The sequence below is a fragment of the Telmatherina bonti genome, assembly GCF_933228915.1.
Source record: "Telmatherina bonti genome assembly, chromosome: 18".
In the NCBI taxonomy this organism is placed as follows: Eukaryota; Metazoa; Chordata; class Actinopteri; order Atheriniformes; family Telmatherinidae; genus Telmatherina; species Telmatherina bonti.
The window spans coordinates 13,699,176-13,771,264 of record NC_136616.1 but is presented as its reverse complement, the minus strand read 5'-3'; the positions used below and the strand labels follow the sequence as shown (position 1 = coordinate 13,771,264).

Here is a 72,089-nt window from a genome sequence, read left to right as displayed (position 1 = left end):
ACATTTCATGACAGGGAAATTAATCAGTTTTGATGTAAAATGGGAATAAACCAGCCACTTACTTGAGAACCAAGTTTAAGATCGAATTGTCATTTTTTCCATTTGAAATTGGTCATTTTTAATCTCTTTAAAGCAGATTTACCTTTTATTCGGATTTAAGAAGAAGCAAAACTCATGTAAACTTGGCCAATATTACCAAAATCAGCTGCCGTTCCCATGGTGCACATGGAGATGATAGTTCTAACATCATTTATTCACCAAAACTAACAATGAAAGATGGAAAAAATTGTGCCTGATTTGATAAGTCCCAATTTCCGTTATGACATTCAAATAGTTGGATGAGAATCCGATGCAAACCAGCATGGATCCTTCCTGCCCCGTGTCACTGCTTCAGACAGCTGTGGTTGAATTGTTTGGACTTTCATGACACAGTTTGCCCCTTAGTACTAACTGAGCATGGCTAAACCACTACAGCCAAAATACCGTTTGAGACCATGTTCACTTTACTCGAATGGCCAGATCTGAATCGCACACAGCACCTTTAGGACAGGATGGGAGCTTCTCATCATGGATGTGCAGCCGATAAATCTTCAGCTACTGCGTGATGCGATCATGTCAATATTGAGAAAGATGCAGTGAAAGGTTTCCAATACCTCATTGAATCTGAAACATCAAGAAATAATTCAGTTTAGAAGGTAAAAGGGGTCCAGCTCAGTAGCACGGTGGACCTGAAAAGGTAAAGGATCATTATGACACCAACGTATTCTTGAAGCTGATGTTTTTGTTGTGAGTGCTGTTCTGCATTAAAAAAATTAAAGACAACTTTGAATGAATGTATACAGGTGTGTGTCTAAATTTCGGATTGGTTCTGGATTTGTAATTAAACTCGATCACTTTATGTAACTTTCAAGACCGTTGAGAAAAAAACCCTGTTTTATCAGCCCTGCGGTAAAAACGTCAAAAAATTCTTTTTTGAATGATTATTATTTTCCTCTTCCTTCAAAAGGGAAACCCAGCGACAGTTTCATGAGGGAAGGTGTGGATCTGAGAGTTGTTTGTGAAAACGTGGGGGAGGAAAAGTGGGGTGACGCGGTGGGAGTAGCATTAGTCATCACTGCTGAGATGTTTGCAGTCTATGTGTGTACGGGGATTTCACTCAGTCTGCTTGTATTGGTTTTTACAGCACCAAGCTCACATTTACCTTCCATTCCATCATTTCCTTTTATTCTTTCTGTTGTTTCTGCACCAGATGAAACTACATGATCACAATGCAGAACCATGCACCACTACCCTAAATATGGAGTTACGTAACGCATTTTCCTCAACGTATACTGTCCGTCTTCCAGTAAGATTCATTCCAGAGGACTGGAGGAAGAAAGGAAGAGAGAGTCATGTTGGGATGCGTGAGTGATTTAACATGGTTTGACTTTAGGATGCTTTGTCATCACTGCAGGGAAGACAGCAGAAGTGTGTGTGCTGCAGCAATAGAGTCAGACAGGCAGAGGAGGGGAGAGTGAGACAGACCAGCTTTCTGCTACAAAGCATGTCAAAATAGCAGCATGGAACAGCTCATCGTTACCCATGGTGCTTTGCTGCAAAGATGAATGAAAGTGCACGTAGATAGGGAGTCAATGAAAATACACACACACACACACATCTATATTGGAACCGTGTGGAGTGATTCATGCACAATGGCGTCCACAAAACAAGCAAGCCAAGATGCTGAGGGCAGTCTGTCTGTCTGTCTGTGTGTGTGTGTGTGTGTGTGTGTGTGTGTGTGTGTTTGAAATAAAAAGCTAACCTCCTTTGATTTTGACCTGTTGGCTTCTGCTTCCAAATGTAAAAACTGATGGAGGTAGAGCAGAAAGAAGAGAAGAAAAAGAGGCAATTTTGTGCGAAAGGTAGGTGTAGTTCAGGATGCGTGAGACAAATCTGCAGTTTCTGGTGCTGGAGTTGAGACTCAACATTGTGAGCCTTTTTACTCCACACATGGTGGACTTTGGTTGGCGTCATGCATAGATTTATCATGGAAAACATTGGAACATGCAGCGTCTATGGGAGGCAGCATGTGTATGTGCCGGTGTAGCATTAGGTTGTTAACAGCAGGGTGTGTCCGAGAGCTTGGTAATAAGATTTCAGAAATATTGGCATTTAACCTATTTTGAATTTACCAAGTGTAAAAGTGAGTCTTGCTGGGGTTTAGTAAGCTTTCATACCGCTGCTTATACTGAAATATTAGTCCCATTAATGTCACTGCACCACCTTAACTGCTCATTTAAGGTAACTTTACGTACATGTAACAGGCCGAGCAGTGAAGAACAGTCAGGCACAAGTTTAAAGTAAAAAAAAAAAAAAAGATAGGGGTTTTATCGTGGCCTAACAAAAAGAAAAAGCCATTTTAACTTCAATGAATAAATTAAAATTAAAAGAGGTCAAAGTAACAAAACTATACTCAAAGAACTTGTAACAGAAGTAATGAACTCAAGCAAACAAAATGAAACAGCAAGCACGAGCCAGCCCTTAGCTGCTGGCAAATACACAATATGATATTCAGAACTGTCAATTTGATTGTTTTTTATGCACATAAATATGAAAATCATAGTGTTCCTTTAACCTTATAAAGAACAACTTATGTATGTTAAAGTGCTGCATTTCATCCTCTGAAACTGCCAGACTGCACCACTCGACGTCTTCACCTCTTTAATTCTAAATAAAAGTTAAAACCACTTTAAAGAGATGAAAAATGACCGTGTAAACGTGTAATTCTGAATGAAAATGACCATTTGGGATTAAACCTAATTCTCCTGCCTCCCTTCTCCAGTACTTTATGTCCCTTCTTCTCCTCAGCTGATGTAAAAAGTGAAATACTACGCTTGTGTCAAGCTGTTTCCTTAAGCAATAAAATCAAAACTGAAACAAAAACGGTTCTTATTAAGTAGTTTTCCATGGTAACTGAGAAGAAAAGCACCAGAAAATGTAGTTTGTTTATTTACTGGAAGACTTTAGTTTGTCACATCTGTCCCTTGTCCCATCAGAACCTTTCCCAACCCCTTGATCTAAAGCAGAATTAAGTGAAGGCAAATAGTGTTTCCATGTAAACTTCAATGATGTGCAGCAGTATATGAAGTCAAATAAAATGGTTGGAATGCAGGGCCTGGCTTGTGAATGGGTGGGTCTTGCCCAAGCAGCAACCTCTGGTGGTCAAAAGTGTAGTCTATGTGGAAGTGTCAAAAATTGCAGTCCCCCCTTCATCCACTAGGGGCTCCAAAACAGAGCAAATCCCCATAGACTCCCATGTTAAAAAGACCAACTTCACAGCAGAAATAAATATTTTTACAGCCTGATACAAAAATCCATTTTAGGTTTAATAGGTTAGGATTACCTTCATGACAACTAGAATTGATCTTTGGCACATTTGGCATATTTTGGATCTCAATGAGATTTTAAGTAGAGCTACAATATGCAAGAAGCAAAAAGGGGGAGTGTGACAAAAAGCAGTTTGAAAAAGAAATTTATTGAAAATAACAATAAAACTGTTCATCAGCTGATAAAAAATTTAAGACTTCAGGCTATAAAAGCCAAAATCTGCTCAAAATTCTCATTTTCTGTCAGGCTTTCACATGGTCATGCCCACCTGATGGCTAATGTTAAGAAGCTTTCTTTTCTTGAAAGTGGTCGGATCATCGAGCTGCATAAGCAAGGCCTCTTGATGCGTGCCATTGCTGCTGAGGTTGGACGCAGGTCATTCTAAATTTTTTTAACGATCCTGAGCACCATGAAACAAAAAGTCAAGTGGTAGAGCCAAAAATTTACACCTGAGCTGAGCCTGAGGATCCGATTGGCTGCTTGTCAAGACACAGGGCGGTCCTCGACCCAACTTAAGACCCTTACTGGTGCCGACTGTAGCTCAATAACCATCAGACGGCATCTGTGGGAAAAGGGTTTCAAAAACAAACAACAAACTCAAAGACCTTGTTTCCTTCAATGCCACAAAACTTCCTGTTTCCACTTCGCCAGGGAGTATTCAAGATGGGACATTGAACGGTGGAAAAAGGTTTAATTCTCTGATTAGAAAAAGTTTAACCTTGATGGTCCAGATGGCTTCCAAAGTCACTGGCAAGACAAGGAGATCCCACCTGAGATGTTTTCTACCCAGCAAAGTGGAGGGGGGTCCATCATGATCTGGGGTGTTTTTCATTCAGCGGAGCACTGGAGCTTCAGGTGGTGCAGGGTCGTCAGACGGCGGCTGGTTACGTGCAGATGTTGCAGCGGACATCCCTCATGACTGAGGGCCTCGTCTGTGTGTTAACAGTTGGGCTTTTCAACAGGGCAACGCTGCAGTTGTCAATGCTGGCTTGATGAAGGACTTTTTAAGGGAGAACAACATCAGTCTTTTTGGACCATCCTGCATGTTCCCCTGAATCAAACCCCATAGAGAACATCTGGGGATGGATGGCAAGGGAAGTTTATCAAAATGATCATTAGTTCCAGACAGTTGATGTCCTTCCTGAAGCCATCTCCACCACTTGGAGCAATGTGCCCACCAGCCTCCTGGAAACATTCGCATCAACCATGCCGAAGCAAATTTTTGAAGTGATTCACAAGAATGGTGGAGCCACTCGTTACTGAGTCCTACTGAGAAATATTTTGGTTCTGGTTTGGAGAGTTTTGTGTTATTTTTTGGTCATAAACTTTTGATCTGCTGATGAACAGCCTATTTCAGTTTAATTGTTGTTTTTAAGAAATTACTTTTTCAAAGTGCTTTTTGTCACACTCCACCTTTTTGCTTTTGCATATTGTAGCTCTACTTAAAATCTCATTGAGATCCAAATATGCAAAAGGTATATTATTGCAATTTTTCAACTGGTCTTGTTTGATTTTGATCCAGTATTGCAAAAATTAGAGACATCTTGTCTCAGAAAGATGCAGAAAAACTAGTCCATGCCTTTGTTACTTCAAGATTGGATTATTGCATTTGCTTATATATGTTCCCTCCCAAATGTGCCCTAAAAGTGCCCTACTTGTGGTTCCAGGGGTCTCTAAGAGTACGATGGGAGGAAAGTGCCCTACTTGTGGTTCCAGGGGTCTCTAAGAGTACGATGGGAGGAAGAGCATTCAGCTGTCAGGCTCCTCTCCTATGGAACCAGCTCCCAGTCTGGGTTCAGACACTCTCTCTCTACCTTTTTAAGCTCAGGCTTTAAACTTTCCTTTTTCCTTGAATCTTATAGTTCGGGTGTCTAGCCATCTCTTATTTATGCTGCCATGGGCTTAGACTGCTGAGAGACGTCCCATGATGCAATGCACACTTCCTTTTCATCTCTCTGCTCCTCATCTTCCATGTAGAAACATATGACAGTGTTGACATCATTAACATATTTCTCCTCTTTCTGCAGGTCCTCCTTGTTGAAAGTTGCAGTACATGTTGGTCTCTCTTTTATGTCCTCTCCCCGCCAACCGGTCCAGGCAGATGGACATCTATGGAAGTAAATCTGTTCCACAAGATTTTGAATTTTATAAGCCTTTGAATTTGAAGCACAAACTTTTATGCAGCAAATTAACACATCTGAAATTTATTCATCTGAATTAAATGCATCAATTTGCTAATCGTTTATTTTCGCTATGTTTTCAAAGTTTTAAAATTCAAGACTCAAAATTCGAAGAACAAAATTCCAAGTTAAAATATTCACACTCCCAAATTTGAACAGGCAAAATTTGGTGGTTAAAATTTGCTGTCAGAAAATTGTTCCACTGGGATAACTAGTCAGTTCAAGATAACATCAAACTGGTATTCAGCCAATCACGTCACACTCCGTCGGTCACCTGACTCAGACATTTTTTTATATTCGGAAGTAGCAGAGACAAAATTGATATTGTTTACGCTGTTTATCTTCGAATTTTGAGTCTTGGATTTTGAAACTCTGAAAACATGGTCGTGAAAAAAAAACAATTAGAAAATTGATGCATTTAATTCAGATTAATAAATTTCAGATATGTTAATCTACTGCATAAAATTTTGGTGCTTGAAATTCAAAGGCTTGTATAATTTAAAATCTAGTGAAACAGATTTACTTCCATAGACAAGCTCCCTGAGCCGGATTTTTCGTCCTCCCTGAGGTTTGTCCTTGCTGTTAAAAGGGAGTTTTTTTCCTTCCCACGGTCACCTCTTGCAGCTCAGGATGGGGATTGGATCCAAATCAAGATTATCCTTAACTAGGCTGTTTATTATGAAATGGCTTGAATTGAATTGTCTGAAAAGTGCACTGACATGACTTTGCTGTGATGTAGCCCTATGCAAATAAAGCCAAAATGAATTTAATTATTGCACATAAAATGCTCTAAAAATGTGGCATATGTAATATATGCCACATTTTTAGAGCATTTTATGACCATCAGTCTCTGCTTTCTGGACTTCACTCTGGTGCTCAGAATGACAAGAATATTTAGGATTGTAGCGACATGGCAGGCGGAGTAAAAATGCAGGTGGGGAAAAACCAAGTATCTCTGAGTCCATAGCAACAGTTTACTTCTGCAGAGCTCAAATAATCTACTGTTATCTTTCCATCGATGCTGACCACAGACTGGGCATCAAGATGTGAATGCGGCCCAGTACCACCATTCAGTCTAAGCCACCGCATGTCACAGCGATTCCTGCCCCAGAGTACAATTTTAAAGCAATGTTATTAGCATTAAAATATTATTTAGGACAGAACTTTTTGATAAATTCTTTTCAGCATCATATTACGGTTTAAGAAATGAGATAACCGCCTTTATTTAACCACGTTTAACAGGGACGTCCGCCTCAGTATGTGGTATTTACTGAGGCAGATGTCCCTGTTAAGTGTGGTTAAATAAAGTCGGTTATGTAATTTCCTAAACCGCAATTTGATGCTTAAAAATAATCAAATAGATGAATATAGAAATGTGGATACATCTGTTCAGATGGCAGTGGTCCCAGTACTATTAGGTACCACAAAGAGAAGATAATTCAGAGAAATTCATAAAGAAAAAAGTTGTAAAATAAAAAAAAGAAGAAATGAACCTGAATTCAGTCAAATTTAAGGCTGAACTGAACAAGAAGAAGTTCGTTCCTATTATTTTAGTAGTTTTTGTAAACCATGGCCATCAGGTGCGGTTCCATTACATCTAGAATTAAGGTTGCCACCCGTCCTGTAAGATACGGAATCGTCCTTTATTGACAAAAAAATGTTGCGTCCTGAATTGAACCAATACGTGACGCACTTTGTTCCGTTTTTTCATAACTTTTCAACGGCCTACACATGTCGGCCACACACATCAACACTCAATCTAAGAATAATTATTATTAACTATTATTAACTGTGTATTAACTAAATAATACACAGAAAATCAAGCAGCCAGCAAAAATGTCTTTTGGCAGAATCGGCGCAGGTCCAAGCCTCCTCCCCTGTGTGTTTGTATGTTGGACAGTCACGGTTGCCTAGAGACAGATATGAAACAAATGCCTACAGTAGCTTACCTAGTTATTACTCTAAGTCCTCAAAACAAAAAATGCTACAAAACACACGTGAGAGGGAAGAGAGGCAGCTGCAGCATCTGTGAAGGTGTTCATAAGTCAAAACGTATGCAGGTGAAACCATACAGGAGTTAGGACACAAGTGTTACTGTTTGTAAAGTTCAGTGTTGCACACTCTACACACATAGTAGAGGTCCTTGAAATTAAGCTTTACGTCTTCTAATTAGCAAAACTCCAACAAAGTTGCACAACAGGATATGTATAAGGCATTTCGATCTTTAAGTTTGATTAATCAATTACTTAATCACGCCTTCAGGCTACTTAAGACACTAGCACAAAAAATACCACTGCATTGGACGCCCCACTTGCCTGCATTGGGGCTGTGGTGGACGTCCCTTATTTAAATTTCTGAAAGGTGGCAACCCTATACCTAAAACTGCAAAAAAACAAAAAACAAAACAAGTATTGCAATAAAAAATGCTAATGGAAACACCTACATTTTGAAAAAAAAAAAGTGTCAAATATCGCTAAAGGTTTTTACACCCTCATGAGGTCGTTTTTCAGATGTTTCGATACAGAAATATATCACAAAAGTGTAATGGAAAAACACTTATTCAGCGTTTACGTGTCCCGGATGTGACGTGGGGGTTCATTACCAGTTCATTAACCGTTTAAAATGGCGCCGTGTGGAACACACAACAACAAATTTCAGAGTTTTAGAAAAGAAAATGAGGGATAAAAGCTTTGAAAAGCCGTAGCAAATTCTACGCAGCAACTAGAAAACCCCAAAATAATGCTACGTAAAAATGTCGTCCGTTAAGCCACAACTCCCAAAATCCCACATTCCGATGTGAATTGAACCCAAAGTGTATTCGTCAGTCACTGTCGCCATGGCAACGCAAACAGTCCTGGTTGAAGTGTCGTAGATTTCCATTGTTTTGCACGGTTAAAAGCTTAATAAACCAAACACAAATGACCGTATTTCATGTTTTTTCTTAACCAAAAAAAAAAAAAAACAACAACAAAAAAACGTAGCAGTGGTTATGGAGTACGTGGCTGAAAAAATATTTTACAAGGGGCACTGTGTTGCAAAAAGGTTGAGAACCGATGCTCCACACAACACAGTGAAGAAGTGTATTCAGTGAGAGGCTACTTCAGGTCGGCTGTAAAACAGAACGGTGCTGATGATTCATGCCAGCAGCCTCCACTTTCTGAACAAGAGCTTAAGTGAAAAATTAATTATTTATAATAAATAATAATAATAATTTCGTTGACCGGCCTGTATAATATTCATCTGAAGACTTCATGGCATCCACTTTTACTGTTCCATGTGATCACAAAGCCGAGCTAACACACACACACACACACACACACACACACACACACACACACACACACACACACACACACACCTCACACTGCTGCAGATTGTGTCCGGTACGTTTTTCTGTTTGCTGCACAGACGATGCAAAGAGCCCTGCAGCGGACACACACCGCGCTAATGAAGCAGCTGGTTGGCTGCATGCAGCCTCCACACACCACGAACACACACATGGAAACCAGCCTATGTAAAAAAAAAAAAAAAAAAAAAAAAAAGAGAGAGAGAGAAGGCAACGCGTGCGCGTGCACCCTCGTGAAGATGCAGCGGGACATCCAGCAGCTCGGAGATTGCATAAGCACCAAAAGCTGGTTTGACTGGCTGAGTACTGCGGACCACAAACACGCGCGTGCACACGCACTTTCCCCACGCGCAGCATCACATTTTTTATTTTATTTTGTTGCTTCGTGTTTTTTTTCTTTTCAGTGGGGGACGCAGGAAAGAGTAAAAAGTCTCTCACGCGCCGTGCTTTTCCACTTTCACAGTCGTCTGCTGTGACTGCGTGGAGCAACGACACCAGATGATGATGATGATGATGATGATGATGGTGATGATAGTCATCACAAATACTGATGGGAAACTTGGATGAAGTTGCTCTAGTGGATCGTTTGGGTCCATTCTCCCTCGCGCCGTGATTCACACACCGACCACGATGACGGCGACCGTAGGAGCGGAGACTTCTGACGTCAGAGGAGGAGAATGACAAGCGCGTCCAATAAGGGGCCGAGGATGTGCAGCGCGAGGACGGTCCTGCCGACAGAAGGCTAATAACCATGCCAACCGAGGAATATAGCGCGCGCCGCTGACTGGGGGAGAAAAAAGGGAAGAACGAGAGGGGGGAACCCAAAAAAAAAAAAAAAAAAAAAAAAAGAAGAGATAAAAAAAAAAAAAAAGACGTTTTTATAAAGGAGGAAAAAAGGACAAGAGAGAGATTCTGCTTTTCCTTCAGGGCGGAAGAACACGGAGCTGGTAATTCAGTCTTTTTCTTTCTTTCTGCTTCTTTTTTTTTGTCTCTTGGCGTGGTCTTCCATCCATCCTACTTTCCCTCTCTCCCCACTCCACCACCCCTCCATCCCCACCCACCAACCTACCTACATTCCCACCTTTCTCGCACGCGCTGGCTCAGGGACTGCACTGCTGCAGCTGAATGAAACTGATCTGATAGCCTGTTTATTGTTCCTGCTACAACACACACACACACACACACACACACACACACACACACACACACACAAACCAGTTTAACAGCTTGTGCTTCATTTGCTATTGGTGTATTTATGGGAAAAACCAGGACGCACGCGCTCCCGTTAGCGCATAGATTTTTTTTTTGCTCCCCCCCCCCCACCTTCCACCCACCACAAACCTGCGGGGTTTGCGGTGGGATTTGCTGGTAGTGACCTTCCCTGTGAGCCGCGCGTCCGTGTACATGTGTGGGTGCGTGCGTGGCATGAAAGCAGAAAGAGAGGACTGGGAAAAAAAAGTGGGGGGAGGAGGGTGAAGGGTGTGTGAGAGGAGGTGTGTGAGGGGCGAAATTTTTTTATGAATGGAGCTTCACATCCTCTTGGCGCGTGCGCGCGCACGCGCTGGCTGGACTAAAATTAGCATCGCCCTGATTCTTCAACCCCCCCCTAAATTTCATCCGCGCGCGCAGCAGCAGCACCAGCAAGATATGTGAATCAGAATTCGCAATAAGGAGCCTCTTAATGCGACCGTGGACTCACGCGCGCGCACACGCACACCTGTCTGGCCACGCGCTCATACACGCCGCCGGTGAATAGAACAGCAGCTCGCGCTGCGCCGTGCCCCAGGACGTCATGCACCATTTTTAGAGACGCTCTAAAAATAGAAATAGTTGAAGATGATTTTGACTTCAACAAACATCAACATCTTCATCTCCATCTGGCACCTGAGAGGTAGGCACGCGCCGCATTCCAGCTTTAATGGCTGGAAGTGGGTTTAATTGTGGTTGTTTATGTTGGGAATGTGTGCGTCGCTAGCTTTGTCACGTTGCCTTGAAGCCAAAATGGAAGAAATAACCGTGTCATTTATGGAAGAGTTGTCCCTCGGTGGGAGCGCGTGACCACACCTGCTGTTGTGATGTTGTTAATTACCTGTTAGCGGTGTGAGTGGGAGTTGCTGGTGATGCAAGTGCCGATAGGGTCAAGTGCAAGGCTGTTTATATGAATGAATGCCTGAGTGGATGTAAATGACTGAAATGCTGTCTTTGTAAAAGGAAAAAAAAAAAAGGGGGGGGGGGGGGGGGGGGGGGTTGGCAGCTGATAAGGCTTCCTTTCTCCCTCTTTCCTTCTCTTTCGTCTTGTCCCATTCTCTCAATTTACTTTCTCTCTTCTGGCGCTTTTCTCCCAGACAACGTCTTCCTTTCTGTCTCCTTCTTCGCATTTACCACTTTGAAAAAACCCCCAACTTCACGTCTTTCGATGCTCCACTTGTTTTCACACTCATCATCTCCCTCTCTATGGCCAACTTTGGCACCTGATTAATGCTTATTCCTCTTTCCAACTCTTCCCTGTTCCTCTCTCCTCTGCTGTCTCTCCAGCTATGATCCTCTCCCTGGCCGCCGCAGCAGCCATGAGTAGCGGCAGCGGTAGCAGCTTCAACTCCTCGTTGCCCCTCGATGCCTTCGACTCCTCCACTTCCTGGAGCCTAGGCGAGGACCCGACCAACTCCTCCTCCGAGCCTGCTGTGCGAACTCTGACTCCTGACCTCCAGCCGGCAACCACTGCTGTTGCCGTCCAGGAAGTCAGTCCCTGGGATATCGCGCTTTGCGTAACAGGAACGCTCATTTCCTGTGAGAACGCCTTGGTTATCGCCGTGTTGTTCTACACACCGACCCTTCGAGCCCCGATGTTCATCTTGATCGGATCGCTGGCGGTGGCGGATCTTCTGGCCGGCCTGGGCCTCATCTTGAACTTTGTCTTCACCTATTTAATCGACAGCTCGGTGGAGTTTGTGACGTTGCTGTCGGTCGGACTGCTCATCTCGGCCTTTTCGGCATCCGTCCTCAACATCCTCGCCATCACAGTTGACAGATACCTGTCCCTGTACAACGCCCTGACCTACCACACCGAACGGACGGTCACCTTCACCTACGTGATGGTGGTCTTCATCTGGGTGTCGTGCCTCACGCTCGGCCTTCTGCCGGCGCTCGGCTGGAACTGCTTGAAAGACGAGTCCACGTGCAGCATCTGCCGACCCGTCACTAAAAACAATGCCGTGGCGCTTGCCGTCACCTTCCTCTTGGTCTTTGCGTTGATGATGCAGCTCTACCTTCAAATCTGCAAGATTGCGTTCCGCCATGCGCAGCAGATTGCAGTGCAACACCAGTTCGTGGCTATGTCCACCACCAAAGGGGTCTCCACGTTGTCAGCCATCCTGTGTGTCTTCGGGGCGTGTTGGCTGCCGTTCGCCATGTACTCCATTGTGGCTGACTCCAGCTACCCTGTAATATACACATATGCCACGGTCCTCCCAGCTACCTGCTGCTCTGTGATCAACCCCATCATCTATGCGTTCCGAAACCCAGACATCCAGAAGTCGCTGTGGATGGCGTGTTGCGGTTGCGTCCCATCCAACCTCTCCTTAAGACCCAGAACCTCCAGTGACGTGTAGCACGGAAGGTTGGTATCTCTTTGGCACGATGCTCATAGTTGAGTCAGGGATGAAGGAAGGAGAGGATGGGGTTGGGGGAACAGGAGAAAGGCTGGGGGTAATGGCTCTGCTCCTCATATCAGGGCTGGAAGGATGACGACGAGCGCCGAGGTGGCCACCGTCCAAGTGGCACGAGCAGAACATGGACAGGAGAACAGCGCATGGTCGAAACAGATAAAGCTAATGAAGATGGTGTCCTGTATGTAGCCTGGAGACAACGAACAGAGCGGAGATGTTGTGAAACCAACTGCAAAAGCACCATTTAAGGTTTCCTCTTTATGGTTGTAAGAGAGGCGACTCTCCTCCTCTGGTGAGTGAGAAGTGGGGCCTTCGTCTCAAGAGTAGCATATGTGTGAAGGTGAGATTTTTGGAAGAAATGTACCAAATCTCCACAGGACCTGAGCTAAGGCAACACTGAGTGGTTATGCAATTAGGAGTGAAACAGTCTCAAAATATTGTGTGTTTTCACGGATGTGTTTGAAATTCAGTGTTGTGTGGAGAAAAACACGATGAGCTAAATATACAAAACGAATGACCTTCAGCATTCTTGATGAGCTATCTTTGTAGTCTTCAAAAAACATTATTAAAACAGCCATGTTCCCTTTATCTGATGCAGATTAGGTAGATAATTATTCTGTAGACGGAGTGCAACAATAATCACATCTGGCAGTAAAAAGCTACAGTCCCAGTGCACACGGCACCTTCCCAGTCCTAACACATTTAGAACCAAAATGTCATCTAGCGGGCTCCTAATGCAGAGATAACCCCTGCCAGGTTTCGCGAGACCCAAGCAAGGATTTCCATATTTAGGCTGGTGTGTGTTGTCCTTGGCGCGATGAAATTAAATCTGCTCCACGTTGGAGAAAAAATGGGTTTCTCAGCCTGCTGCTGGGCCGTGACTGTGAAGCAGAGAGCTGAATTCAGCACCAAGGACAGCTTCACTGCAGAGCGCGGCTACCCTGGGAACGCTCACTGCTGTGGGGGGGAGTGGATAAGGGGGAGGCGAGGGCATGAAAACTAGGCTATGCTGTTCTCTACACCATCTTGACAGGGAATGCGAGGCTCGATTTGAAAGGGAAATTCCAGCTCGCTTCCAGTTTTGTTTTGATAATTTCTGTTCATTCAGCTCCCACTGCTTTGTCATCTGTTTCGATTAAAGTCCAGACCGACCTCCCCGAAAGTACAGAGCCCATCAGGTGGTTATGAATGGACGTATATTAATCTTGGCCATGGATTACTAGCACATGGGAACAATGCAATGAACCTGTGGGAATATATGTCTAAAGCATGCACGTAATTTGGATAGTTTAGAAGTTAGTGAATTAATTTAATAAAGGGATTAATTGTAATGATCAAACTGAGGTTAATGGTCTCATGTAATTGAATGAATCACTACGAAATAAAACAAATTGTAGTTTTTGGAGAACAAAAACTACAAATCCCACAAAAAACAGTCTGGTATAAAGCCTACTTAAACCCTCCCCCCAAAAAATATTAAAGACCTGGATGGTCGATGGGGAAATACTGGGATCTTTTTGCTTGACTCTTAAGCCTGTTACATACTTCACAAGAAATGAGAACTTTCTCTTGTTCTCGAGGCCACAAGACGAAAATGTCGTCATTTTCTTCTCGCTGACGTGGCCCCCGCCCTGTTGCAGATGAAGCTTCTACGTAGAGTATAAATGGACTTGACAAAAAAAATTTTTTTTCTTGTTCTTATGCCTTTGAGACCAAGAGCAAAGCGCTTGCAGGATGTAATAGGCTTTAGTTCAGGGGCACAATTTTAAAATGAAATCAAAACAACACAATGACATTGAGCGAGTTGTGGATGCATTACTAACATGTGACCACAAATTAAATATCTCGTTCGCATGCACAAGTAATCCCAGGCCACCCAATAAGATCTATTTGCTTCAGAAGTCACTGGATGGGCTCTGTTGGTTGTTTATTTAGACATGCAGTGATGAGGTACAAATACATTCCAGCAACATGCTCCATCTAGTGGTCAGGAGAGAAACTGCATGTGAAGTCTTAGTCCTAACCCTAACCAAGTAGCTTTCATTGATTACCCCATGCCACGTTATTGCCTAAACCCAGGCAAGATGTGACAATGTGTCATCATGACATGTTGGAGTCAACCAGCAAAACGGGGTTTAGATGTGAGCGGACTGATTAAAAATAATGTGGACCAGATCTAAGCTTGATTGTTTTTAAGCATACCTAAGTAGTTTTGATAAGGAGAACTAATCGGGTGATGTTATTGCCTAAACCCAAACAGGAAATGACAAAAGTGTTGTGGTGAGGTCTCAAAACAGCCCGGTACTTATAAAGATTATATCTGAATGATATTAGCAAATATGAAATATATTTTTCTACTGTCGCCTGTAGGGGGAAGCAGTTTACAAGACAACCCTATGGGATGTATTTAATGTTATGAACAAATAAATTATTTGTTTTTCTTGACTGAGTCAGTACAAAAACAAGACAAACATTTTTACCTATAAGTCTTATTTGGTCGTAAGACTTGGCGGCTGAACCGTGAAACATGGCCAAAAATGAGTAAAACAAAACATCTTGTCCCAGCAAGGAGAAGTGTTAAAGTTAAAAAAAATCCTTCAGCTTAACTTGCATCTACATAACTCTGCTGAAGCCTCTAAATTTAGAGACAGCACTCTGGCTCCACTGCTCAATTGATTATACATTAGCTGAGCTGACCACAATCCATAAAGGCTAATTTTTCATTGGGAGAGTTTCGGTCCGGTACAGCATGCTCAGCTTAAAGGACAACTCTAAATAACCTGGCTGGTTTTTTCATTAATGCTGAATAGTTCACACATGTATATGTAGTCCTATGATTAAAAAAGCCTCAATGAGTCTGCACTGAAGGTGAAAACGGAAGGATCATCTGGTCTTCATTCCCCGTTTTTTAGTTGTATACCTTCCAATTTCATTTCCCAGCTTGCAGCCCGTCAGCAGTAGCTGGGTTTTTTTTTTTTTTTTTTCTTCACGCACATACACATTGAGTTCTGCCTGGAGGCCCCTCTGAAGGCTAGACGGGTTAATGAGAAGCGAGAGAAGCGAGGTGACGTGGCGTGAAATAGAAACGCCAGGCAAGACGCGTTCTAATGCAACCAGAGGTCACAGCCGCTACACGGCCTCATCAGGATGGAGTTATTTCCCACTGAAAAGGCATCATGTAAGTTAAATCCAGCTAATGTTATTAACGTCTCGACACCAGGGAGCAGGCCTGATGTTCACAGGATGAAGGGAATGCCGTGAGGATGAACTAGAGAGCCGATTATTCCTCACCTCCAACTGCATTTAAATGATCTACAGAGATAGTTTTCTGACTCGTGTTCTTCTGCACTCCCCCAGAAAGAGTTACCATGACTAAGCTACTGGCACATTGCTAATATGTCTGTGTGGGAGGTGTACTGGCTTTGGGAAAATCATTTATGGAGACTTTATGGGCTGTAGTTTAAACTAACAGAACAAAAACAGGGACTAGCTTCAAATTCAGCGCTTTCTACCAAATAAGTCACAACAACCAACGAAAGCAAAGAACATCACCTTGAAAATGGCGCACAGGAGTAGAAGTTATGTAAAATCTACTTTTTTTCTATAGTGTAAATGAAAACTTAGAGTAGCAGTACTTTCTACTTTTCTTGACAGAAAAAAACAATCAGTTGTTTTTGCAGCTGTTGTTAGCAAAGCAACAGCTGCACAAGTTTCTGTCAGAGATTGTGAGTTGCCTTTTTTTTTTTTTTTTGGTCTTTATGGAACAAAAACTCCTTTGCAATAACGTCCAAATACATTTTGCTGTGTACAAAAAGCCACAACTGAAAAGCAGAGAGAGAAAGAGAAGTGGTGAGCTTTGAGTGAGTTGCAGAATACCTCAAAGTGAAAATTTGGAAAAAGATGCTTACTTTATTCGATCGGGTATTTGCCTTTACAACATTGCCTTTACAATTAAGCTTAAATAAATGGAAATGCATATGAAGCAAATTCTCAATTTCTATTTATTAATGTTACACACAGTTCTGCTGCAGTATTCTCCTCTGAAATAAGTTGTATTGGCAATCGTTTAATGTAGCTTTCAAGGTTTAAATCACCTATTGGGAAAAGCATTGATGACCTCTCTTGCTCTCTTTTGCTCAAACACTGGCATTGATGTAACTAACTGCCTAATGGTAAACCACTTGCATCAATAATTAGATGAAATATATTCAATTACTGTGAGGTTAGAAACATAAGATTGATGTAGTGTGGTACTTTTTGGGATACTTGGAGGTGAAAGTAATCAATCCTTAAGAGTTAATTGAATCCATTTCATACAGTAAACTGATGCAGAAAGTTCTCCTGTATGCACAGTGTTGTGTAAGATTTGCCAACGTTGACCTGTATTTGGAAATGCTAGATGGGACATGTTGAGCCTTTACAAATAGGTGGCGGTTGATATCACACTTGTACATTTAGGATGGTTCTTTCTGCCAGCCTTTTATTTTGAAGAGCACAAATAACCTATAAACTTGTTGATTGAAGACCTACAATTGCATAGCTAAAGCTAACATGCTGGATGTGGATTTTAAACTCACCTCTTCACATTTCTTTGTTCTAAATGCTCATCAAACTGCAGCTAAAATCCCAAAAATCAAAACAAAAACACAAAGACATTTTTTGTGGGTTGTTTAAGCCTGTTTGTGACAAATTTGAGTAGTGCTGACCTTTAAACCAACAAGCTAGAAGATTTAAAGATGTTGGCTAGCATAGCTCACTTGCTGCTATGTAACTTGCACTTTTCCCTACAATTATCCTTTTTCTTTCTGATTTTAAACATTTATATGTTCAACTCTGTAGAAAATTATCAGACAGGAGTCGACTGAAGCTTAAAATACATTTGGACTATTCTGTATGAACTCATTGTACGTATAGCTTTCTGGCTAACTAGCTTATTCATTCGCAGCAGGCTAGCAAGTTTTCAATGCTATTTTAGTCCACTGAAAAGTCATCATTGAAGGAAATTATACTTGAATATAACATCCAGGGAAAACTAAGGTTAATTAATGAAACATACTATGGCCAGTCAGGTTTACAAGGTCACAGGCAAGCTAACATACACGATTAAGCTAACTTAACACAAGAATGATTTATGAATCTGCTAAGTCGTTTTCTTAAGAAGCAAAAAGTTTGGACACTCTTTCCTGTTAAATCCAATGACAAAATGTGTCCAAAGTTTTGACTGGCACTGTAGTTTGCTCAAACACTTTAAACTATCCGCTTATTGAGAAGCAAACCTCGATTAGCGACTTTACTATGGCATCCCCACGTGGAGACAGGTTTAGGTCTATTTTAGACATTTAGTGTTTGGGTGTTTCATCCTCATGGAACCAATACTTTGGAAAACAGTCATTTTTAAAGAATGTCAGAAAATACCATCATTTTGTTGTGATTGGCGCCCACATATATCTTTTCTCAAACGATGACGTCATATCAGCGTATGTACAACAGGTTTTTAAGCGGTTCCATATAGACGCACACATTTATTGAAATTCTTCCATTTTTTTTCTTTGGAAAACCTTTTGAAAAACAAATTGATTTAGTCACAGTGTGGATGTAGAATGTAAAACTGTTTTGCATAGTACATAGACAGCCTCTGGAAAGACTGGGTCCAATCATTGATGAAAGAACCAAACAAGAAGACATCCACCAACATGACATATTTTGGGTGTTAACTAAATAAAACTAAAAGTTGGATTAACTTGGAGCAAAATACTTCTAATATTAGTCTAAAAGTTCTGGTGAATTGTGCTTGTGCCAATGCAAATAGTAGATTCATATCATAATAAGCATCCATCCATTTGTTATATTTCTACACTTGATCCATTCTCTTTATGGCAGCAGGATGCTTAAGTTTATCCCCACTGCCGTTACATGAAAGTCCTGGTATACGCCTAGGAGAGGTGGGCTAGTCTTTCTATAAAAAATATATACAGAGAGGACCATTTAAGTTGTATTTTCTCGTGAGATCAGGCCCTTTAATTTCACATTTTCAAGGGAAACAAAGGAAAATACCCAATTTCTGTTAAACGTAAGGATTTTATCTTACACTTTTCTATATTTTAAAGGCTTTTTGTGCTCCAGCAGTGCAGCGTTCTGGTCATTCAACCCAGTTCTGCTGGAAATCATAAACCCAAAATTAAAACTAGGTGTCTGTGATTAAGTCTGGTACTGATCAGTTGATAAGAAGTCCACTTTAAACATTACTGATGGTCCCATCTGGCATGTCCATGAAGTGGTTTGTTTAAAGAGTTAAAAAAAAAATCATCTGTGAATATGCCACTACTTAAGTCAAACATTCCTGGCAGTGGAGGAGTGCAGGAGTGGAGTGACCACTCACTGTGTGTGTGTTTGTGTGTGTGCTTGTGTGTACGTCCTCCACCCAGGATCATAAACAACTGAAACGGCCCACAAGTCAGCAAACTCTCACTGTAAACACAAAATACTCCTAGAATGGTTTCATCGGCCACAATTCAGTTTTTTTTAAAAAAAAAAAAGAAACACTGTACAAGTGAGTGTGTGTTATTTTTCTTATGCAAGGCTGTATAGAAATGTATATTTTTGTAATGTTCATCATCAGGGCACGAGTTACAGGATTTGGTCGCTGCTGTGAGTGTGTGCGTCTCTCCCCTCTTCTTCTGTGATCTTCCTGAAATGTTTCAAAAGTTTCTTTTGGGGAAAACAGAAACGTGTTGCTGAAAAAAGTGCCATATCTTTTGACTTTCTAGTGTCTTATTTATTTTTTTGGTTTGTGTGCATACACCTTTCTATCATCCGAAGGCATCATAGCGCAAGAGCAAACAAAATCTGCTCGATACGCCGCGGCGACGAGCAAAACACGATGAGGAAAGTCGGGAATGTTGTGCTGGAAACTCTGCTTTCATGCTATTGATTCACCACACAGAGCAAACAGAACAGTGACACTCCAACCCAAATTTGTTTGCTGTAACTCCAGACTTTCATTTACAACCTGCTGTAATCTGAACTCATCGTCCATAAAAAAAAGACGAGTGCTGAAGGACAGGGAGACACGGAGACATGGAGACGGAGTCTGAGCAGCACCGTACGTCACAGACTCGGGTTTCCAGTGACGTCATTTTGTCTGAGTCGTGTCTATGAGAGCAGGTCGTTTCAAAGACACCCCCCTCCCCTTTCTCTCTCTCCTCCTTTTCTAAAACATCCCTCCTATTCAAAGACAACCCTGTTTCATTCCTCCCGTCTTTGCAGCTTAACACATTCACCCCTTATCTTTTCATTCCCCTTTTTACATCATCTATCCCCAAATCTCTTTTCCTTGTCTAACATTTTGGTATCTAAGGCCTACAGGAAGCGAGCCAGTCAGGTGTCGTCTAAAGATAGTTCCCCGGAAACCATCAGAAAAATGAAAAGGAAAGGAGCAAAGGTATTAAATCATCCTTCCTCCTTTTCCCCCCTCTTTAAAGTTTTATCTCCCCTCTCCTGCCCTCCTGCCTCGCATCCTTTCCTCAATCCCTCAATCATCCATGAATATTTTTAAACAATCTTTTTTTAGTTTTTCCTCATGAGCACAAGCATTTACATAAAGGTTTATAATAGCAGGGTTCTGGGCGAACGCTGGCAGCAAATACCAAGCAGTTCGACTGTCGCTCAGTCAGGCTTGGCTAATGTTTTCCCTCCGTGCAAACTAGAAACCCCCCGGTCACACTTCAGGCAAGCGGAGACTGTCGATTAAAATAAATAAATAAAAAAGAAACGTAGAAAGAAAAAAGAAAAGAGACCATTACAGAGCTAATTTTCTATCGGACCAAGAATGGCCTTCATAGAGAAACTTTCTTTTATGCATCGATGTTGATCAGGATGAGAAGCAGCACGTATGCACGAACATCTCTTGACTATTAGGTAACGATACTGTGATGTCAGAGACCTAATGCAGTGTCCTTGAATCATGTTTTCTTTTTTTATTTGAATTAATATGTTGGGTTTTTTCAACAATTTTTAATTTGTCGTCTTTAAGTTTGTGTTGTGACACGATCGACAAAAAGTACAAATGCACTTTATAAGATGGACATGTTACACATTGCACTTGTAAATGTCGAATGTAAAACCTTGAAGAGAAAGATTTATTTTTATTATTGTAAATAAACGAGAATAGAAAGAAAAAAAAAGACTGCAAAAAAAAGTGGAAAAAAAAACTTGCCAAATAAACTTCAAACAGCAAAACAGGACAAAGTTGTGTTTTTTTCTTGTGTGCTGGGGTTGATTCAGCCCGGTGATGTCAGCTTGTGCGAGTAGGAGTGAGCTCGTGTGACATTATCTGTGTGTGGGTGTTTTTACGTGTGTGTGTGTGTGTGTGTGTGTGTGTGTGTGTGTGTGTGTGTGTGTGTGTGGGAGGGGAGGATTATGGGTGCATGTGAGTCAGCGCTGCAGGTCAGCGAATTGTAAAGGAAAGCCTGCAAGAAAAAAAAGCAAAAGAAATAGCAGATGATGCTGAATTATTAAACTACTGAATGCTTGCATAACGGCAGCAAAGGTGTGAGGGAGAATCCAAACAGAGATAACACACACACACACCAAGAAAAATTGCTCAAGTAAAAGTCTGTGTGTGCATGTTGGCGTTTTCCCCCTACAGGTACAGACTCCCTTGTCAAGAACCAGATTACTGGTGCAAACACACACACACACACACACACACATCTCTGTGTGTGCCATTTCTCTTGACCCTAATTCTAATTTTATCTCCAACAAGCCTCTAAACTTACGGTTTTCAGCATTTTAACAGTCTGCCCAACAAGCTGATTTATGTTTTAAATGCACCTGAATGTGTCTGTGTGACTTGTGCAGTGTGTATTTGGGTGTGTGTGTGTGTGTGAGGGTGGGGCATTGAGACACATTTACATGATGCACCAGGGGGCTTTGTTAGAATCCATGACGCAGGTAGGTGTCATTAAGCATTTAACCCAGTGATGAATAAGTTTCCTTGCATTTCGGTGAAAATGTGAACTATACAACCAAACCACTGCAAAGACACTATAGATATGTGTGTGTGTGTGTGTGTGTTACGTGAAACTCCTTGACTCACCTCTATTCAGCCTCAAAATGGAGGTGAATGGCGCCACCATGTGGCAACAGGCGATTTCTGCAACGTCAAAGGAGGGAAGAGATGAAGCATCTGCCCACACACACACTTCTTTTACGTCACTACAACAGCTCCGTCAAAACAGGCACGATCTCCTGCACCCTTACTGTCTCACGCCATCTTCCCTTCCTCCTCCTTTGCCCCACTCTCCCACGATATTGAATAAATCAGCTGTGTGTGTGTGAGTGTTTTAAAGTAAGTATCAGCATGGAAGGTAGGGATATTCCCCCACCTGCCCTGAATGACTCTCAGACCCACACACAGGCTCATAAATCAAACACACACACCCATTTATCGTCTGCAAAATGTCACGTCTGAGCAGCAAAAGTCGTCGGAAAGTTTCCATTAATGGACTTTGGAGGTAAAATAGCAACAGCAGCTGAAACTTAGAAGTTATGTTAAAGTTAGCAAATAAAACCTGCTGCTATTTTTTTTTTAAAGCTGCATTTAGAAAAAAACCTACGTGCACACTGTCTGCTTAATCAGCTCCACCTTGCTCGTTCTGGTTTGGACTCCTTTTACCTTCAGAAACACCTTCATTCTTGGTGTAATAGAGTCAACAAGATGATGGAAACATTCCTCAGAGGTTTTGATCCATGTTGACACGAAGCATCAAACAGTTGCTGCACATCCACGATGAGAATCTCCCGTTCCACCACATCTTCCTCTCCTCTCCAGCTCTCAGCGAAGGCGGACGCTTTTTCTCCTTGCTCCTGTTTCCTCGCTCCCCTCCCACTCCGGTCTGCGACTTTGTCCTGTCTGACTTGGAGCCTCTTTTTACATCTCTTTACTCGAATTTACATCATAGATCTGATCGGCTGGTCTCTCAACGCTATTGATCTAATTTCCTCAACCCAAAGATTGGGCAGAGGGGAGCCCACATGTCCGGAGGGGACGCTTCCGGCTGGATATGTTCAGGACTCATGGGCCAGGTGGAGACCGATGTGTCTGGTGCTTCTGTCCTCTGAGGACGTGGATTATGTTTACATCTTTGGATTATTGGTGATCGGGATTCTGCTAATTGGCGCTGGTGGAGTTCTGATCTACCTCAAGACCCGTGAGATTCTGGCAACAACTGGCAGGTTGCCAGAATTTTGCAACGGTATGTGCCGAGCTAGCAGTGCACAGACTCTTGTATTGACCAGACTCAACTGTAAGCAGGATGCCAGTCTGGCCCAAACTGGTCCTTTGGCCGACGTCCCGGAGCTGGTCCACAGAATCGACAACAACATGGAGAAAATGTCTGCTAGAATCCGTGGAAATTGACCTCCCCATTTGACTGTTTGGAGCTGCCTGCCTGAGATCGGCTATGGACTCAAGGCTGAGGGCAAATTGTTTTCCTCACCTGGAACCCAAACAACAATCATATCTGGATTTGGCTTCCCAGCAGCCTTGGGGCGGTGCAACCCCCCCTGAGAACGGAAGAAGACATGTTCATAGACAATCTGTCCCCCTCCTCATCCACCCCCGGTCCCCTCCCACATGACTCACCACCTCCCTGGACTTTGTGTGTCTTGTTTGAGTTTGTGCTTAAGTGTAAGAGGTATTTTTTCTCTGTTTCTTTGGACTGCGTCATCTAGTGGCGCCGCCCGGAGTTACATGACCTTATTTTGTCCCTCGAGCCCCCCTATGATCCTAATGTATCTCTGTTCTCATGTTATAAGGCGGCGCTGGTGAAAAACTGGCTGCGTGGCCTAAGCTTTAGTTTCGTTCTGTATTCTTCTTTTGTCATTCATGTTACATGTCTGTATGTCAAACCTTGGACGAGCTGGCTTGAACTTTGAATTTCCCCTCGTGGATGAATAAAGTATCTTTGATTTGATTTGATTTGATCCCAAAGTTGCTCTGTTGGACTGGGATCTGGTGACATTGAAGGCCGTTGGAGTGCAGTGAACTCATCGTCTTGGTGGAGATGGTGTGAGCTTTGTGACATGGTGCATCATCCTGCTGGAAGTTTCCATTATGAGATGCTGCACTGTGCTATTAAAGGGATGGACATGGTCCAGTAGGCTGTGGTGTTTAAATGATGCTCGGTTGGTAGGAGCCCAAAGGCACAAGAAGCTTCCACACACCAGCAGTCAGAACTGCTGATACAAGGCAAAATGGAGCCATTTTGGTGAAATGGAGACTCATCAGACCAGCAATGTTTTCCATCTTCTATTGTCCATCTCTGGAGAGTGTGTGTGTGAACTGGAGCCTCAGTTTCCTGTTCTTAGCTGACAGGAGCAGCAACCAGGGAGGTCTTCTACTGCTGAAGCTCATCTGCTTTAAGGTTGGACGTGTTGCAGGTCAGAAACACTATTCTGCATCCAGTACTTTGGCTGGAACCAGTAATTATTTGAGCTCCTGTTGATTTTCTTTCATCTCCAACCAGTTTGCCCATTCTTCTCTGACATCAACAAGACATTTTGTTCCAGACATCTGCAGCTTGGTGGATATTTCAAGATGGTCTTGGTTGCAGACTGGAGAATGAGGTGGGGCTGGATATTGGACGTATTTGTTTGTTGGACGTGCCATGATATTTGTTTCCAACTTTTGTGAATTAGTGTGACATTTCATGTGCATGAATGTTGCGTCGCTTGGTCTTTTTTCGTTTTCAGATCCTTTTGTTGATTGAAACACCTACAGAGTAATGAAGTCCATCTTTAAAGTTGTTTGTGCAACAGAGGTGCACATATTGCTACAAGAACACACACACACACACACACACACACACACACACACACAAACACACACACACACATCACCTTGATTTGAAATTATAATGAACATTTGATGTGAACATGATTTCCTCCATGTAGTCCTTAGATGACTCATAGCTGAACTGCAGAGATTATTAACACATCATTAGTGGGACACATTCAACGCATCCAGGGACCGTTTCCAAGGAGCTTTTGATTCATTTTTCCACACAAAAACTCAGAATATTTGCTGAATAAAGCCCAGGATGTACGTGCTTCGCCTTGGCTGTCCTTCTGTATGCGTCTGTTGTACATACTCTGGAAAATCAATGCTTTATGTTGATACGATGGAGCATACAGGTAGAGGCAAATGATGTCTGACGTCTTCAGTTTTCACGTTGCAGCGTCATGTCAGGAAAATATTTACGTTCAAATCTCAAAGTTTTATTTTTCTGGTGCTGCCAAGTTGAATCTTCCAGTAAAAGACTTTGCACAAAACCAAGTACAGGATCAGTTACACCCAGTTGAGCGTATAAACAAAAGGCTGCCAGTAAAACAAACAGAACAAAAGTAATTGAAGACAAGTGAGCCAGTGAGCCTGTCAGCGAGCTTCAGAGTGAAGCATTAATTAATTAATTCATTCATTCATTATCCTAACCGCTTAATCCGATGAAGGGTTGCGGGGAAGCTGGAGCCTATCCCAGCAGTCATTTGGGCAAAAGGCAGGGTACACCCTGGACAGCTCACCAGTCCATCGCAGCAGAGTGAAGCATTGATTCATTATTTCTTTTGAATGTATGTAAACCATTGGCAGCGTGGCCATCTGCCTTTTTATGTAAATGATTTTAATATGGTAAAACTGTCTGCGCAAATGCACATCGTTGTGATGATATGAGAGGAAAAAGCAGAGCAGCACTGTGCTTTCAACATAGAGTGTTGCTTTGACCGTTGCCAGGAGAAGGTGCTGTTGAGTCGCTTTTAATTGAGCTATTAAAGCTGTAAATGCCATGAATTTCAAATCAATAGGTACCACGGGCCATAAGAAATTATAATTATTGTAAGTCTATATGAAAATAATTATAAAAGAAATGGAAAAACAATCATTAAAATGGAATGATTCCATTTATTCATTTCTGCCTACCCTGCTGTACACCTCCGCAGTAAAGCAAAGATAAAGCACCAAGAGCACCAACAAACCAAGGGCAACCCACAGCTCAGACATCACTTAGGTGGCCTTGAAGCAGTTGCAGAGTGCCTGAACATAGTCATGCAGCTGTTAGTTAACACTTGGTAACACACAGGACAGGGTGGCAGCCCTTGAACAGGAGCTCTACGCCCCTGATGTAGATTTGTGAACATGGAGCACCACTGGAGAGTGTAGATCATTACCTTGCTCAGGATTCTGCTTTGTTTTTTTCATATAATCTCACCATAGTACATGTTGCGAATGCTTTTACTTTTTTTTTTGCCTGTTTTATTATTATTTATTTAGATTTAAAGTAGCAATATTTAACTTTGGTAGATTTTCACACTTTAGCACCCCCGAACAAAGGCTAATTCAGCATCTGCCTTGCATCCTGTCTCTTCTCTGAGCTCACTCCAGTCAGTGAAAGTCAGTCCAACATTAACTCTTACCTCTTTCTCTGTCACTTTCTCTTTCTTTTTCTCTCCTCCAATCATGTTCTCAGTAATTTTCTATTAACAAACAGCCAGTGCTTTAATATCCACATGCTGACCTGGGACACAGTGTCATGAATCAAACCACAGTTATCACATGATACCCTGAGCTGGAAACAAACATGTGAAGTGCTCCTTTAAAGCACATTGGAACTGGTTTAATTTGTAAGGGGCTTTTTAGATAAACAGACATTATACGCTGTAAATAAAACAACTATTCACATGAAAGCTTTTAATGTTTTTCCTGCCTTGTTTTTAGGTATTAAAAAACTGTAAGTAATCTTTTATCATTGTCTTCACCAGGCTTTTACAAATGCTGTCACAGTATGAACCTAGTCTTAGAAAAACAAAATGCATCTGACACAAACATCATGATTCCCCTCTCAGAAATGGTTATTAGAAGCACTCAGAGTTCAGACTTCTGCCAAGCAATTGTATATTTTATTTTTTTGCCAGCGATCACGGGCATTACTTTTAAGTTAGATACTGTAATGGCCAAATATTAAAGAATGCTTAAAGACTTGAATAAGTAAAGTGAAAAACTTTGATTTATACAGTGATCCAGATTATCCCCAAAATCTAATAACTTATTCTTAAATTTCTTAAAAATTAGACCCATATCCTCCCAGTTTTTTAAATTGATGGAAGTAAATATTTACTTTAACATATCTGATAAAAACATCTTGTCACTCACATATTACCTATATATATATATATATATATATATATATATATATATATATATATATATATCTATATATATATATGTGTGTGTGTGTGTGTGTATTTGCGTTATGGATGTTATGTTCAGATAGAAAATCAAAAAATAATGTAAACTAAACATTGACAAGCCATTGATTTGAATTAGAAAATTAAATATACATATTTTAGTTACACCTATTGGGATAAAGATAAGCCTGCAGTTTGAAATGTTTTGACCCTTTGGATTTTGAGAGACATGACAAATTATCCAGCGTTATGGATGTTAAGTTTGGTTGAAATTACTCTCCAAATGGATGTTTTATAAAAACTTTTCCTTAAAAATGTTATGGATGTTACATGAGCTGTCCCATATATGAGCATCATAACAGCACATTCCAGAAACCAATAAGAAGACAAAGAAGTACAAATGATTGTACATATTAATAGAACAACCCTTCCTGATATATATAAAAAAAAGAGGTTAGAAGACATCTGGAGGTGATTTTCTTGTTGCCCTCCTGGCCTTTTCGAAAGACATACAATTTGTTACAATTGAAAATAAATTGTTACATCAGGACATCTCCTTGTTATAGTGAGGAAAAACATAAATTTGCATGACTATTATGATAAAAAGTATTTCTGACTTAAAAATATAGACCATGATGATATATTTTAAATAGGTTTTATTTTAAATATGGTTACTTTTTTTCATGGTGAGGTTGACATTTGCATGGAATTGCCCTGTAGAGTCATCCTGGATAAATTAAACTATTTTCATTCTTTTTTTTTTTAAAGCTTTTTGATTCCAAAATCAGATCCTGACTTGAAATTAAAATCAAGCAGAAAACAGAAGGAAACATTTAACGTCACTGGAAAACCACTTCGGCATCAATTAAAATGCTCAGAGAAGCAAAAAGCAGAAGATATCCTCTTCATCATTATGGAGAAGCTTTTTGCTTCTGCATCTGACCTCTCCTCAGTCTCTCCCTCTCCGCTGTGTCACCATCTGTGTCCCAAAATGACAAACAGCACCCGTCGCTTCCTCCTCCACGTTGCCAAGGCACAAAACAGCACGGAGCTGGAGCAGCCCGCAAAACATACACAGATGATTGCTGGATTTGCGTCATGTGATGAGTGATACTGCTGAATAATGCTGCAATTTTAGACTGTCAGTGAGGACAGGTCATCTTTATTCTACGAAAATCTGGATGAGTCATGATTGAAGAGTTAAAAATCATGCTGTTGGTCGGATTGCATCAAAAGAAGTCCAGCTGTCCTGGTGAGACAGGACCAGTCGATGTGCTTTTATCTCACAGCTTTTTACAGCTGAAACAGGACAAAACGGAAGTACTGGTTATTGGTCATGTTTATAGAGGAAAAGTGGGAAAACTGCACTTCAATCCAAAAGCTTGTGGAGAATCTTTGCCTTTTATTTGACTCAAATAAAAGCTTCAAAAATGAGATCCATTGCATACAAAGATCAGCTTTTATCACCTTTAAAACATTGCCATGGTATGGCCATTTCCCTCAAAATAACCCTAGAAACTTTCATTCCTGCTTTTATTACCTGCAGAACAGACTGTTGTATGCTGCAGCTGGACTTATCTGCACGGCTGCGAACAAAGACCAGACAGCGAGCTCGTGTTACACCTGTTTTAAAGTCTCCGCGCTGATGTTACTACCTGCTTGCTTCAGGATTGATTTTAAGATCCTTTTACTTGTTTTTAAAGCTCTTCATGGTCAAAGTCCAGCTGTTTTAATGTAAGAGCTCTCCAGAGCACTAAAATCTCCAGATGAAGACCTCTTATTGATAAATAAAAGCAGAACGAAAACTTATAGTAAGGCAGCTTTTTATTCTTCCTACGTGAAGACCTGAGAGCAGCAGAGTCTGTTCATTTTCAAAAGAAAACTTAGCCTGGCTTTTAATTAAATTTTCTTCTTTTTTTTTTAAAAATTTTAATTAAGTTTTTCATTTTTTAACATCTCATTTATTGTGCTGTTTAATTTTATTTATTGTAGTAATGCATATGGCCAGTAATCTTTTCCTGTTGATTCATTTTGAATTGTTTTTAATCTCTATTCAGTCTCTGATGTTGAGAGTTAGATGGTGCTTACTTCACTGTCTCACTGCTGGACGGATGTTGGATACGGTTTCTCCTTCCATTTGATGGGGAGATGTATGCAGGCTTTTGACTGGTATCATTCATTAATGCATTTTCTTAGTCTGCTTAGTCCAGTTAGGGGTAGTGGAGAAGCGGGAGGCCATCCCAGCATCTCGCTGCGCGAGATGTAGGGTACGCCCTGGACAAGTCATCCGTCCATCATAGGGCCTGACTGATATTGTAAATGTGTGTATATCAAGCAACAACTTCAGGTGGTTAAAAGTGAAGTCTATGAGGAAGCAATAACCCCCTGCTGTAGCCTGGAGAATGGGATATTGGGCGAAGTTGGATGTCAAAATGGGTGTGATTGGATGTCAAAATGGGTGTGGTTAGACAGGCAATGGGTGTTAGGAGTTAGGGTTAGCAATGGCCACCAATCACAATGTTGAGGGGGCGGGGTTGGACATCCAGCCCCATCTCATTCTCCAGTTTGCAGCGATGATGCTCTCTGAGGAAGTGCCAAAATTGCAGTTCCCCCCTCATCCACTAGGGGGCCCAGAACCGAGCAAATCCCCATAGACTCCCATGATAAAAAGACTTCACAGCAGAAATAAACATGTTTACAGCCTGGTTCAAAACTCTATTTTAGGTTTAATAGGTCAGGTTTACCTTCATGACAACTGTGGGGGGAGTGACTCATTTTTTTAATCAATTTATAAACAATTTCATGTCAAAATTCGGCATTACTAGGGGCGTGTTGTTTTGATTGGCATGTGTCCGACCACCCGCTGCAAGAAGTCAAAATGCAGCATGCTTATGGTTTTTTAGCCAGCTAACAGCTTGATTTAGCTTAATCCCAGCTACCTCAGTTAGTTAGCTCCCGTCAGCTCCTGGTTAGCCTGGAAGGCAGGTCAGATTTCATAGATGTCAATCATCCACCAACACGCTCACAGCCCCCCTCTCACCTCTACCTCTTTGCCCATATTTCCGGGAGAGACGGCAGAAGATGGTGTCAGTGGGAACCGCCTGATGAGGCTCAGTTCAGCTCTTCAGAAACCTACAGGGAACGTCAGGGAGGCGCCGTCCATCTTTTATATACACCTATGGTGTATTTGGGTGTGGGTGCATGTGCTGCATTTAATTGTCTGAAAAGTGACATATTAATAAAGTTTTGATTGATTGATGTTTTAAGGTAGATTTTTTTTCCTCACTAGAACCGATGCCCAATTAGAAAGTTTTAAGAAACTTGTTCTGTATGAAAGAAAAAGTTATTTTGTTACCCACCTTCCCAACAAAGTCTGATGACATTTAGCTTGATAGTTTGTGTAATCCTGAAAACAATTCGAAACTCTGATGTATCGTCTGGACTGAGAAGCTAAATTCATGACACGAGCATTTTTATTCACCATTTATTGTCTATAGTTACATGCATACTTGCTTACATTTGAATTTAGTGTGCAATACACAATTTTACTTTGTTTCATTGATTAGGTTATATTAAACCAAATGGATTTCACTTTACAGGCTGCCTTACCAAAAGTCTATACAAGATTCATTTCTCACAATTTCAACACATTAAGATGTTTTCTCACAAGCCAGAAGCCATAGATACACAGGAATATTGTTGATTGGAAATGGGATGAGCACTTCAAACTGCAGAAATATAGACAGGAGGGTGGTGAAGGTGCATCAGATATGTTATATGATATGTTGCAAGTTTTTTTACATCTGTGATTTTGTTTGACACTAGAACAAAGACGTGATTTTCAGTGTGTTCACTCACCAACTTCTCAGTATTGTTAATTATACTGTATTGTATGAAAAGAAATGTAAGTGTAATTCTACAATAGCAACACATTGAAAAACTGGATGCTGGATATTATAAATGAGCATTACAGATGATGTCTTTTTGCAGATTTTCCTTGGTGATAACATGGACTCGTCTGACCAAAAACCATGGCAACTGACTTTCTGTCTGAAGAACTTGGTAGTTTAATAATTTCAGGTTATGTTTCTGCATAAAAACTGCTGATTTAAATCTTGTTCCAAACTTCTCCTGAGACCACCTGACTAAACAGCAACAGCTACAATGTTGGCTTGTCCTGGAGTGTGGGCTCAAAGATGACTCCCATCTAACAGTGTTTGGCCTTTTCCAGCCAGGATTTTATCTAAACAAGTCTTTACTATCTTTTCTATAGAAATAATTTTAAAAATTTATAGATTTTTCATGGAGTTGGCACAAAGTGTTGAGATTCAGCCCATACTTGGCAGGGGATTCTTAAGCATTTGGTAGGGCCTACTTTTATACCAAACTTTGACACCCCTACCTTACAGTTTGATCTGCTGACTGTTGAAGTGTAACCTCAATATCCTGTTAACTTTTCTCAGTGTTGCATCGTCAGATTTTAGATTTTGTTGTTATATTTACTAAATACAATAAAGTTGGTGACTGAATATAAGGAAAATCTTAAGATTTAGTGTCTGGAGTTCAGTTTTTTCAACTTTAAATTTTACATTTCATGGATAATGATGATGATTTAATTCACAGATGTTGAGTAATAATCATTAAATGTATATTTACGGCTCCTGCACAACAACACAAGCACAGAATAAACCAGCAGAACAATCAGATCTGGGTCACAGTTTGGCTATTGTAGCAGGTTTTACATGTCAAAGTCCTCTGTTACAATAAAAACTTCACATAGCTCTGTGGCAAACCCACACTCGAGCTGTTCAAATGTGCTTTTAATCATACTTCAACAATAACGTCCACAAACGCAAGTCTTGGCACAAGTCTAAAATCCTATTCCAAACGATCCAGGAGGAGAACAAGAACCCGTCAACAAATTGCGTCATCCAGTCCTTAATCCAGATGTGATTTGTTTACAACCGAGTGTAACTGCTGAGTCAGCTGCATACTCAGCTAGTGTGTTTATATACAGCAGAAAAATAACTACCTTTGAGCCCCATTCAAAATGACGGCATCGTACGTGATGAAGCAACATTGTAAAATCTTTAAACGAGCGGGAACATCTAACTTTAGAAGAAAGAAAAAAAAAATAAAACAATATGCGACACACCTGGTTTCTGGTTGTTTAACGTTCAGTTAAATCAGTGTGAACATGTAATTATTTGAAGCTAGAAAATAATTAAAAACTTTCTATCAGTAAAAGAAAATTAGAAGCAGGAAATTACTGGTGAATAAGTGGAACTTGATGGAAACAAACTGGGATAATAGCTGGTGAATAACTTTATAAAAGACAGAACCGAGTAAATGGATCCGAACAATATCAGAAACTACTCAAAGTTTTCATACGTAAAAACAAAATGCACCACTCATGTGTGAGCTGAATCCCAATTATGTACCATTAAATTAAATGGTGCCACTAATAAACAAACTGGAAAATGTCCACAAATCGCCATACCTCCAGGAAAACTGAGACAAAGAAGAAATGTGTAAATGTGGCTTTAAATCAGCTAATTTTGGGAACTTTGGCAGGAAATCGTATTAATCTGCTTCTCAATATAAATCAGCTTCTCTGACATTTTATCAGGCGTTTCTCTTAAACAGCCTGAACATAAAGCAAAGTGAACAACTCACTGCAGCACACACACACACACATATATATATATATATATATATATATATATATATATATATATATATATATATATATATATATATATATATATATATATATATAAAATAAAACACGTTATAAAAACACTACAGTGCAATCAGTTCGTACTGAGGATTTGCCAAACCCATACTGAAAAAAAGAAGAGATTATATACTGTATATTACTGTTGCAAGTCTCTTACACATACGTAGTTATAGTTCACAAAGCTTTCGCGGCAAGAAGTGTTGACCTGGGGTCACCGAGAGCGAGCGAGGCCGCGAGAGAGAGAGAGAGAGAGAGAGAGAGAGAGAGAGTGCTGACCTCTGACACTCAGGATGATATGAGCTTTGTGAGAGCGTTAATAGAAGAGCACAGCACACAGCCTCTGGCTGAAATGTTGAACTTTTAGTGAGGAATGACGACAAAAGTTCAAGAACTTAAAGGCAGAGTATGTAAGATTTCAAGGTGATTCTTTCCACCACTAGGTGGCAAACACCAGGTTGTGAGCAAAACCACAAAACTGCTACCTCCACAAACCACCACAGGTTGGCAGAAATAAGCAAAACTCACCCCTCACCCCTCCTCCTTGCCAGCTCCAATGAGGGCAGGAATTGCTTGTGAGCTGTAGCTCAGAGCCGCTCTGCAATAACGGGCTTATACTCCCCCTACTGGTGGAAAAAAAGTACTTTTTTTTTACTGGTCAGAAAACATTCAAGAAGGGTCTTTGTCATTAATTAACCTCGTAATTTAATAACGCATCAAATATGGACAGACTGGAACCTACATGTTTAAAAGACTATTTATCTAATTATGATTGTAGTTATTTTTTTTTAGTTAATTTATTTAGAAAATATTGAAAATCTTACATACTCTACCTTTAAAGCAAAATAAAAAGATGGAAAACGGCGCTCGCTGGCTTCATTTGATGCAGTGATATGGAGGCGAGTTGAACCTTAAAAAAAGGCTGGTGGTGAACGTTCCCAAAGCCTGTTCAGATCTGGGTGGGTGGCGTCTTTCGTCACAGTTTTTCTAAGCTATCTCAAAGGGAGAACTAGAGTGTGTCACAATCTCTAACGAACAAGCTGGAGAGCGATACGCTGACTTTTAGGAGTTTGGCTTTCTCATCAGAAAACACACATTTCTGCATGTATCAGACCTGTTGCATCGCCGCTTCTAACAGAAATACTGTTTTAATTTTATGCTGCATACTCAAGTTGAGCGACAAAATTAATCATAAATAAAATAAAATTATTGTATTTATTGTAATTGTTTTTTATAATATTGTTGGAATTATAAACATTGTATTAGATTCAGTTGAAGCTGCCAAAATAAACCAGCAAAAGTGATGATTATGATATTAAAAGAGCAAAATATTAATATTTATTAAATACACATAAAATATTATCATAATTTAATCCAAGTTCAGAAATTCAAAGCAGTATTTTTTTTTAATTTAAAGTTTTCAACTCTGCAGTTCTTGCAATGGAAAAATGGAGAAAGCTAATAATAAATAAAAATAAATAGAAAGTAAGAGAAAAAACCCCTCTTATTCTGAAAGGTTAAAAAATGTATTTTTAGAATGTTTAAAAAAAATTCAGGAAACAAAAAAAAAAGATTTTTTTTGCTTTGTGGTGGGAATAAGAATAATTTTTTTTGACAGAACAGTTAATAAAGTATTAATAACAGTTAAAGTCATAATTTTAAAAAAGTAATCTTCTAAAATATGAAAGTTTAATAAGATTTAATATAACATCTGAAACATCTTCCAGGAGGTAAAACTAGTTATTAATGGGTTAAAAGTCCCTCAGCTGTCATTTAAGTTTAATTAAACTGAAAAAAAGAGGAAAGTAGAAAAGGAAAAGCCTTAATTAAAAATATTCTCATGCTTTTTGACAATAATCCTGCAGTGGAGATCAGATATTTTGATAAATAAAACTTAAATCATCAAAACTTTTCTGTTATTTGTAATAAACGTTTGGAAACAAGAAGCCGTGTTAAACGTCTGACACTCTTGCTTCACATGTTGTTCATAGCTGTAAAAAGTTACTCAATCCATAACAGAAGGAGTTAATATTTCCAACAAAGCAGCATCATCTTGAGATGTTTAAAACCCTTGTTTGTTTTCTAATCCAAGTTTCTTTTGCTTTACTTGTCTCCATCACCACATCACAGTTAGTAGCTGCCTCGAGATGAATGGGGCGATTGCTCGCACGCCACCATTTCTGTCTGATTTAGCGAACAGTGAAGGACTGTAACTCGGAGAGGGGTCTTAAAGAGACAGAACACGTTTCAGACACTGCATAGATGTACAGATTTTATTATTTAAATCCTTAAATGAAAGACTAAGAGCTTATTAAAAGACTCTGTACTGAAATGATGACATTGTAAATGGGAATAATTTGGCTCTTTAATGTGAATATTAGCATTAAAGCAAGACTAGAATGTGATTAATGGAGAAACGAATAGTATTATTTAAGTGAAAGAGCAGCATTACTCACAATGTTTTTAATAAATGACAAGTGATTATTTGCCTCTTTGAGCCAAAAGCAGCTGGAGATCAACAAGTTTTTTTTAAAGTTATTCCTTCCTAGCAGAGGCAGATGGTTGCCTGTCCTTGAGCCGAGTTCTGCCGGAGGTTTCCTTCCTGTTAAAAGGGAGTTTTTTCCTTCCCACTGTCGCCAATGTGCTTGCTCAGGATGGGAGCTTTCAACTCAATCTGTTGGTTTCTTTATATATCGGCTGTTATGAATTGGCTTTCATTATGTTTTTTTTTTCTGTCTGTAAAGCGTCTTGAGATGGCATTGCTGTGATTTGATGCTATATAAATAAAGTTAAATTGAATTTAATTCTTTAATTCCTGCATGTTTTAAGCTAACAGGGCAGCTACAGGTATCATCATCCCAGCACAGCAGCTGGAGTTCCTATCACAGAAAATGTATGCGTTAACTGTGGACCAAACTCCCAAAATGTCTGCATCGCTTCCTGAGAGATGGTGTACGTTTCAAACACAGGCACAAGCTGGAAAAGCCCAGTAACCTGCTGATAAGCTATCATTTCCCTGATTATCCTGACCTGTTTTCAGAAATTCTTTCTCCTCATTTGGCAGATAAGTTAAGATTGCACTAATATTAGTCTTTCTTGTGCTATACCATGTGTTTTGTAAACACATCTCCCCCGTATTCACGAGGGGCCCGCCTACTCGCAGCTCGAGAGCCTGTAATATTGCTAATAATTACCACTCCGATGTGTAGGAGAGAGAAGCTGGCGTGTTTGTTTTTCACAGCTCAGTGTTTGTAGTTAAAAATGAGCATTTGGGGGTGGGAGCCTGTGGAAAACGAAGGAGTGTGCATGTTGTGCCACACACTTTGGGAAAGTGAGGCATGTAAAAAACACAAAAAACTAAAAAAAAAAAAAAGCCTTTGGGGGGTTTTAAGTCAAGAACAGAGGTTGTCAGGGGCAACCATGCAACCTGTTGCTCCGTGTTCAGAGGCTGAAACAATCCGGACTATGTGTGAACTGATACGTGTTGTTTCTGTTAAAAATGTTAATGATGGACCTTGAAACATACCAGATGCCTTAAACTTCTAGCTCACTGTCATGTTTTTCCCCACGTCCACTCTGACAGCTTCACCAACCTATCCCCCCCTTTGCTTCATCTTTTTTATTTTAGTCGGACCACTCGTTCTCGTCGAGCTCAGAGTCGTCGTCAGACTCGCTGTACTCCACGGCGATGCGACGTGAAAGGATGGTGGCCACGTCATTGCCTACGGGCTCCCGCTTCGCCTCCTGCTCCCTCTGCTCCTGCACTTTCCTCAGCTGGATACCTGAAAGGGAGGAAGAAAGGATGCAGTGAGGAAGCAGAGTCTTCAGAGGTTTAGGACCCTGCAGCTGGCATTTAGCTCAACAATCCAAAAATAGTTCGGACACTGTGGAAAATGTCACTATAAACAGATCATAAACTTTTGTAAATGTCGCAGCTTATTAAGTTTTCAGTAGAACACAGACAATAAATCCCTAAAACTGAGACATTTTACCATTTCATTTAAAATATTAGTTCAATGTGACTCTGAAAGTAGCAACACATTTCTCTAAAGTGAAACAGGGACTATAAAGCGCTGGAAAAGTAATTGGCACAGTTAAAAAAAACAACTGGAGGAGCATTTGACAACTAATTAGATTCCCTAGCAACATGTCAGTAACATTTGTCATTGTCTTTTAGCTCACATTTAAAGCAGGTTTCTAGAACCTCCTTCTTCCACCTGCGTAATATTGCAAAAATTAGGGGCATCTTGTCTCAGAAAGATGTGGAAAAATTAGTCCATGCCTTTATTACTTCTAGACTGGATTACTGCAATTCCTTATTTATAGGTTGTCCCAAATAAGCCCCGAAAAGTCTCCGGCTGATCCAAAATGCTGCAGCGAGGGTTCTGATGAGGACTAGCAGGAGAGATCATATTTCACCAGTTTTAGCCTCTCTACACTGGCTCCCTGCTAAATCCAGGATAAAGTTTAAAACTCTTCTCCTCACATATAAAGCTCTCCATGACCAAGCTCCATTGTACATAAAAGATCTCATAGTTCCATATATTCCAAATACAGCACTTCGCTCTCAGACTGCAGGTTTACTGATGGTTCCCAGAGTCTCAAAGAGTACTATGGGAGGAAGGGCCTTTAGCTATCAGGCTCCTCTCTTATGGAACCAGCTCCCACCGTGGGTTCGGGAGGCAGACTCCCTCCACACCTTTAAGATCGAGCTGAAAACCTTCCTTTTTCATGATTCTTATAGTTTGGATATGAGCATCTCCTGAGTTGGAGTCTGCATGTACGGGACCCAACTGTCCAGGTTATGCTCTTTGCTCTTATAGTTATGGGTAGTCTAGCCAACCATTACTTATGTAGCAATGGAGATGTTACCTGATGCACTGAGAAGTACCTCGCTCTATTTCTCTAATTTATTAATGTATAATTATATGACAATATTGCCGTCTCTAACTTATTTCTCCTTTTTTCCGCAGGTCTCCCTGAATAAGTGCAGTTGTACATGTTGATCTGTCTTTCCTGTCGTCTCCACCCCAACCAGTGGAGGCAGATGGCTGCCCTCCCTGAGCCGGGTTCTGTCGGAGGTTTTCTTCCTGTTAAAGGGGAGTTTTTTCCTTCCCACTGTCGCCTCGTGCAGCTCAGGATGGGGGATTGGATCGAAGTCATGACTCGATGCAATCAGTTGGTTTCTATTATAGGATATGTATGAATTGGCTTGAAATGATGTGTATGTAAAGTACCCTGTGACAACAATATTGTGAAGTGGCGCTATACAAATAAAGTTGAATTGAATTGAATTAACATGACTGTGGGCAGAAGGAGCATTTCAGAAAGGCAGAGTCTATCAGATGTGAAGATGTGCAGAGTATTAAACATTTTCAAAAAAATGTGCCTGTGAAATTCTGAAGACTTTAAAGATCCCACTTTCTAAAATGTGTAATATCAATAAATTATCTGGAGAATCAGAAGGAATCTCTGTGTGCATGGGACAAAGCAAAAAAATCAAACTGGTTGCGCATGGTTTCATGGCTCCTAGGCAACACTGCACATTCTCTATTGGAAAACGCTTCCAGAAATCACTGTATGTGCACACAGGTCACCCTAAAATCCACAAACACAGAAAAAAGCAAGCTATACCATGCAAAGAAAAAACCAGATGTGAACATAATTCAGAAACATGACTGAAAAATGGGCCAAAAATGGGCGGGGTTTGTGTAAAATCGCTGTGACATCAGTGTTGTGCACGACAAGCTCTATAACCACACAGGACCCAGAGGCAACCTGCTACTTGGTCTGTGGCTCGCTGGTCGCTAACCATAAATTGTATCCATTTGTTTGAAATTACTTCCAGTCTGGTCTGTTTAATCCACTCCGACCATTGTGGTCCTTGACCTGCTGATAGTCACTTTTGAGCTTTTTCAGCTTCAATCGACACAGCAGCCCGTCGTCTTTGAGTCAGAAAGCTCTTTCCTCTGTATCCTTTCCTCAGCACCCAAGCAAAGAAATGTCTCCTCCTCAGCGTTGGACCACAGAACAGACTTTAGTTGCACCATTGCTTGTCACATAATGTAAAAACTTATTTTGCGAGTTGGAGTCGCTCTTCCAGTGATGTCACTCCCTGACCCTGACCTCTCATTGGCCGTTCCCCTGACCAATAGGGGCACACGGTCTGGCAACGTCACACACAGCCCGATTCAGCTCGCTTAGAACCTGGGCTGAGGAGTTACTAAAAGAGTACTGGTAAATGGGTACAAAAGCCAAGTGGAAAACCCTACAAGTTGAGGTGAGAAAAGTTAAGTTGAGACAAGCTGATACTAATGGAAAAAGGCTATTAGGTACCTGTCAATCAAAGTGACACGCCCCCAATTATGCCAACTTTTGAGATTAAAATACTTCTAAACAGAGGAGTTAGAAAGGGAAAACATTCCTTTCCTGAAACTCCAGCAACTGGTCTCCTCAATTCTTAGACGTTTGCAGGCAGTTGTTAAAAGAAGAGGATTTGCTACACCATGCTAAACATCACTTTGTTCCAACTTTTCTTTGGAAATGAGGATTGTTTGTCTTCTAATAGCCTGAACTATTTAACTTTTAAAATACTGGAAGCTACAAAGATGTTTTAGGTGTAAAAGGTCTTTGGTATCAAAATTCTTCTTTTAATTGAAACCTTTATTGTTCTACTACAGAAAGATATTCGTTGAGGTATACAGTCCTTCAGTAAAACTTACCTCTACGTATGGCAGCCAGCAGGTCGGAGCGCGCGTCGCTCATTGGGATCATCCCCAACATGGTGGACTTCCGTGTGGAGGGCACTGCATCCACAGCTGTCTGACCGACAGCGGCGTGCGGTGGGGATGGGTGGGCCTGGTGTCCAATAGGTACTCCAGGAGGTGGTGGTGGAGGGGCTGCTGGGGGTGCGCCTGAAGGTGGGTGGGCAGGGGAGGGCACATAGTTGGCTGGGGGTGGAGGAGGAGAAGGGGAATAGGGGCGAGAGAGGGCGGAGGAAATTGGGGGGACAGCAGAGGCAGCAGCTGAGGCGGGGGCTGTGGCAGAGTCGAAGGCGGTCTGTGCGGAAGGGATGGTTGGGGGGTGGCGGCGGAGGGGCTGGAGGGATGTAGTACTCTGGGATGGTGGAGGGCTGACCACTGGAGCAGAAGAAGAACAGAAAGGAAAAAATAGATGAAGAAAAAGCCAAAAGCTGAAATGTTCCCCATCACCATCAGCGTTCCCATGGCAAGAAATTACAATGGTACACAAATCTTACCCATGTCCGGCCCGGTAGTCCTTGACAGACTGTTGCCTTGGACCGTTGACTGTCAGATCTCCTCCAGGCTGGGCACCATGTCCAGATGGTGTCCTACCCAGAGAAGCCACATGTCGACCGGCGGCTGCTGGCCCGGCTCCTGGAGGCTGGTTTGCTGGCCTCAGGCCACGATCCAGTGACTGGGTCTGGGCTGCAGCACTCAGGTGGTCCCTAGCATGATGGTCATTGGGGTGGGTGGCACTAGGGGCCTGGGTGGAGGGGTGGTTGGGGCTGGCTGGGTAGGAGTCAGATGCCATTGATCTGTTGGGTAGAAATTAAGAGGGTGAGCTAGTGGACATTAAAAGGAATGCAACACCTAATTCACATCTCGTGAATAAACAATACTTTAAAATAACATCTGTGACATAGATATTTAAAACGAACAAACCCCCTGATATTAACACTAAATATTATTTATTTTTTTCATGAATCTATGAGTCCAACATTCTCCAGAAGAGGGCAGCACATAACTTTAAACCAATTTTCCAGTGTGTGCAGCATAAAACCAAAATCCTCTCACGCTCTAACTCAAATAATACAATATTATGTGTGCTAATGTGACTAGACTGGGATCAGAAAACAGGACCTTAGAGGAAAACTTCAATCATGGCTTGTGTATTTGTGTGTTTGCACCTGCTATCAGGGGACAACGAGCCTTCAGAGGACATGCCATGGTAAGGAGATGGGGTGAGCTTGGCGTCGGGTCTGAACTCTTTGTCGTAGGCCAAAACATTCCACTCCTGGCGACGGTTACGAGCCTTACGCACCTTTAAGAGGACATTAATGATAGCAATTAGTAATGAAATATGATGTTTTGTGTTTGCAAATCCAGTCTTTAACCCGTTAAATGATGCAAGTGAAGGTGTTGCATAAAGTACTCTAAAAGAAAAACAGCTCATGAATGAGCTTTTGGAGTAAATGTAACTTATTAGCATTTACTTTCAATGACATGGAGCATCACATATCTTAAACCTCTTAAGGAGCTGCATTAATAGACACTGGAGAGCGCATAAACCTCTCCTCTTCAGGAAATGGTTTAAATATTCTTTTACTGGAGACAGCTTTTAGCGATTAAGAAGACCTCCTACTTACTGTGGTTGTCAATTTAATTTCCTTCAGTCATTTTTTTGTCAGCTTAATTTATATTCTAATTTTCTTCTTAAGCGGTTACTTACCCCTAACTACACTGAACTTCCCTGATTAAAACCAGGGAAAGATAAAATCAAGCTCATTTCCATATTAACTTGACTAAGCCTGAGTCTTGGTAATGTGGAACACCAATTTGGAGATTAATATACACTGAAAACCATTTAAAGCCAGGTACTAAAGATTAGATTACAAAGCTTAATATTAGATTTTGGATATGAAAATACATTCAAATGCCACCATGCAAAATATTTCTAAATGAAACTAAATTTCTCTGAAGACACAGCATGAAACTCTAAATCCCACAGCAGCTAATTATTTGGAGCATAAAAGTGAAGCTAAGGGATTTATGAATTTCTTTTGAAAAGTATCTAATACCAGGAGCGAACTCTTGGTTAGTCCGGTAACTCATTCATTCATTCATTCATTCATTTTCTGAACCGCTTAATCCAATTCAGGGTCGCGGGGAGCCTGGAGCCTATCCCAGCTGGCTTTGGGCGACAGGCAGGATACACCCTGGACAGCTCGCCAGTCCATCGCAGAGTCCGGTAACTATCTAAGCAAAATTTGACGAAAAATACAGCGAGCTGCAGTGCGGGACGCTTGGCATGAATGGTGCACTACTAGCTAGCTAGCTAATTTAGCTAGACTAGGACTAGTAAAAAGCTAACAGTAATTTAGCTAGTTGTTAATTTGTCCAACTGACTCATTTACCATAACTGGAATTGATGCAACATTTTGATGTAACACCAGTGTCGGCTGGGCTCGATGCTATATTTAAGCCAAATTGGATGTTAATGTTAAATGACTACTTCTTTTCTTAGATATTATTAATAGGATGATACAAAGGATGATATCATAGTTTGATGTTTGTCAATATTTCTACCTATAACAAAGAAAAAATCTTATAGATACTAACAGGTGTCCAGTAACTGGACACCTGTGGCATATCGTTACCCAAATAGCACAATTGCCAATGTCATATTTTAAAGTTTCATAGGCAAATAAGCACAGTGACTCTTACAAATTTGACTCATATAAATTTTGACAAAATGTGACTAATGTAGTCATTTCCACATGCTGTGCTTTTCTTATGACTGTTGACTTTCTGCTAGTTCCCTGCTTATCCTGGTGTTTTCCATCCATCCATTTTATTAACTACTTGATTCTTAACCCAATGATTGCTGGGATTGCATATCCCAGCAATCATTGGACGAGAGGTAGGTACACCCTGGACAGGTCGCCAGTCCCTACAGAGACAAATAACCATTCAAGCTCACACTCACTTCGAGGGACAATTTAGAGTAACCAGTTAACCTAACATGCATTTCCTTGGATGGTGGGAGGAAGCCAGTGTACACAGAGAGTGAGAGAGAGAACCCACGCATACACTGGGGAAACATGCTAACTCTCCACAGAAAGGCAACCATTCGAACCTCCCCCCAGCCAAAGCTTGACCTTTTTTGCTTTGAGACCAGAGAGCTAACCACTACACCATTGTTCAGTCTTCATGGCATTTTACATTAAAAAGGAAGAATCCAAAAATGAAATAAAGTCAAACAGTTCCTACTGTATGACCTGTTTTTAGGAGGCGAACTCTACATTTTTTCCCATGACCAAAAAAGACCATTGCCATTGAAAGACAAACTGGTTAAAGTTTTAGGGTCTAATGGAAAAACAGACAGCTATTGTTTTGATGAAAAAAAAATCGAACAAGCAAGATTTGTTTCTACAGGACAGCTGCTAGATGATAAAAATACTTTAAATACCATTTTAAATCTATAGGTGTACAACCAAAACCAAGGCAACACTGTTGTCATATGAACATTTTAAACCAGTAAATAGTCTCGCTTTGGTAAAATAAATAGCTCACTATAAGCTAGCTACTAAGGTAGCTATGGCTAATTAACTAGCTAGTTTAATTAACTTTCCAATGTTATTAAAAAACTACGTAAGAGAAAATTAACTTTTACAACTTTTTAAAATTTATTTTTAAGTATGTTTTGGTTACACATCTATAATTCTTTATAAAAGTTTAATAACATTGTTGACATGTGTCATAAATCATGGAAAAGTTTAATCCGGCCTTTTGGCTCCCGAGTGCCTTAGCTGACAGTGTGTTCACAGGAAGCCAATTTTAATTGGAATTGTTTTTGAGTACTTACTAAACTTGTCTGTAAATATACATTTACTTTAATGTACTTCAGGCATTGGATGGCACCTTCATTTAATATTGTCACATTTTTCTGTTGTTATGCCGTTAGACCCTTTTAAATGCATTTATGTTTATAACTGGTTGTGTATCCCTACAATTTTAAGCCTTTCTGATACTAAGAGAAATTAAATAAAAATCTTTTTATGTGTATGCATGTTGATAAAGAATTCTTAATGTGTTTGTTCATTTTTATAAAATTTTTATTAAAATAATCCAGTTATTCATATTTCAATCTTATTTTATCTTCTTTTGTTTAGATATTTGGGCTACTCTAAGAGATTTTATGATTAAAAATTTGTGATAATTCAGTTTAATGTAAATACCAACATTGTGTTTTCCCTTTTCATCATATTTTTATTCCTTTTTTATTTGATGTTTTCCAATAATTTACATATCAGCTTGGAGAAGACAAAAAACTGCAATTTCATGCCAAGTCCATAAATTTGACTTGGTGTGTAAATGATTAAAAAAAAAGTATTACTGACCTTCTTCACTTCTCTGCTCGGGTCTTCAACCTGCTTCTGCTGCTCCTACGAGACACACACACACACAAACACACACACACACACACACACACACACATGAACAACAGGGGAAAGAAAACGAGTCAGTGATTTGTTTATTTATCGTCTGCAGAGGGAAAATAAACTGGACCCCATCACCAGTTATTTCACCACGGGGTACGAAAAGAAAACTGAAAAATGTTACAATGAACCAGGCACACACACACACACACACACACACACAAACTAATGTACTAACTACCTACTAACTACAGAACTGGGTAACACAGACGTTAGCATACGGTCAACAAATGAGCTAAAACCCGTGAGGGACACGAAACAGCAACCAAACCAAACACGAGGGTTTCAGAGAGAGGATGAGGCGGCGTGCTGATGTGACGTAACACACAGACACAAGCAAAGGGGGGAGTGCACACGTGTGAGTGTGTGTGTGTAGCTTTGTCTTTCAACTTAAATACAGTCTGAGTGTGTTTCTCTACGTGTGTGCCTTACCTGTGTTCAGACATCCTCTGTGATGTGTGTGTGTGTGTGAATTTACTGCTTGTGGTGTGTGCGAGGAGGAAGTGCGGGGGCAGGACTGGGCAGTTTAGGGGTCGGGGTTTTCTTACAGAGATGGACAGGGGGCTCCTGGGTGGGGCCTGTCTGGAGTGGGGCCTGTCAGGGTGGGCCGGACAGCCCTATGGAAACATGGGAGAAAGACAAGCTGGTGCGTTAGACTGAGCAGAGGAATAGGAGGGATGGCGGGAGAGTGTATCGTCAAATGACAGGCAGCTACTGATAGAGAAGAAGGAGGAGGTGCTGACGGGATAAAGCAGTGAAGGATGAGCCAGCCTCCTGCAGCCTCCTCTGGTGTTCAAACCTGGTACTTTTTTTTTTTTTTTTTCTGTCTGGAATGACAGCTTAAAATATGTTGCTCCTACAAGGTTTGCTTTTATTTGTCTTATTCTGCAGATTCCAGGTAGAAGGGAAGGAACAGAAAAAGCATTATAATTAACAGAAACACTGACACAAAGCAGCGAAGGCATACAGCAGCAGCTGTTCAGCAGATTATTATACTGTAGAGCCGATTTATGACTGAGTTTGAATCAAAGGAAAATACCACCAAACATACACACTTAAATAATTTGCCATCATAAGTAAATAATAATACAATTGAAATATTTACAAACATATAACTGAATTTAGAAACACAAGCAACTGTATATTTCACATCTATTCATGTATGTATTTAATGATTTATTCATCTTTATGTAATCTGTCATGCATTATTCCATTATTTATGTTTATTTGGTATCCTTTTCTCTAAAGTCTGTTTATTTAATTATGGATATATTGCTCTGAAATATGAATTTTTCCAGTATGTCAACTAATTTACACTTTCAAACAAAGATTTGTACAAAACTGTTTTTAAAAACATTTGTAAACAGTGCAAAATGTGAATTATTACCTGTAATAATTTGCTGATTATTCAAAACTTTCATTTAATAGTTGTAAGAAAACTTTACAGAAGGTAAAGCTGAGAATTTTATTGATTCATTAAACTATGACCGATCATTTTGTAGCATAACTTTTTTTTTATTTATTTTTTTTTTTACTATGAAATCACTCTACTGGTTTTACATTACATTGCTGAAATCAGCAAAACGTTACACAAAATAAGTAAAAAAATTTCACTGGATCGCATGTGTTGTTTCAGTACCTTCACATGCTTAAGCTTAAAGGTGGTTACATGTGCAAGTAACTCATGCCACACACATACACACCGTCAGAAATGCTGTTTTTCAAAGTTTGTTGTGACTACAAGCTGAATGGTTCCTCTCCTCTTTATCCTTAATACTGTAACACGAGTCGCACTGTGTAAAAAATAAGAGTTGTATTATTGAATAAATGAATGAATGAATAATACTTACATTGTGACAATAATTACATTGTCCTCAATTATACACATTTTACTCTTCACAATGTAATGAGAAGTTCAGCTCTTTTCAAAGATTCGACTCTTTAACTCATTTCCCTCAGAAGAGTTGGCTCTTTTGGTTCCTAAATTTGTAAACAGTCTGTACTTCTGTTTTAGTCTAATTAGCAATTATGGTCAGTTTGTTTGTTGGTGAGCATTTTTTGTTTTAATTCACTTTATCATGAGAACCTTTTTCTTGCATTTATTTAATAAGAAATCATAATTATATTTAATCTTTTAATAAAACTTTAAAACGTACAACTTAACACAGAACCACACCGAGCAATTTAAGTTATTTAAATAAAGTCTGAACACTTTAAATCAACCAATTTCTCCGTGTTTTACTGACGTTTCTGCAATTTAAATCTGGCTTTCAGGCTATCTCTGTGTACCTGGTCTGTAGCACTCCATGTCTTCTAGAAGGCCTTGCTTTCTTCACATACTGGTAAGATCTCGGTCTTTTTCGCATGTAAATGATCACATGGTGTGCCCATAAAAATCCCTTTTCTCAAGATTCGTCTCTTAGGCCCTGTCCACATGTAGCAGGGTATCTCACAAAATGAAGATATTTTTATCCAATTTGGCCGATCGTCCACACTAAAACACAGATTTATGCACTCAAAAATGATGGTTTTAAAAACCTTCGACTAAAGTGAAGATATGCACGTCTGTTTGTGGACGTATATAACCGGGGTTTCAGATTTTGAAATATGACCGTCTGCGACAGAAAATGCCATGAGGTCACATACGCAACCTATGTTTATGTAACTAGGGGTCTTGTTTGTGCACCTATACTTTTATAATATATAAAACAAGAAGAAGTTCTGCTGAACTGGCACATTCGCCATCTTTTATTATTAGTCAGCACCATCGATCTTTTACCAACAACACAGCGCAGACTTCCGGTTTGGCTTTTTCAAAATAAAACCATCGGCCCGCCGCTTACTGAACACATGAACTCTTTTACATTTACACCAGCATGGACGTCTTCGTAACTGTGATGGTGTTATCTGTTGTCCAGTCGCGTGTGTTTGTTTGCTCAAATACCGCTCCATGTAAACTACCATGGAGCGGCAAAGGACGACATTGAGGACAATTATTTTCCGCTACCTAACCATATCATGTTGGAGGCATGTCTGGTGTTTTGTGGAAGTGACGTCGTGAGATAGAAGGTTATTCTGATTGTATATGATTAGAGGCGCTACTGCCACCTGAAGGGTTGATATGCTTATAACTGTGCTTACCAACGTGATTGTGTGGATGTGTGTGGATGGATCTGTTTTTGAAAAACAAGGTTGTGTGGAGTCAGGGGGGGGGGGTATTTGGTTTTACATCAAGCCGGCTACGTGTGGACAAGGCCTTAGACAGGAATCGTTATTCTCAATCACTAAAAAGAATCATCTCTTAGAGCTGACTGGTTCACGAACAATTCGTCATCCTCTACTGAGCACCGTGATGTACTACAAAACGTCAGCCCTCAAAGCTGCATCTTTTGCTCATGACGCATCAACTTAACTGTTGCGATGGCTTTATTTAAAACTCGGCTTCATTTCCCTTTGATCTTAACTTGAGGGTTAGGGGTTAGCTTGCCCAGCTGCTGCTGTATTAACAACCAAATACACAGCAAAGCAAAGCTAAATGGTGAATACAGTAAAGATAGATATGCATCAACTGAAATAACAGCATAAAAATGACACAATAAGGCAGGAAAAAGTAGATTAGTAAAGCCAGACAATGAATTTCTTTGACTTTTCTTCTCCAACTCCACGCTGACACACATTCTTTCCCTCGCTGGCACTCGCAAATACGCCTCCACATGCAGAAGGACTCCACCTGCTCCACCTGCACCATGGTTACATACCTTCTGCCTCCTCTTCTCTTTGCGTTTGTCTTCGGTGGCCTGCAGCATTTTCTCCTTCCAGAGGTTGAAGAAGTAAGAGGGGTCGGTGTAGAACTTCAGCGCATCTTTCTTGTCATCCCTAGAAACAGGAGGGGGGGATAAAATGGTAAAACTATGTTCATCGCAGTCAGTAAATGTAGAAAATGCTACAGACCTGTAGGGACTGAGGATGTTGAGTGGTGGAGGCTTGTCGCAACGGTGGTACATCTCCACCACAGGGTTGGGCACAGAGGTCCTGGAAACTACCTGCTGGTCCTGGATTGTGCTGCTCTTAAAGGCCTTTCTCATGTTGATATCCTGCAGGGAAACTGGAAGCAGAGGACGAGTTTTTAAGCAGGGATTTAGTAAACAACTTGACAATTAGGTCGGAAATGAGCAGAATCATAGACTCTCTATACTTAATGGTGTTTGTCATTATAATTCCTCCCAACAGCTGTTTGATCTCTTCAAATGGTGATGGATTAGCAGCTAAATCCTGAATTTACAACACTGTCCTTTGCCCTCTGGTCCCAGATTTGCCAAGTTTAGTCATGAATTGAGTCAGGATTTGTGGTGTTAAAGGGTAATCGCTTGTTTGTGCTCAGCTGACATCACAAAATTTAATCAGGCCACAGCTGTCTAAGAGCCAAGTTTCATCCAGTTCAGAGCCAGATTTGATGGAATAGTTGAAGAGCAGAAAAAGATAGCTTGACAATGTTTTAAGATGAATATTTACTGTGTGTTTCTGCTGACATAGTTTGTGAACACACTGTAGAGCAGCGGTAAAAGGCTAAAAGCAGCTTCTGGGAGAGCTGGTTTCTTCTGGGGAGTCACTGGAAGGGAAGTCGTCCTTAACAGGCCTTTGTTGTTGACTGTCCAGGACAAGTCCTGTTTGTTGTCTACATCAGAAAGCTGGACCCTCCCTGTACATCCCTGGCTGATGTTCAGCGTTATTCCTGTAGCTGATGAGCAGCTTCTTGGTTTTTATGGTGCTGGGAGCCAAGTTGTTCTTCCTGTATCCTCCCTAGCGATCAGGCCACCTACTATGGTGTCTCTGGTATTATGATGGTGTTGATGGGGTGAGCGGGGGTGTCAGATGTGCGCCACAGGGGGCCAGAGCAGACATCCAGTGGGTCCAGGATGAACAGGTAGATGTAAAAATTACATGGAAGACTTTGATTGTAATCTTTTTTAATAAAAAGAAGCAGAAATGACTGATTTATTCACATAAATCTGCATTTTTTAAATGATTAGATCTAAAATATATTCAAAGCAGATGGGTTGACTTGTTCTATCATTTATGTATTTCTTACTTAACAAATCTAACTTCAGTCTGCATGATGAGGTGAATCAGTTCAGGCGGTCGGGATTTCGACACAAATGTGGAAACCTGCAGGGATGGACGTTTAACGCAACTTCTCGTTTTTAACTTTAGTTGCTCTAATCAAAATGTGAAATATGTTATCTTTCAGTTCCAGAAAAATACCCTAAAATAAATATTTTAGATTCATTGTGATCCATAACTTATAATGCACATGTAAAAGAAACATTGAGCCAAAAAACTGCTGAAACAGCACTTATTTCTTTCATGAAATTTCTGGTTGTTCAGCTATTCTACTCTAAGAAACCTATTAAACATGAACATCTTGATGATGTATTTGACATTTATTTACTACAACAAAGAGAAAAAGAGAAATTTTTCCTGATTTCATCCATTTATTTTCTTATACACTTAGTCCCATTCAGGGTTGTGGGAAAGCTGGAGCCTATCCCAGCAATCATTGGTCAAGAGGAAGGGTAAACCCTGGACAGGTTGCCAGTCCATGGCAGGGATATTTCCCTTTAATTTACAGATCTTTATGCTATAATTTCACTAGTTTTGACCGCTTGCAATTAAAATATGCCATGTGTGGCCTCTTCAACTATACTGAGTTTGACACTGTTGGTACAGAGAAGAGATCCTCGATCCAGGTCCTCGAGGGCCGGTGTCCTGCATGCTTTCCAAGTGTCCCCACTGCAACACAGCTGATTAACATCAGTGTGCAGCTAGCAGACATGTGCAGAGCTTGTCTGAGGCGTGTTCCAACAGGGACGCCTGAAAACCTGCAGGACGCCAGCCCTCGAGGACTACGATCGAGGATCCATGGTATAGTAGGTCTAAAGTACGGGCCCAGCACACAGCCATATGGGGGACCCACTTTAGCCCTCAGTAGCCCATCAGGAAGTTCAGAATCCAGAGGAAGGTTTTGAAAGGTCCAGCTCTGCTTTACCAGTTTGGACAGACAAGAGAGAACCCAACAGCAACTCCACGTTTTACTGTCGACGGGTAGATGTGATGTTTCTATCTCCCAATGTCCAGAGAAGAGGCTAAACTCTACCACTGAGGAGGCCACCATCAGCAGACATGCTGGACTTGTAGCAGGTGATACATCTGCCTGGTGTTGCTGCTGATCAGATGCTCCGTCATCTTCGTGTAAGCTGCTTTAGCAACATCGTGATGAAGCACGGTATTTCGCCTCATCACCGTATCTAAAAGCTGTAATTTCCTTCCTTGTCTGGTTTCCTTTAGCAGGTTCAGAGCCTCCATTGCCATCAAGAGCTTATGTTTGGGACAGACGAAATATATTTATCCACTGTGACTGTACATGATGTAATGTAGTCCAGGGCCTCTACATAGAAAAATGTCCAAGCTGGCTTTTGATAAACAGTACACAACTGGTAAGAGGCCCGTTGAGGCCATTATTTAACAGCTGTTGTGGCATGAGTGCTTTTCCAGAAGGAGATGCAAACTGGGATCAAAATCAGAGATATAAGCGGCAAGTGACTGGCAGTGTGGTGAATTTTCATCTCTGTAACCATGTTTGGTGTTAACGTAAAAGACCGAAACGATGAGCGCTGAACTGCTGCATCTCTGCATGTTGCTATGTTTAAAGCAAAGCTTTTAGAAGCAGGTAAAAAACCAAGACGTTCAGTTTCCTTTCATTGGGATTACATAGATTAAAACAAGTAGCTGATTATTATAACTGTCTCACATTGGATACAAGAACCTTGAAGTTTTCTTCATCAGCATAAACAACTGCTGTATATATAGATGAACATTTGTAAAGTCCCCATAAATATAAACAGTAAACATGCAACCAGATTAATATGTAATAGTGTGTGCACTACAGATAAAAACAGACTTATGCATGCGCGCTCCAAGAAGGTGATAATAGGACAGCAGGGACAGATTCGTCTTCAAGCTTGTTGCATCAGCTTAGCAGGCGTCTTCCACACCCATAACACAGACATTACAGACTGGCTGCAAAAGCAGAAGCCTGCTAGTGTGTTGTTTCGTGTGTTACAGAAGCAGAAAGAGAGAGACAGAAAAATCCTGCATGCATGTGTGTCAATCCCTTTAGAGATTTAAGGCAAAGCTTTCCAGGATCTGCCAAATAGCTAAACACACGCACTCTGATTCATATTCACACATAGGAAGGATCAGTAAACACCAGACTAGTTGAGAAAAAGGTTAAACCACGTTAAAGTGACAGATTATTTTACTTGGACTGAATGTAAGTGCAGTATTTAAATGTTTTTTGTGCTTATGAAATGTCGTAGAGAATGCCGCCAAGTGTGTCTCATAGTTTTAACTTCTTACTGCTGAAGACTGAAAGGAGCGCCACAGAAAATAATAAATGCATAAAGGAAGAAGTAAAAAAGAAAATATGAAAACCACAGTGCAAAAAGTAGTCAGATTTAACTGAAGAGGGAAATGTAAAGAAAAAAAAAAAGTAAATGTATGTATATATGCGCAGGTAAAAGAGGCTGAGACGACGCCTCAGTGTGTATTTTAATTGCCTGTACTGTTTTTCTAATAATATGCTGTATATTATGTGTATTAAGATAGTTAATTAGTGATCAAGGGGGCAATGTGGGGTATTTAACAATAAAAATTCGACTTATACTGACTTTTGGGTTACATTGCAGCAGGAGGAACAGAAAACTGAGGACCGCCTGTACATATGTATATATATATAAATACATATACATATATATATATATATATACATATATATATATATACACATATATATATATATATATATATATATATATATATATATATATATATATATACATATGTATATATATATATATATACATAGATATATATATATATATTCATGCAAGTAAATTTTTGCCCTTGTTCATGTAGACGTGCACATTGAGGCTTGTGACGTAGGTCTGAGCGATTAATCGGACTTTAATCTGAAATACGATCTAAGTTTTCAACAATCATAAAAATAAAAGGGTACGATCATTTCTCTCTTTGCAGTTTCCTCCCCTGCTGTCTTCAGCTGCTAATCGAGCGTCTCTGGCGTTGCAGCGCTGTGCTGTAAACTCCTCCCACAGCCGTTTTGCTTTCATTCAGACACTGCTGCCAACTTGGCGACTTTCTCGCTAAATCTGGAGACTTTTTCTGTTAAAAGCGACTTGCGACAAATCTAGGGACTTTTACTGGAGTTATTGGAGACTTTTCTGGTGTTTTGGCGACTGACTTGAAGGCACATATTGTTCTGCAGTTACTGTAAGGAAGGAGCAGCGGGAGCCTCTCCCGTCCTAAAGCACTCCCAGGCGGCCAGCTTCAGTCGGCTCCGGCTGCAGGTCCATGTAGAATAACTGCAGTAGGTTGTGGAAGTTCACCTAAACATAGTTTATACCATTGTCAGTGAGAACTGACTGCATTATTTTCATATACATAGTTCGACGAGTTAAATCACTGTAATATCTCTCCATTACAGGGCGTTACCATAGCAACGAGTTAACCAGCTGGTTCAGATCAGCCGTCTCTTAACAGGTGAATGAGAGAAACGCGCTGCAGCCTGACAGCAGTTGTTTGGCATAAAACGTACATTGAGGCCAACGTAAAATAGTTCCTATATAAGCGGTAAAAGCGGATTAAACAACTCAGAACCGTGCATTAGACGGTTATAATACGTTATGACAGCTTCACTGTCACACGGACCGTTACAGGAAACCATTCCTGCCTCAATAAGACTGTTCAATGCTTCTTCCTTGTGTCTTAGATAACATCACGAATATTATTTATCTCCTCTCAACCATCGAGAACACCACGACGCGCAGCGTTGTTTAAAAATACTGGATCATTGTGTTAAATAATCGAGATCTCAATTTCAGTCAGAATAATCATGATTATAATTTTTGTCATAATTGAGGAGCCCTATTGCCCATCCATCCATCCATTTTCTAAACTGCTTAATCCAATTCAGGGTTGTGGGGAAGCTGGAGCCTATCCCAGCTGGCATTGGGTGACAGGCAGGGTACACCCTGGACAGCTTGCCAGTCCATCGCAGGGCCACACAGAGAAACGAACAACCACTCATGCTCACACTCACTCCTAGGGGCAGTTTAGAGTAACCAATTGGCCTAACATGCAAGTCTTTGGACGGTGGGAGGAAGTCGGAGTACCCGGAGAGAACCCACACATACACGGGGAGAACATGCAAACTCCACACAGAAAGGCCACTGACCAAACCCCTCTCCAGCCAAGGATTGAACCAGTGACCTTCTAGCTGTGAGGCCACAGTGCTAACCACTGTGCCACCGTGCAGCCCTATTGTGATGTGATGAAAGCTGAAAAAAGTTCAATTTTTGTGGCTATCGCATGGTTTTACAACTAATCAGCAAAGGTTTCATTGACTGATCAATAGGTCCTGAATGTGTTTGGACCAGCATGGAGATCCGCCATCAAATGATGATCTGATCTGTCCCTGACTCTGGGAGGGGGTTAGGGTTGCATTTGCATGATAACCTAACATATCTCATCCCTAATATATAGTAAACACACACCCATACACACACATACCTAGTTACACAACTACCCCCCTACACACGTACATACACGGAAACATCACCCACATCCCTGAACATAAACCGGCTGCTGCTCTGTTTGGAGTTACTTCTGGTTTTTTACTCAGGATGTTCATCCTGCTTTCTTTGAAACTTTAGATACTTGATTCCCTAAACATGTAAAAGATGTTTTTCTGTAGAGAAGACGTGACAGTTTCTGTGGTTTGTTTTCTACTTTCTGTTCACTTTCTTTTTTTTTTTTCCTATTTGTTTTATTCTTCTCTCTTCTTTTCTTTCTCTTTCTCTCCATCATTTCTCTCTTTTTTTTAGCCATCCATTACTTATGTAGCAATGGGGATGTTACCTGATGCACTGAGAAGTACCTCGCTCTATTTCTCTAATATATTAATGTGTAAAAATAAGCCAATAATGCCGTCTCGAACCTATTTCTCCTTTTTTCCGCAGGTCTTCCTGAATAAGTGCAGTTGTACGTGTTGATCTGTCTTTCCTGTCCTCTCCACCCCAACCAGTGGAGGCAGATGGCTGCCCTCCCTGAGCCGGGTTCTGCAAGAGGTTCTCTTCCTGTTAAAGGGGAGTTTTTTCCTTCCCACTGTCGCCGCGTGCAGCTCAGGATGAGGGATTAGATTGAAGTCATGACTCGATGCAATCAGTTGGTTTCTATTATAGGATATGTATGAATTGGCTTGAAATGATGTGTCTGTAAAGTGTCCTGTGACAACATTGTTGTGAAGTGGTGCTATACAAATAAAGCTGATTAAATTGAATTTTTCCCTCATCCTTTCCTTCTATTATCTCTTTATCTTTGGTCCAGTCCAGCAGTTATAAGCTGAAATAACAGACTTATGAAATAAATGATAAACAAAAGACTAAAGCGTAAGAACGAAGAGGAGCCTCATATCTACGGGCTCCTCTTGGAAGAGTAAATGTGTTCAGCACAACACGGCAGCCAGACCATCATTCTGCTGTCAGGATGCTGGACAGGACAAGTTGGAAAAAGAAAAAAAAGGAAACAGACGATGTGCAAAAACATCAATATTTGATTTATTTTCTGATTAATTCGGTTAAAATGTTTCTTCTTAAATTAACTCAGCAATTTTCTTCTTTTAAAATACTTTTTGTTCTTTTATCTTTCTACAGTCTGTGAAGAAGTCGAAATCTAAAGTGATTAGCTGTTTTGATCTGTGTGTGTGTGTGTGTGTGTGTGTGTGTGAGAGAGACACCCTCTTGTCTGCCTGGTGTTTGATCATTCCTTTCCAAGCCTTCGTCCCTGCGGTCAAATGAATAATCCACAGAACTAGCAGCCAATGCAACTTTCATTCAGACTCATCATCAAAGACTCGTCTAGCTCTCAGTATCTCTTCTTCTCTTCCTCCTGGACCACATACATCATTTCTCTCCATCCTTTCAAGTCTTCCACTCTGATTTAAATAGTTGTTTTCCTCTTGAAATGTTACAACGCAGAACATCTTAATCACTGCTTATAAAACATCTGCTAAATACCTGCTAATAACCGGACTGCTGTGCGAAGCAGGAGATGCTGTTAATTATCTGCTTGGCGAAAGTGAGAAAATGAAATGTAATTAGGAAAACGGTGAATGAAAAAATAAAAAGCAGATGAGAAAGATGGTGGGATTGGGGGAAAAGAAGAAGTGGAGGACGTGAAACATGAGAGAGAAGCAAATGTGTGGTAGGAAGTGAAAAGAGGAGAAAAAAAGGATTGTGCGTAGGAGAAGGAGGAGGCGAGGAGAAGAAAGAGTGCGAGCAGGTGAGAAGGAGGAGCGGGAGAGGAAGCGAAACATTAGACAGAGGAGTGCTGAGCTTTTCCCTTTTCGTCCCAGCCTGCACTGCTCCGGCTGTCTGAGGCTGCTGTGCTGCAGAATGACTAGGCAGTATCAGCGAGGAAAGGAGAGGGAGGGATGATGATGATGAGGAGGAAGAGGGGGGGGAACTAAAGAGGAAGAACAGACAAGAAGAAAAGGAATCAGAAATAAGTGGAAGAAAGGAGGAAGCAGAAAATGAAAGAAGCAAAACAGGAATGATGCGGAAAAGGCAGATTTTGGATCTTTGGGTCCACCATAGTCCTCCTTTGTATGTGTATGTGTGTGTGTAGGCCTATTAATTACTACATAAAGAGAATTGATCTTCAGAGACAGTAAAAAGGCTAAATGCACACACAAACACAACTCCAGTGATCTCCTTTCATCTTCCCTGGTGCTGGTTCAGACCTGATCCTGATCCTGGAGTCGGATCCAAGTTGTTTTAACCAGAGAAAAGTGTTGGTCTGCACAGTAAGGAGCCACTACAGAGCCTTACATCCCTTTCAGGTAGGAATGCACCAGGAAAGTCTGCTGAACTCGGTCTGATTGGGAAGCAATGCATCAATTACATATTTTTGCACTGTTTCAACAATTTATAGGTTTTTATACTGAAAATTGTGGCATATGCAAGGTAGTAAGGGCGGGGAACTAAATAAAAAGAAAAAAAATGGATTTTTCTTGCTTCACAATTTTAAAAATTATGTTTTTGTTAAAAACTTTCAGTTTTTTTATTTTTGAAAAAACAAATTAAATCATGTGTAATTTTCATTGTACTTCACAATTGTGTGACACTATGTGTTAGTCTTTCACATGAAATTTCAATAAAATGTGGAAAAGTTCAACATATACACACACACACACACACATATATATATATATATATATATATATATATATATATATATATATATATATATATATATATATATATATATATATATATGTATATATATGTGTGTGTGTGTGTGTGTGTGTGTGTACAGTTGTGTTCATATTTATTCATACCCTTTCATTAAAGAAGGAAAAAAACAGCTGCCTGTAAAATAAGCTGAAATTGACTAAAGTAATAATAAATAAAAATTTTATGAAAATCATTACATTATTTTCTAATTCTGGTTCAATAGAAATATTTTTTTAAAAAGCAAACAAATAAGATAATTTATTACTTATTACATCACTCCTAAACTAATATTTTGTTGAACAATCCTTTAATGTTTCCCCTACAGTCAGGTGTTTTCTGTTCCTCTCAGTCAGACTTCTGCACCTGTTGACAGGTATTTTGTCCCACTGTTCAACAGAAAAGTCTCTAATTTGTCCAGGACCAATTTGTTTGTTTGTTTTTTTCTTTCTTCAACTCAATTTAATGGAAAAAAAACAATGTCTTATATTACTAAATTATATTTTTGCAAATTTAGCAATTTTTCTGATAATGTATCTCCACAATATTTCAGCAGTCCAGTGCATGTGTGAAAGCACCTTATGCGTTTGTGTGATTACTTTCAAGGCCTCTTAAAAATACTCTGCTAAGTTTCTGTCCCTGGGTTTGCAGTAATGCCACCGCTTCATAGTTCATGTCCAATTTTAAACAAAGAAAACCTGGACAGATAAATACCAAAGCTAAGCTTCAGCACAATGGCCGTGTCCTTTTTTACCCTACAGTCTGTTCAGAGAGTGAGAACTGAACACAATGTCCTTACGTCCTCACAATCGTCCTCGCAGCTGAAGCCTGGAATCTAAAATAGGTCTCCACACAAACAGACTCAAAAGACTGCTCTAACCACAACAAATAATCTTTTATCAATGACTCATCAGCATAGCCATTAAAATGCAGCAGGATTATGATGAGGGAAAGCACTGCTACACACACACACACACACACACACACACACACACACAAACAAAAGGCAAATAAAAAACAATAAGCTGGTCTTGATGCCGCTTCATATTAACATTTGTCCAGACAAACACACAGGTGCACACAGAAACGAGCCCTGCTCTCAAAACAACAGATTTAATAGACTGTAGCAGCAGAAAGACAAAACACAAACACATGCAGGTCTTCTACAGGAACACACACATACAACACACACCTTCCTCCACAGTGGAGTCGAGCTGAGTGACTTTCACGGCCAGCTGGTCCACTCTCTCCTGCAGGCTGCTCATCCTCAGGTAGAAGCTGTTGGCTTCATTAAACAGTTCTCCAAAAATGTCCTCTGCATGGCGACCTGCACAAAAATACACACACACACACACACACACACACACACACACACACACACACACACACACACACACACACACACACACACACACACACACACAGAGACACACACACAGGTAGGTTTAATTCATAGGTAAAAGAAGAAAGTACAATTTGCATAAAACCTTGTTCAAACATTCACAGTGAGTCGCTGAGCTTTGCTTCACATCACAGGATTTCACAGTGTTAGATTTCAGAGAGTTAAACCCTCTATATTGTCACGACAATATAGAGGGTTTATAAACTGTGGCATTAAAATTAAGTTGTTCAAACTTATCTGACAGTTTTGGTTATTATGCATCATGTGAATGATGGAAACCTAAGCAGAGATTAGGAAATAACAATAACCAACATGCTTTTATTCGCTCAAGTAATGGAAACAACTAAATATCTTATCGCAGTTATGCTGATGATACTGTGCTCTATATTACTGTCTAATAGAGGACCCTGGTCCTAAACAAAGTCATATCAATACGTCATACGTTTCATACGTTTTTTTTTTTTTTTATCATATATCAGCAGAATTATACACAGATGAGCTTCAGCAGACAATGTTAAAATCAACAGAACTAAACAGAAATCTTGGTGATATATTTAACTTTGAGGTGAACTTAAACAGCCACATTAAAGCAGGAACCAAATCAGCCATTTAGCACCTGAAGAATATGTCTATAATAAGGGCACTGGGGGTTAAACATGACACAAAAACCTGTTCATGTATTTGCAGTCAGTATTCCTAACTTCTGTAATGAGGTTTTTACAGTTTCCTTCAGGAATAAAACTAAAATATCACTCAAAAAACTGCAACTAATTTACGACGCTGCTGCTTGTGTCTGAACCTATTTGATTCTCAGATCTTTACTGTAGCTTCCTGTGTGCCCCCCACCCCCCCCTCTCCCCCCCCCCAAAAAAAATTAACTATGTTCATATTGGTGCACAAAGCACTAAATAATTGTAGTCCCAAATATATATTGGATCTGCTGCTGCTGCTGATGATGATGTCATATGAGCCACAGATGATTATCCGGCTCAAAAATTTAGTTTCTATGCTCCTGATATTTAGAATAAACAACCAGAAAACCTGAAACCTGCTTCAAACCTTAGCTTAACTGAGGTTGGGAGTTTATTGCTTTGATTATGTCCCCTAATGATGATGATGTTGATTATGATAACACTATTTAATGTCCTGTCTTTTCCCTCTGATTATGTGCAGCGCATTGAGCCACCATGTATGCAATGTGTGGATAAACATGGACCTTTAAGGTCCATGTTGCCTCGGTTGCCCGTACCTGCCGATATGCTCTCTACAACATCAAGAGAATCAGACCGTTCCTGACAGAACATACGACTCAGCCTCTGGTTCAGGCTCTGGTCATCTCACGCATCGATTACTGCAATTCCCTAGTGGCCGGTCTGCCTGCATCCTCTGTCAAACCTCTGCAGATGATCCAGAATGCCGCAGCTCGTCTGGTTTTCAACCAACCCAAACGAGCTCATGTCACTCTGCTGCTAAGCGCTCTTCACTGGCTTCCGGTTGCAGCACGCATCAAATTCAAAGCTTTGCTTCTGGCTTACAAAACAATAACTCAAACGGCTCCAGTCTACCTTCACTCCCTAATCCAGACCTACACTCCCTCTCGACAGCTACGTTCCACCAGTGAAAGACGCTTCATGTTACCACCACAACGTGGGACTAAATCACCAGCCAGACTCTTTTCCTCTGTTGTGCCACGATGGTGGAATGATCTCCCAAACTCTGTCTGCTCTGCAGAGTCCCTGTCTACTTTTAAGAGCAAGCTGAAGACTCAGCTCTTCAAGGAGCACTTCAACACTTAGTATAGCTGTATTTATTGGAAAGTTGGAGAACTTAGCCCAGTTCTTTGCAACAAACTTTATGATATTAATTCTTGGTATTGTAACATAGGTGATATTATATGGTGGGAAGGGAGTAAACAAAAAAAAAGAAAAGAAAAAAGCCTGTAGCACTTCATGCAAGGATCTGCATCCAAGTGGACAGTCCTCTAGCATCTTCCGACAATGTCCTCTATTGTTAGATTTTGTGCTTGCTCTCACTCATATGTAAGTCGCTTTGGATAAAAGCGTCTGCTAAATGACTGTAGAATAGTATAGAATAGAATAGAATAAATTAGCTTTAGAAAAAAGTGATATAGCAATGTGAAAAAAGGAAAAGGGTGTAAAAATAGCCCCTGAAAAAGAAAGGAATGGAGGTCAGTGGATGCTGCCCCTTCTTTCTCCTTTACCACCTCCTCTTCCACCTGCCGTCTGTCTCAGCAGGACAGACTGACTCCTACTGTGCGCCCTTCAAGACTGTCAACTCAAAATAAGCTTTCTGTATTTGTGAGAACATAAGAAAAAAAACCACAACTATCCAAATACAGTTCATTTACTTGACACGCAGACGTGCATCCTACCTTAACAACACTGCCTCCCTGTAAAACACACATGTACACACACCAGCTACATCAAACCTGTGTGTCTTTAGCCGTCTTTCCACTTCATCTCCAGCCCACAACGTGGCAGATGGAGCAGAGGCGGAGCCATCGCCCATCTGGAGTGAGCTGTCACTGAATATTTGTTTTAGCCCATAACTGTTGATCACATTTGATTTGCCATTTTATCTTTTTCTCATCTCCACTGAGTGATTCTTCTTTTAAAAGTGCAAGTTTGCTGGATAATTTTTCTGGTTTTTAAAGATTTGTTCAAGGTGAGAGAAATCAAGAGAAGGAAGAACAAAGGAGGAGGACATCAAAATCCACAAAACTGACTCACCAGAGTCATTAAGTTGTTATGACAATTTTTAAAAAGCACTTTAGCAACACATTTACCTGTTTGTCACTGGACTCTTCACCATGAATCCAAAATGTGCAATAAAATGGCTAAAGAAGTGTTTCTGTTAGGATAGGAAAAAGTAATAGTCTGTTCTAAAAAGCCCAATGATGATGGCTATCTAAACGGGCCAGAGGAAACCCACATTTACAACTCCGCTTTACTGGAAAATAAGGCAGCATTTCCATCCAACAACACATTTTCCTAAGCGCTGAGTCCAATTCAGGGTTGTGGGAAGCTGGAGCCTATCCCAGCAATCACTGGGTGAAACAGGTCGCCAGTCCATCACAGGTTTTTCACCCAGACTGAAAATTTCATAAAGTCATCCAGTGATTGGAGAGTAGAAAAAGAACATTTGATAAATGTGGATGTGTTTATAAGAACAGGTATAACAAGGTGCAGTTTGGTGAGTTTGACACTCTGCACACACACAATCACTGCAGGAAAGCTTCTGTAGTTGTGTAGAAAAACCATTAAAGAACTTCAAACAAAGTTAGTCCTAAATCTATTTAAGTCCACAGGAAGACACTTAGCGATCACTTTGGATGACAAATCCCACAGTGAGAAACAAACTGCACAGTTGTTGGACAGAGACGCTCACTGTCTCTGCAAAGCCAGGGAACGGTGCTTTCACGTATAAACTACTCTCATGATGCTGTAAATCCTGAGCTCAGCCACTAACCCTGCTTACCCCAGACTGGTTTAGGCGGGACTACATTGCTGCAAAGTTTAGATTATTAACCCTCTGGGGACCAAGGGTATTTTAGAGAAATAAACCTCGCCTGACTTTTTTTTTTTTAGTTTAAATGCTAATAAACACCACTTTTCAATAATGTCCCATAATGTCCTATACCTTGTTTTTTTATTATTTTGAACTGAAATATAAACTGCTATGTAAATGAGGCTCCTTTGCTTGAAATAAAGAGTATTATAATTTCGAAGTATGACTAAAGGTACTGAAGGGGACTGAAGCACCGGAGCTTTCTGAAATCACTGTCAGCTGCACACACTGTATCTGTTACCAAGTTATACATCTGTTACGACGCCGTCATGTCGTTTATGTTGAAATAAACTACCTGAGTTATGCAAATGTTTGTTTGAGCAATTACACATGGTATGCGTGCGTAAAAGCTGCTGTTTTCATAATTTATCGGCCTTGTAAATACAGAAGGCAGCTATCTGACTGCTAATGATGCCGATGCATAGTGATTGACACTGTTTGGAGGCGTTTCCTGAGGTATCATCGGCTCTGATTGGACAAACACGTGTCATGCGCCAAACACAAAAGTTCTGATTGGAACACCTATTTTGACACAACACTGTATCACCTATGAAAGGACTACAGTGATGCCTGAACTACCGTCTGAAAGCCTGGAGTGCCCCGATTAAGAGGGGGAAAAAAGTAAATTTCTATCTTTTATGGTTCGACAGCTATGCTCGATTAAACACAACGTGGTCCCTGGCATCGCCGACGATGCCGGCGTCCCCAGAGTGTTAAGTTCTTTTTCAAGCGACGAACTTTGGCCGACGAAATACAAACGCAACAAACCACTTGCCACCTCTCACTTGGAACAAAATTAAACGCCTCACCGAACCATTTCACAGCAACAAGATACTTTACTGGGAAAATCCATGAAAGGAATATGTCCATAGAAGAATAAAAAAACCCAAAAAACTACTGCATGCACAGTTCATGGGGTTACTGGGTTTTTAAAAAGCTTTATGTTCTGTCACTGACCTGCGTTATTATAAGCTAACTGCTAATTATGACTCACGTTTTCATCACTTTTGTCAAATGGTGTGATTTAGCAATTCTATTTAAGCTTATTGTTTGGTATTTTTGTTAAAACAATCATTTTAGATTGAGACTAATCTGTGAGTACATTTTAGACCAGACCAACAGCGTATGCTAGGCTAAAACATCACTGTGAAACCAGCCAAGTCAAAATGCTAAAGTCTTGGGCTGCTATGCTAATAGAAAAATGTCTGAATAAAAACATGCCATGTGTAGTCAGTAGACACAAGTTAACATTAAAAGTTGCTTTCTTCTTTCAAGCTACAGTATACTCACTCAGACTGCCCAGCTGTTTGATGATGGCAGCTAGCGTGCTGTTGGTAACACACTCCAACTCACTGGTCACCCCATCTGGCAGCGCCCCACGGCACAAATGCCGGGGCTCAATGTTCCTCTTCACCAACGGCATGCTGCTTTACTCCTGCAGAACAATGGAAAAGACACAAAAGAAGCAACTATCAGAAATTTTGCATACCTCTAATCTTTCCACAAGCATTTTCTATTGGTTGTTGTGTCAGAAAATTGCTCAACAAGAAGAAAATAATCTGCCCCATCATTCAAACTCCTGTAAGAAATGCTGGATAAGCGCTGTACAGTACAAATGCTACTGGTAAATAAAGAAGACAGACAAGCTCTGAGGAAAAATGAGTTGCTGTTCACTTGTAAGCCCTGATGGAAAGAGAGGTGTCATGTCCGCCATGGGGCGCAGTCACTCATCACGCTGCTTGATGTCAATGTGGCTGATTTGCGCCAAGAGGCAAATGAGCCGGAAAGAAATTTTTAAATGGCGCTAACGAGCCGCAACTGTGGCCAGAGAGACCACGCAGGGACTGAGAGGAAGTCGGAGAGAAGAAGATTCATAGTTAGAGTGAAGGGGTAAAAGAAGAGAGGCGTAAAACCACAAAGACACAGGTCCATAGTTCTGTTGTGTCAAATACGAAAGCTTCCAACAAAGTAGTGTGAAAATCAAAGAGGAATTGATTTTATACCAGAAAATTTGCTGTTCTTGCAGAACTGTGGTGCGAATGCTGTCATGCGAAAATGACTGAAACGTTAAAGAAAGCTGGAATGATCCAGAAGCTAAATAGCTGAAGTGTTTAAATCACCGAGGTTGAAATGTCCTTAAAATGGTTGAAAATTTCACAAAAATTTTAGAATTCATTTTAAAGTTCTTTTATTTGTTTTTAAGTCCCTACATGGTCTGGCCCTTCTACACGTCTGTGAGCTGCTTAGCCCATACATGCCAGTCCAGTGCCTCAGATCAGCTGATCAGCTCCTCCTAGAGGTACTGAGGTCGAGGCGAAAGCTCGGAGGGGACGGAGCATTTGGAGTTGCTGCTCCAACACTGTGGAATTCTCTGCCACTACAAATTAGAGAAGCCACATCGCTGCCAGTTTTTAAAACACGTATAAAGACCCATTTTTATGATCTGGCATTTTATCCAGTTTGAGATTCTGCTTTTTATTCTCTCTTATGTACTGCTTTATTGTTTTTTGTTTTAATGTTTTAATTTCTTTTACTTTTGATTGCTTTTATTGTAATATCTTTTATTCTTTTAACTTCTATTGTTATAATCTCACTGCATTATTTATTGTTCAGCACTTTGTTGCAGCTGGCGTTGTGTGAAAGTGCTATATAAATAAAGTTGAGTAAAATGAACAAAAGACAGTTGAAGGTGGCTGAAATCTGCTTTTGAAGCCTCAGTGGAAATGACCATTAAGCTGAAGTTAGTGCAGGTATTTAAAGGTGTAAGTGGTGTTTAAATGTGGTGACCATGGTTAAAAGTTGAACTAAAATGAGCAAATGACAGTTGACAGTTTTTTTAACCAATTAAGTTTCTCATGAAGTGTGCAGTGATGAGTTCCATGAGTACATCTAATGATGAAACTACAGAGTAATAAATAAAACCTTTCATGGTTTAACCCATAAGAACCCAGTATGCCATATAGGACACATACATATTGAAACACAATCTTATTTTTGTCTTTTGCTGCTTAATGGACACCAGAAAGCAGAAGATTACACTATAAAAATGGAAATATCACAACATAAATAATGTAAAATTTACCTTAAAAAATGTAGGTACTTTTATTTTTCACATTTTCTTGAAGCATATTCAAAAATTGGACTAATCATTTGTTGGGTATTTATTGTTTAAGATATATATATGTGTTTTGGCAAATCAAGTCAGCATAATTAATAATCAGAAATATCAACTGTCAGAAAATTTTGTAATTTTTGTGTAAAGTCATTGGATGATTAGTGTAGATGGAAATAGTAATATATTAGATGCAAAATTTGCTATTTGGTCCATAATGCTGATTAAATGATGATAGAACATCCAATCTTTTTGTACTTCATATTATTATCTTATTAATTTAAATTATAATCAACCATCTAAAGAGTTTGTCAGGTAGTCATTAAATGTATCCTGTCCAAAACAACCCTGAATGAGTTTAGCTACTTAGATGGGATAACCAGCTGTGTTGTGATGATTCCCCCCACCTGTTTCCCACCTAATATCAAATATATTGTAGACCTGCTACTTAATATTATCAGAATATGATTATTTCTCACATTCGACAAAAGAGCAAAGACGACCTGCGCTTTTATTACAGTTTGTGGGTTGGGAAACCAATCTCAGTGCTTTATTCTGTCTTGAATCAAATGTGCCATTTTTTCCACAATCCCCTCCTTTGCATCAGTTTTTGTGTTGAATAACAGCAGAAAACAGATTAAATTAAAGAGTCATGGTAAAATTAATTCAAATTCAAGTTTATGTTCAAATGTGGCTCAACGTGACTAACCAAACCAGGCTAAGACTATGCTAACATCGAACAGGTGTTTGGAAAAGAAAGCTATGTATTTATAGTAGCCTTAACAGTAACTCTTTCATTTGGCAAATGATTACCAATCATTGTACTGGTATTTGGCTTTACTGGACATAGCCTTGCCTTCTGATAATACACAGGCTGAGAAGCCTAAAAAAGTAACAGTAACATGAGCCGCTAAAGCTAGTTGCTAACAAGGCTAGCAAGATGAGCAACTGATTTGGCTCAGTGAAGGTCTTTCACTTAGCGCCCATGTCTTTTTTATGTCGAGGCAGGCCAAGGTAAACATTACTAATTTAAAGAATATGCACCAGTGTTAATAATTACCAAGCACGTTTGTATAATTTAATATTTTTCCACACCAAAAAAGTTTGACTGAGTGCGGATGACATTACCAGAAATAATAAAATATGTAAAATCAAATAAATTAAGTGGCTCTACAAAGAAAAGAAAAGAAAAAAAACTACAAACAAGAAAAGAGTGTCAAAAAATCCTGTTGTTTACATTTAACTACTTCTGTCAGAGTGAATATAAATTACTTCAACAAAGGATTTGAACCACCTGCTAAAATCAAATCTCATCAAAGATTAAAGCAACCTGAAGGCAGATGAACAATAAAGACTCACTTTTTATGAGAAACAAAAGAATATTTCAGCTCAAGAAAGCAAATTAAGTATGAATATATAGACCAGGGATTCTCAATGCAGGTCCTTGAGGGTCGGTGTCCTGCAGGTTTTCCAAGTCACCCCAATGCAACACACCTGATTCAAATCAATGCATATTTAGCAGATGTACAGAGCTTGACTGAGTCTGAGTCTGGTGTGTTCCAGCAGGGACACTAGGAAAACCTGCAGGAGACCGGCCCTTGAGGATCAGGATTGAAGATCCTTGATATGGACATCATGAGGCGATGTGTACATGATGTTCGATCCTGATTACAGGCTCTTAAAAGACAGAAGTAGGACTGGGCGATTAATCGGATTTTATCTAAAATACGATCTGGGTTTTCAACAATCATAAAAATAAAAGGGTGCGATTATTTTTCTCTCTGCAGTTTCCTCTCCTGCTGTCTTCAGTTGCTAATCGAGCGTCTCTGGTATTGCAGCGCTGTGCTGTAAACTCCTCCCACAGCCGCTTTGGTTTTATTCAGACACTGTTGCCAACTTGGCGACTTTCTCGCTAAATCTGGCGACTCTTACTGTTAAAGCGACTAGCGACAAATCTCGCAACTTTTACTGGAGTTATTAGAGACTTTTTCTGGTGTTTTGGCGACTGACTAAAAGGCACATATTGTTCTGCAGTTAGTGGGAGCCTCTCCCGTCCTAAAGCACTCCCAGGCGGCCAGTCTCAGTCGGCTCCAGCTGCAGGTCAATGTAGAATAACCGCAGTAGGTTGTGGAAGTTCACCTAAACATAGTTTATACCATTGTAAGTGAGAACTGGCTGCATTATTTTCATATACATAGTTCGGAAAGTTAAATCACTGTAATATCCTCCGTTACGGGGCGTTACTATAGCAACTGCTGGTTCAAATCAGCTGTCTTTTAACAGGTGAATGAGAGAAACGCGCTGCAGCCTGACAGCAGTTGTTTGGCATAAAACGTACATCCAGGCCAACGTAAAATAGTTCCTATATAAGCGGTAAAAGCGGATTAAACAACTCGGAACCGTTCATTAGACGGTTATAATGCGCGACACGGAGTCGAGAACACCACGACTCGCAGCGTTGCTTAAAAATACTGGATCATTGTGGTAAATAATCGAGATCTCAATTTCAGTCAGAATAATTGTGAATATAATTTTTGTCATAATTGAGCAGCCCTAGACTGAAGTAAGAATCTTAGTTACTTAGAGGCTCGATTTCAACATATTTACTGAGAAACTTTGGGCGTTAACTATGTAGGATTGTTCTGAAAACTCCTGATTGTCCAGGACATAATGCAGCACAAGCTGCAGAAGAAAATGAACACCACTCTGCATCCTCTACACAACACAGTGAAGAAAAAACGGTGTGTGTTCAGTGTGAGGCCATCACCATCCACAACAACACATTATCGTTTTCTAAGTACTTAACAGGGATTTTAAATGAGCCTTAAGCAGCAGCAGAAAAGACATGAAGGGATGGACATGATAAAAAGCTGCTTATCTCATCTGTTGCAGGTCATACTTGTTGCATATTTGTGTGTTTTCATGGTTATGTGCAAGTGTCAGCATGTGTGCATGAGAGGTGTGCAAGTGGGAGGTGTGTATTTGTCTTCCTGGGTCAACGCTGTGGAAATGTAGCATCAGTCTCACACTGTCTCCCACTCTTGTCCTGTAATCCCTGGCATGAGTGATGTATTCAGGGAAAACCAAAGAGGTGGACAAAAACACAAGAAGCTTCGGCAAAATGTGTAAATCTGAGCAAGGTGTGTGTGTGTGTGTGTGTGCGGTTCTCAATTTGTTTGTCTAGACTAAAAACACCCCGACTAGCTCACTCGTCTTACATCTCTCATGTACTCTTGCTCTTCCTCCCTTTAACAGCTTCTGACATCCACTCATACAAACCACCTCAGATTGTGCCGGCTTCCCTTTAATATATGATCAGGCTTCTGCTTCTGTGTGTGTGTGTGTGTGCCAATATTGAGCCAATATCGACCTCCTCCTCATCCAGCTGTTGTAAATAATCTAACACCCCTGCTGTTTAATAATACATACATCCTCCCTCTCATCCTCATCCTCATCTGCTGCCTCGGTGAGCACTCTTCTTCTCTCATTTGTCTTCCCGGTCGGATCCTTCTTCCATCGTTATTTCTGCACACTCTTTCACATCTTCTCTCCATCTACGCCAGGTTTCATTAATAAATCAGCGAGGGTGAATACCTTTTCCTTTGCTCCCTGTTGGCAACACTGAGTAGGTTTCCCTTAATTCTGCATGGATCTAAAAGCATGTGGGATTTTCTCTGTTTTTTTTTTCCTCTTTGTTTTGCTCCGAGTGTCTGCTCAGTGCAGAAAGAGAAAGCATTTTGACCCAGAAGCCCTTAATGTTTTCGCATAAGCACTTTTTGGTCAGCTGTGGGGCAAAAAAAACATTGTCTGGTGTGCTACACCCTACCATTGTCTTGCCAAGACAAAGGCGTTAAAGGGAAAAACCAGAAAATGGTTGGCACAATAATGGTCATCTTCCACACACACACACACACACACACACACACACACACACACACACACACACACACACATATATATATATATTTATATAGATATATAGATAGATAGATAGATAGATAGATTAAATCTTTTGCATGTACATTGAGTATGCGTGCATCATACTTCATGGGTGGTTTCACGTTTACAATACTGCTCACAATAAAGAAAGAAGATTCCTAATGGCAGAGAGTGATGAATTTCAATTGGACTAAAAATTCAATAACTGCGTCCTGTACTCTTTACATTACATTATTCTATATATATATATTTAGAACTATTTTAGGATCAGAGGATCCAAAGGGAAGAAAAAGTTACAAAGACAAGACAAGCAGAAGGAAGAAGAACCAAAGTGTGTCGTGGAGCCATGGGAGCGTTGTCATGGCAACACATGGGAAGAATCCGCTCAGTTGCTCACAAGTGGAACTCGCTGTGCCTCTGAAAATAGTATGAAAAGGAGAGAGCAGGAAGGGGACAGAAAATAGAAAAGCATACAGAGAAAAAGAGGAGACAGAAGATAGATGGATGTCTCAATGAAAACTGAAAGAGGAAAACTAAAAATAAAAGTAGGCCTAAAGAGGATTTATGACTCCTTGTCCTCGACACATGCAGTTATAAAACATGGGACAGCTCAGAACGTTACACTAAAAGCTTGACTTGAACCAGTGAGTTCTTTTCACTAAGCAGCGGTGAAAAAGACGCAACTGCATGAAGCTAGCAGGTGGTAACATCTGCAGTATTGTTTGCTCTCATCAAACCACTTTTTATATCCACGCCACATAACTCTGGAAACTTTAAAAGCAAGACATTGACAATAATTTGGAATAAAAATTTTGCTTTAATAAAACTCACTGGTCACTTCTGTAGGAATGCTTGTTCAATTGCATATGAACATACGTTGCTAATCAGCCATTCACATTGCTGGAACTCAGACGTGTTGACATGGTTACAACGGCACAGTTGTTGGTGCCAGATGGGTCTTCTGTGTATTTTAAAAACTTATGATCTAAAAATCTAACAAAAAAATGTCTTCTCTGATGAGCCTCCATTTCAGCTGCACTCTTCAGATGGCAGGGTCAGTATTTGATGTAAATATCATGAAAGATCCCACTGTCTCATGTCTACAGTTCAGGTTTGTGGTGGAGTAATGGTGTAGGTAAGGGATATTGACTTGGCACACTTTGGGCAACTTAGTAATAATTAAACATGGTTTAAAAACACAGCCTACTGGAGTACTGTGAGAGATTCTTATCATGGAAATCTGAAACAAATCTGCAGCAGCTACGTGATGCAATCTTGTCAAAATGGAGCAAAATCTCTGAGGAATGTTTCCAACACCTTGTTGAATTTATGACACCAACGATTAAGGCAGTTCTGACAGCAAAAGAGGGTCCAAACCAGAGACTGTATATAAAAGATGGATGGAGCCTCGGTCACCCGAAGGTTTCTGAAGAGCTCATTTGGAGCTCATTGGGCGGTTCCTACAATCGCCATTTTGACAGTGTCACACGTGTCATCTCACCAGGAAAATACAAAAATGGGCAAAGAGGTGGAGCTGAGAGGGAGGCTGTGAGCGGGGTTGGATGATTGACATCTAGCATTCTCTGACCTGTATGTAGCTAAGAGCTATCCGAGCTAACCAGGAATTAACAGGAGCTAACCAGCTAACGGAGGTAAGCAGGCTAAAGCTAAGTCACACTGATAACCCGCTAAAAACTGCGGTTGTTCTACACTCTGCCATCTTGAAGTGTTCTGCGTTCTTCTTACTTGAAGCGGGAGATTGGGTACCTGTCAATCAAAAGGACACGCCCCTAAATATGACCAATTTTGAAATGAAAATACTTCTAAAAGGTGTTAGGGAAAAAAACTTCACTCCCCCCACAGTTGTAATAAGGGTACGGGACTTGTTAAACCGAAAATGGATTTTTGTACCAGGTTGTAAACATGCTTATTTCTTCTGTGAAGTTGGTCATTTAACATGGGAGTCTATGGGGATTTGCCCCAACTGGATGAGGGTAGAACTGCAATTTTGTCCCTTCCGCATAGGCCGGAGGCCACTTGGTCTAACCCTAAACAATGTAGGATTCATTCATTGTTCTCAACACTTAGTCCAATTAAGGATCACAGGGAAGCTGGAGCTTATCCCAACAATCACTGGGCGAGAGACAGGGTACATCCTGGGATATGTCACCAGTCCATCACAGAGGAACCTACGATTTTTCCCTACAGTGGTTTAACAATGCTATCTCACAAATTCTGGCTTACAACTTCTTGTAACCAAATTGAGGTTTAACAAGTGATTATGCTGTAACTGGATAAAGTTTCAAAGCACGAGGCAAGGTAACTTACTTACATGTTCCTTATTAATACAAAAAGGTAACCGGCATGCTTTACATAAAACACGAGGGAGAAAAGCTTTCTAACTGGAATTTTTTCTTTCTTCCATCATGTGAAGGAAGATGTATGAACCAGTTAGTCTATGAAGCAGCACTACACTAATCAGTGTTTAAGAGGACATGCATGTCTTAAGAGATAATCTGGAGGAAGGCCCTCGATTTCTACAGACACTACCATGAAAACAATGATAGGGCTTGTACACTATTAAAAACAGTGATGACTGTTCCATCAAACACCCTCAATGTCATTGTTTCAGTGACTGTTAAAGTCAAGGTTGAGCATATTCTAGTTTATCTTCACCAGTGTAGTTAAAGTAACCATGTGATTGCTTGGATATCAAAAGAAAGAAGTTAACTCTGATACAAGTTATGTGGTGCTCTGGAAACTTTTCAAAATCCCTCTTATGAATGATATTTATAACACACGAATCATCATTGTAACTGCATTTGATACCTATTTGACATCCTCATCACAAAGGATTGTACAAAGTTTTATTGACTGCAGTTGTAATTACAGTTGTAATCAGATAAGACCCTTACTCCTCTGATCCAAAGCTGACTGGAGCCTGTTAGTAAGAGCTGCTCCGACCCCCCATCCTTCACCTCTCACCAATCTTGTTGACACACCAAAACATTGGTAATATTTTCATTGATTAGGTCTTTTTTTTATTTAGAGTTCAGAGTGTTTTTTCCAGCAATCTTCACATCAAAGATTCGAAGTGTCCATTTGTGTGAAACCATGCACATGAAATCATTTACTCACTTCTAAATTAGATACAGAGAGGACACTGCTGATTATTGTCCTTAATCAAACTATTCATCCCTGTAGGTGGTCAGGCAAGCATCAGCTAATGCTATTACTACGCCGTCTGTTCAGCCATGTAGACTTCAGTCAATGCTAGTGACCATGTACACACTCACACACACCTCCCACTGTGCTAAACCAAGCTAAGTCTGTCTCAACCTGCTATCCATCCCGCCACACCGCCCCTTCCCTCCTGCTCCACAGGAGCGACCGGCGTAATCAAAGTTAATTAGCTTTCTACAGGAACTATGGGAAACGACAAGCACCGAGTCTTTATAATGGCATAATTTGATGATATACTGCATTAGACACCAATTTAAATTACTGTTAATATGACAGCTTGCAAATGAGAATCTTTTCTGATGCACCATGCTGTAAGACAAAGCGGTAAAGATGACATGGATGCCACTTTTTCCCAAAACTCAAGCTAGAGTCAGCAGTTTGAAGCCAACGTGCTCGATTACTGACTGTTCTTATACATGGCAAAACTGTCAAGATCCCATGAATCCAAAATTCAATAAACCACAACAGCCCCAGTTGTTTTAAACCTTTATTTCTACAGGCGATACCACTGAGACACACAGTCTCCTTTACAAGAGAGACCTGTTTAACTAACCAACATAGTGTTTCACAGTCCAGGTCCTAAGGACACCCTGCCCTGCATGTTTTAGACACGCTCCCCTTCCAAAACACCTGAGTCACATTATTGAGCTTCCTCATCAGGTT

General features: G+C 40.4%; 2 protein-coding genes across 2 annotated transcripts; one reads left to right on the top strand and one right to left on the bottom strand.

Moving 5' to 3' along the window:
• Positions 1-11,429: 11,429 nt before the first annotated feature.
• gpr185b (G protein-coupled receptor 185 b) lies at positions 11,430-12,500 on the top strand (the record flags this gene model as incomplete). Its single annotated transcript, XM_079257566.1, has 1 exon — positions 11,430-12,500. One exon carries the CDS (start codon positions 11,430-11,432, stop codon positions 12,498-12,500), a length of 1,071 nt encoding a protein of 356 aa, XP_079113692.1.
• Positions 12,501-36,159: 23,659 nt separating this feature from the next.
• LOC306769025 (actin-binding protein WASF3) lies at positions 36,160-62,555 on the bottom strand (the record flags this gene model as incomplete). Its single annotated transcript, XM_079257525.1, is given in 11 exon segments — positions 36,160-36,317; positions 39,258-39,618; positions 39,620-39,674; positions 39,794-40,093; positions 40,466-40,599; positions 43,679-43,723; positions 44,326-44,394; positions 47,536-47,653; positions 47,729-47,882; positions 57,335-57,469; positions 62,423-62,555. Coding segments are annotated over 11 exon segments (1,662 nt in total).
• Between the last annotated feature and the right edge of the window lie 9,534 nt (positions 62,556-72,089).